The following is a 72,089-nucleotide window of genomic DNA, read 5'->3' as shown; positions in this document are numbered from 1 at the left end:
GAATTATTTGACAATTCAAGATACGTTTATAGCATTTGTTTATGTGACTGTTTTATTTAGGTGACATGTTTATGGCCTAATTAACACCTTCGATGGTCTTTAACCGGTTAATAACTTTATCATGGGTTAATTAGTGTTATCACTACGATTTACACCGGTCAAATTGAATGTTTACTTTACAATTTCCTCAATCCAGACCATTTATAACCTTTGTTTCTTAAAAGGCTTTTATTTAATTTTTTTTTTTTAGAAAACTAAAATCCACGAATTTAAAAACCCACGAACTTTTTAATATTCCTCAAACCACGAATTAAAGTACTTTCACAGTATATGAATTTTTTGCAAATCTAAAATAGACTAATAATATATTCTGGTATTATAAACATGTATACAAGCTATTATTTTATTTTTCCTGTACATGTATTGTTTATTTTTCCTATTAATAGATATAGGAAGATGTGGTATGCGTGTCAATCAGACAACTCTCCATCCAAATAATAAGATGCAAGTACAATTACACGCATGGGTGATCACCTTTTAATCTATAAATGAACACGGAAAATGATGATTCAGTATGGATTATGCTCATTGTTGAAGACTGTACTCCTGTAATTGTTAATTTCTGTGTATTTGGTCTCTTTTGCAGAGTTCTCATTGGCAAACATATCATATCTTCTAATTTTATTAGGTAAAGAGCAATCTGTCTCAACAGTCTGCTGTTCAGATTGTGACCTATTTAATTTGCAAAGAATTTTCAATTGTAGTTGTCTAGTTAGAAGGAACTTGGCTCACTTTTCAAAGACTGCCAGAGTACCCAACATGCCCAAGTGCATACCATTTTTTTTATAGGGTCAGTGTCTCTAGTTGTTCCAATGGCTTGATTATCCTTCTTTAAAGGTATTGTGTTTGGTCATGACACAATAAATTATTTTTGAAGTGGGTACATTTACTTTGTTTTATTTTTTTCTATACGTTTTTATATTCTATAGTCAGTAAAAGGCTCACAAGAGCTTATGTTTGTATGTTTTATGCCATACTGAATCAAAATAAAGTTGTATCATAAATTTTAAGACCCCCCTTTTCACATCGTGAATTTGTTATAGAAGTTTTATAATGGTCTACTGCAGCTTAATGTGTATATGCACCTGTGTATTCTGCTTTGATGCCAGGAATATTCCTCAAACGTTGGGTTTGATCCTGCATTAGTGCAACCAAAGGACTGCATACAACCACTTTGGCATCGTCAATACCCAATTCCCGCTTGATTGATACTAGCATCTGATATGGTAGAGACTTCCCGTAACCCGTTGGTAACACTCCAATGCAATCTTTACTTGACAGTAATGCATCCAGCATCTTTCTTTGTTCCAATTTCAGTGTATCTATGTTGAAATTTAATAATACTTTGCCAATCGCTTGTTCTAACTTCTGTTCCGCCATTTTGCTTTCGCTGCCGAGGATCTTACATTACAACGATTTTGATTGGTCGATATTTTAATTAGAATGCATATCAAAAAGGTCGTCGGGACATGACCCAATATCGAGTTGGTTCAGAGTGGAGGGTAGCGTATCAGAACATCGGATTTTAATGAGATTGACTTTTAAAAGAATTTTGTCCTTGAAATAGTTCTTGTCAAAAATTTACATGGTTTTAAATGCCATAAAACATATGAACACACTTTATTCTAAAAAATACACAATTAGTCAGCAAATGGCGGTGGTTTCGACTGTACCATCTTCTTTGTATGTTCATTTAGCTGTTCAAATGGAATCCACAACGCATTTTGTGCCGGTTCGCCTTTAAATTGCACACGGTATTCAGTTTTTCCATTTATTTTGCGTTGAGACAAAATTCTCTTAACTTTATAATAAGTGTCTGATTGGGTCGTAAATTCATCGGACGAGTTTGTATCTAAAGTGGAAAGTTGAAAACGAATAGGACGTTTTCGAGTTCGTGTTGAACGTCTGACAACCGGCTGAGTCTGTGGTAACGGTAGAATAGCTTCTGTATGTTCTGAATCACTGTCTGTAGTAGGATCATCTGATTCACGGTTAATTTCGGCTGTATAAACTTTTGATAAGAAATAGTCTGACGGTTCGGGTGCACGAACATATGCAATTTTTAGTCTATCCAAATGTGTGTCATATTTAAGAATTTTGCCGGAAGATGGTTCTTTAAGATTCACAATGTGAGGTGATTTTATAGCGTTTACGATAAAGGGTCCACTGTATTTTGGTTGAAACTTTCGTCCTGGGCCACTCGGTTCTTTAAGCATATATACATAGTCTCCAACAGATAAATACAACGGATTAGTCTTTTTGTTATAGCGATCCATCATAAGTTCTCCTGATCGTTGCGCATTTGTACGAATTTCTTCTCTAATTATATCTAACTTTTTGGCCTGTTTTTCTACATAGTCACGATAATCGTCGGGTAAAGTTGAGAAATCGGTTTGATGTGACAAACAAAGCGGAAATTTAGGTCTTGTTCCATATATAATCTCATAAGGCGAATATTTTGTAGAGGAATTTATCGAAGCGTTCATAGAAAACGTAACGGCAGGTAGTACACTGTCCCATTGCGTTCCCTTTTGAATGTATGGAGTTAGTCTCTCGGCTAACGTTCGATGAGTTCTCTCGCATGCTCCTAAACAATGATGAATCATACTGGGCGTAAAATTTTGACGAATTTCAAGCAATTTACACACTTCCTTAGTACAGTTTGAAATAAACTCACTTCCGTTGTCAGATATAATCGTATCACAAACACCAAATTGACAAAACATATCAAAAAGAGCATATGAAACTGTCATTGCGTCACAGTTTGGAATCGGCACATTATATACAAATTTACTGAACATATCTATAGCTGATAGAATGTGTGTATACGATCTTTGTGATATCGGTAAAGGTCCATAGAGGTCAACTTGCCATATTTGAAATGGTCCAGAAGGTGTACGGTACGATATAATTCCAGTTTTGGTATGAGCTTTTGTCATTTTTCTAGATTGACAGTCATGACAAGATTTGACATATTCTGTTACAAGGGATGGTAATTTGTCGAAATAAAAATGCTCACTTATTAAATCTATAGTGTTTTGTATGCCTCCATGGCCTCCCATAGGCGAATCGTGAAAAATTTCCATAGTTGGTCTTATGAGTATATTCGGTAAAGCTAACTGATATTTTGGCATGTGGTCACTAGTTCGTTTACACTTAGCATTTCGGGTGTGAAAAAGCAAATTATTCATCAGTGAATAATCTGCAGAACGTAGTATAAGCCGTCGTGCATCTCGTTGTAAATGTGGCAAAATTCCATTTTCAAGATAGTTAATAATTTGTCGTAAATTAACATCATTTTGTTGCAATTCTTTCACACTATCTGGACTAAAATCGCTTCGCTTAAATAGTTCTATACTTCGTTTTACAAGTTCCTCGTCACTTGAAACTATCGGAACAGGTTTATTTTCAATCGATGTATCGTCCTCTGTCGATATATCATTATTCTTTTGACTTTCATTTGTAAGTTCATTGTCACTTTTTTCACCTAATAAAATTTTCTGCACTGCATTTACAGAAATGTCATTTAAATTAGGAGCATTTGTGAATTTCAACCATTCACGCTCGTGCAAGTTCAACGCGGAACTGCAATCTATTTCGTCGTTTAATGGTTCATCTTGTGTCTTAACTTTCAAAGGGTCAAACTCATGCAAAACATTGCCTTGTTTATCATGAGCACTCTCATTTATCAAATAAGGACTATCTATGGGTTCCAACGGTTTTAACATACTAATATTGTCTATGTTGTTAAGTGCAAAACATTGATCTTCAGTAATACATTCAGTTTCCACCTTTGCTACGTCCTGAGCATCGGCGGAATGTTTACATTTTTGTTGCAACGTCGGTTTCAAAAGCGCAGTTGTATCTTCACACGGAGAACCGAAAGATTCAATATGATTCACTTTGTCCTCGGTCTGCTCAATCGGTCTATATTTAGGCAATGTAAATACTGTACTAACGCAATGATTTTCGCTAAATTTTGGAGAAATATATTCATCTTCGGTATCGGCTGTATATCCTGCGTCATGATCGGTTTCTTCTGTTTCAAAGTCGATAAAGTTTAAAGTTTGTGTATTGTTCTCAGCGGGATTCAAAATACTAATTTGTCCTGTCGTTTCCTGAACATACGGGAAAAAGAGGTCATCTTCCGCCGGACTTGAATTCTCACCGGACACATCACTTCCAATACAACGAGATAATGCATCCGGTACTTGCATTTGCGCGGCTGGTTTGTAACGAATTTCGAAATTGTACTGTTGTAATATTGCAAGCCAACGATCATATATCGCTCCTTTCAGTTGTTTTTCAATTAGCGGTCGCAATGCCTTGTGGTCACACTCAACGATGAATTCATTGCCTCTTAGGTAACTTGAACAATCAGTAACGCTTGTAACGACTCCTAATAGCTCGAGTTTAGTTGGACCGTATGACCTTTGCCAATGATTTAAAGCTTTCGAACCAAAACGGACTACTCTAACTTTTTCAATGTTTTTATTTTCATCAGGATGTTTTTGGTACAACATATATCCTATCCCTTTTGAAGATGAATCAACGGCCAAATAAAACGGAAGGTTAAATTGAGGAAAGGCTAAGATTTCCGAGTTGAGTAAACGTGTTTTAAGTGCATTTAATGCCGTTTCTTGTTCTTTGTTCCATTGAAATAAGGCACCTTTTCGCAATAATTTTGTCAATGATTGAGTTATTTCACTATAGTTCGGTATAAACTTTCGGAACCATCCAAATAAACCTAAAGCTCTGCGGAGTTCTTTTAAATTTCGAGGTGACGGATATGTTTGTAAAGCTTGAACACGATCTGGGGGCGGTTTTATTCCTTTTGACGAAATATGGTGTCCAAGAAATATACATGACTGTTCTGCAAATTGACACTTTTTCGGGTTCAGTTTAAGACCAGCACTTCTAAAACGATTGAATACATCGGTCAAGTCATTAATATGTTCTTGAAATGTCTCTGAACAGATTAACACATCGTCCAAATAGCAAAGACATGACCTGAAAGTTAGTCCGGACAAAACTTTGTCCATTAAAAGTTGAAACGAGTTCGGTGCTGAGCTAAGTCCCATGGGTAATCGATTGAATTTGTATGTCCCAAAACATGTATTGAAAGCCGTATATTTCGAACTTGAAGGGTCTATTTTCATTTGGAAAAATCCGGAACTCATGTCAATGGATGTTATGAAATTTGGTTTTCTTTGTGAAAAAGATTCTGTTAAGTCTTGTAAATCCGGTATATTATATGAGAAAATTTTACACTGAGAATTTAGATATCTGAAGTCGCAGCAAAAACGAAATTGCGAAAGACTGGAGTCTTTGTCATATGGAGGTCCTTGTTTTGTTCCATGTACACGCTTAGTAACTAGCACAATCGGACTTGTTATCGGTAGGTCTTCATCTGGAAATACAGGAGAAATAATTCCTTGCTCAAGCAAATTGTCCAAATGATGCCTTAAAACGTCCTTTTTATCGGGCGACAAACGATAAGGTTTCTGATACTTCGGTTTGGCATCAGGTTTCAACAGTATTTTATGTTTAACTAAATCCGTGAATCCTAAAGCAGGATCTGACTTTGTCACAAAAATGTCTTTATTTTTGTACAAAAACTTGTGTAAATCGTTACGCTGAACTTTGTCCAAATTAGATTTTTCAAACAGAAAATTCGCAATAAAATCCGTGATTTCACTGTTAAACGTGTTGTTGTTCTCGGATTGTACAGTAAAATCAAGCCTAACCGGGTAACTTTTACTGTTTACACTATTTGTATCGTTTATCAAATTCACGTTTTGAACGCAATGATCTGTAGTATCGTTGAACGGAAGAAGCGAGTGTTCAGATGTAATTTCGTCAAACATAGCTAATGTTTTTCCTTTATACAAGTCAATACTACAACTGTTTGGATTTAATATTTTAATTGGAATAAGTCTACCTTTTGACACAGAAACGACTCCTTTAGAAATAACCAATCCTCTAGATACAATATATTTACTAGACGTACAAATTCCTTGTTTTCCATAATAAATATTTGACGGAACTTTTCCCCATATAATTGTCTCTGTATGTGGTAAAATCGTTGTCCTTTTTGTACAATATACATTTGATGTTTTTGGAACAGCGGACATTTCACTAAAATCAATCACCATTTTATTCGCAATTAAATAGTTTGTTCCCAAAATAATAGGATGTGATGGCATTTTCAAAATATAAGTAAAAACACGATGATTGGCTCTTGAAATATTCATTTGTACGTAAGCCGTACCAACAACTTCAATCTTTTGACTGTTAGCTAAAACAATGGACTCACGAACATCTGCATTAAAATCTGACTTCTTACTATACGGCAACGAATCATAAAGTTGTTCTGAAATAATGTTCACTGAACTTCCTGTATCAATCAATGCAGAAACTTTCAAAGAATCAAAACGAACAGTTAAATATAAAAATGTAGAGTCCGAAGAAATGAAGGAATCAGTACCAGAATCATTTTCGGATGACGTAATTACATCATTTTCACCAGTATACAATGTCATATTCTCAACACAAAAATCTTTATTTACATTCATACATTTATTTACACGAGATCTAGATCTACTCCGAATTCTTGAAGCACTTATGGACGGTCTCCTAGGGGAGCGTGCTGTGTGGCCCCCAGGAGGAAAGAGTTTCCCTTCTGAAGTTGACCGCATTCTTTTGCCGAATGTCCCGTCTGTCTGCATATTTGGCATTGCATGTTAGTGTCATTGTGTTGAACTGTTTGTCCGAAAATAAAACACTGCAAAGCAACATGTCCATTTTGAGAGCATAATTGGCATATGTTTTGAGGAGAGAGATTTCCCGTACCGTTCCAATTACAATTTCTTTTGAAGTGTCCTGTTGCATTACATTTATAGCAGGGCAAATTTCGACGTGGTGCGCTTGGATATGTGTTGTGAGAAAAATTATTGTTGCCCATAGGTGGTTTTACATTGTAGTCTGTTTGTTTTTGTGTTTTCATATCATTCATGAGATCGGTCAGCTGATTCATTTGAGATCTTAAACTCGAAATTTCGGATTGGCTTGTTGAAATATTTCGTGCGGCGGCAACTGTATTTTCACATTCCCTGTATTTATACGCCTCGCCTGTTTTCGCTAGTGTTAATGCGTCTGATGCATCTTTTGGTTTACTTGCGCGGACATAAAATGCAAGTTTGTCAGGCAACCCATCAACAAATTTTGACATGACTTCGTGTTCAGGTTTGGAAAGCAAGTCCGCTTTTTCTACGAGCTGACAATAAAAATCTTCAATCTCTTGTCCAGGGTTTAATTTCAAACTATTGAATAACTGATTTTCAATAACGACGGATGGATTTTCCCAGTTGAATTTAACATATTTAGCGTTAAAAAGTTCTTTAATTGTTTGCCAGTCTAAACCAGAAGTTAGTCCGTTGTACCATGTTAGCGCGGGGCCCTGAAGATGGAGGTGAAATGCTGCTAGAATTTTGGCATCATCAAGCTCATGGAGAGTGGCAAAGGATTCAAATTCTTTTATAAATTTTGAGCCATTGTCTTTGGGGTATCCGGAAAACTTTTTACAGGAGGCTAATTTGTCCATAATGTTTTTCTTTGGTGGTTTGCTTTTATTGGGTTGATCGTTCAAAGAATTAGGTAAATCATTGAAGGCAGGTATATTTGCGGAATCATGGTTTATCGATGTTGTAAGGTATGTGTTTACAAAAGTATTGTCTAGAATTGTTATATCTCGATACGAAGGGTTTATGTACAAGTCTTCCTCACTGTCACTGTACCTTACTTTATCATCATCCCAATCGTAATACATCGAAATTATAATAATCAGTTCAAAGTCTACCAATGATTTTCCATAGGCTATGTACGCAAGAAAATGCAATACTTCCACGTGTCCGACCGCATGGCCGCCTTCCCACTGGGGTTAATTTCACAGGATCGTGCTTAAATAGATGTTGTTTTGTTATAAGTAATGTGTTTGAATGTTCTTACTAACAACCGGGTTCCTCCACCATTTTATGTTGCAATCTGGCATAAATAATATAACTATTTCAAGATAATAATGTTCTATTTTTCCAAAACACATCTACATGGTATCATAACAATAAATCAAGAGAACAACATAAACTAACATATCATACAAATACGGAATGCAATCCGCATGAATACACCAAAGACTGGTTAAGGAGAGATAACTCTCATAAAAGTATGTTAACTTTACCAAACGACTTGCCATACCAAACTGACATATAACATTATGTGTAGTTCCTGTTTGGAGTGGCAAAAGTTATCTTGTGCTAGATTAAAACAACTTCTAAAGGCAAAGAATTGGTTTTGTAACAATTGCAAATGTTAAATCCTTTTGAAATTCGTAGCAAACAACTTTTTATATTGTCTTTTTTATGATGTGCGTAGTTTTACATAACACCATTGTTATCGTATGGCAGGATATTTAAACCATAGATTTTACACAGATTTGAACATCTACTTTTTAGCTCACCTGACCTGAAAGGTCAAGTGAGCTTTCAGTCTCATCACTTTGCGTCTGTCGTCCGTCTACTGGGCCAAATTTACCAGAACTTTGCCACAATCATCATTATGGTATCTAGAATTTAAATTTAAAAAAATGTGTCAACCAACCAAGATGGCAGCCATGGCTTAAAATAGTTCATAGGGGTAAAATGTAGATTTAGCTTATATCTCTGAAACCAAAGAGTTAAGAGCAAATCTGACGTGGGGTAAAATTGTTTATCAGGTCAAGATCTATCTGCTATATACCTTCACTGCGAAATGGTGCAACTCCCTTGCTTTCTGTTTTCTGATGTTTGATGCATGTCCAGAAACGTTTCATACTACTAATTGGTTGTTTTCCTCCTTAGGTGTTACGATGTTCTCATTGTAGTTCCAATATGAACGACAGAGCTCTCTTTGTACCATTCGATTTGTTTCTTTAAGTTTGGATGTTATTGCAAGATCAGCTGACGTTTTATGTTTTTTGTACAATCTGTCACGGCGTTTTATTAGTTTGCGTACTGATGGTGTGAGCCAAGGCAGGCTGTCTTTTTGTTTTTCGGTTTTGTGCGGGATGTGATTTGCCACACGTACTCTGGTTTAAGTTAATCTTAAAGACTAACCAGAGCTCCTCGGTTGAACTGCAGTTTGCAGCTGGTTCTTTGATCTTTCGATGGTGTTTTCATGCTTTTAATTAATATTATTAAGTTATAAAGCTATAAATTATTTATTTATATGAACATCTTCAATATTTTATTTTTGATTGTACTGTATTTGAATGCTTGATATTGTGATAAAATGATTTTAAATTATTATTAAGCTTTTTTATTCTCTACTAACATGACTAGTCACACCAATGAACAATTTTATTCAGTGCCAGCTAAATAGAAAATTTGCTATTTTGCCGGTGCCGGTCAAATAGCAAATTTGCTATTTAGCCGGTGCCGATCAAATAGCCACTGCCTAAAAATTAAGTACATGGGAAATTGCAAAGTTTACGAAGTCTAGTCTGATTAATCATTTTACAAAAAAAAAAGAATACCTCTACGCCCCCTCTGATTCCGCCACTGCCATGGAAATCTGAAGTATACCCAAATATTTTTCAACGCCCTCTTAATTTCCTCCCACCCCTTTCAGATTATAAATGACCTGTCACTTACGAAACTTCTCATTCTTAATTATAACAAAAGCACCGAAAATCGTTAGTTCAGAGCATTTAATATATATCGGACGACATCATATCTATATTGATGGTTGCCCTCATTACAGGAGTCAATTCATAGAAGAATTACAACACAAATTATTTTCGTTTCATCCCCAGTCCGCATAAACTCCAAAAATACAACCATGTCGAACGTAGTTCGCCGAGCATTTCTTTACAGTATTCGTACATTATATAAACAATCACTAATTAATTTTACGTCAAATTACCCGAGAAATCTTCTAACCACCAGGAATTATACGAAAAAAAATGACGAAGCTGAAACTCCAGGGAAACCGCATTGTAATGTTGGTACAATAGGTCACATTGACCATGGCAAGACAACATTAACAGCAGCTATTACAAAAGTTTTGTCCGATTACGGTAAAGCAAAATTTGTGCAGTTTGAGGATATTGACAAAGCAGAGTTAGAAAGAAAACGTGGTATAACAATAAATACATGTCATGTTGGTTATGAAACCGACCTTCGTCATTATGCACACACTGATTGTCCGGGTCACATTGATTACATTAAGAACATGATTAATGGCACCTCTCAAATGGACGGGGCAATACTTGTCGTTGCTGCATCAGAAGGCACAATGCCACAAACTAGAGAGCATGTGTTATTAGCAAAACAGATAGGAATAAATAAATTAGTAGTTTTCTTGAACAAAATTGACTTGGTTGATGATGAACTTGCAGAGCTCGTTGAACTTGAGGTTAGGGAATTACTTGAAGAATATGGATATGATTCAGAAAATACTCCAGTTGTCAGGGGTTCAGCATTGAAAGCTTTGAAAGGGGATAAATCTGGACATGATTCTATATTAAAACTGATGGAAGCTGTAGATAAATACATTGATATTCCATTTCGTGATTTATCAAAACCATTTATTTTACCAGTTGAACATGTGTTTTCAGCCAGAGGAAGAGGAACAGTAGCAGTTGGGACACTCAGAGATGGAATTATAAAGAAAGGACAGCAAGCTCAAATACTTGGAGAAGGAGTAACACATAAAACAGCGGTATCTGATATTGAAGTTTTCAAAAAATCTGTAACAGAATGCCAAGCGGGAGATAATGTTGGTGTTCTCATGAGAGGTATCAAAAGTAATATTGTAACAAGAGGAATGTTTTTATGTGAACCAAATGCATTTTCTCAGCATGATGCTTTTGAGGCAAAAATTTATGTGCTAACACGTGCTGAAGGAGGACGGACAAAACCGATCACTGACAAGTACATGCAGTTACTGTATACCAATTATTTTACAGTACAATCTTGCATATTAGTACCAGAGGAGACAAAAATGATTATGCCTGGTGAAGTTGTAAATATAACAATGTTGGCTAGAAAGTCCATGGTTTTTGAAGTTGGGACAAGATTTACAGTAAGAGAGCTACAAAGGACAACTGTGACAGGGGTAGTTACAAAGTTGCTGCCAAGAACTGATATAGAAATTATTGGTTTCAATAAGCAAAATATGAAAACAACTTATGTAATTGAAAGTGGAAACCAAACTGTTAGATCGAAACGATTAGCTAGAAAATCAAAGAATTAGTTTTACAAATGTAGTTCAGTTATTAAATGTTTTATCATGCCTATAATTATTGAATCATTGTTTTGAGAAATAAAATTTTGGGTTAATATAAAAGGAGATGTAGCAATGTGTGGTATTATTGCCAAAGAGATATTTATACACCAGAGTTCAAAGCAATTATTGGCAACCAAACTCATTACTGCCTTCAGCAATGAGAAAAACCCATACTATAAAGACATATAAACATGATAAAAGCACATGAAAATTGTGACACAATTCAAACCTTAAAACTAAGGGCCTAATTATATACATTTTTTTAATCTATAACAAAACAATTTTCTAAAAACAAATAGGACAGACATTAACCAACAACAACCAACGAACTACATGCTTCTGACTTGGGACTGTGAGGCACATGATATAAACCTGAATAATGTGGTGGTATTTAACATGTTTGTGAGTGCTTCAACCCGGCCCTCTTACCTCAGACTTTGGTGTAATATAATACAACAAATACCTTTTATCACACTTTTTCATTTATGTTATCAATAAAGTGATATGAACTACATTTTGTACATGTACATGATGTATGTATATCATAACATGTAATGGTATACTGGAAATTTTTTCCTTGCATTTACAAGTTTTTGAATTTGTGAAAACCTATTCTGTCACTATTTTTGCAATAATCTTGATACAACATGCAACATATGTGCAATAAAAACATCACAAAAACACATCATAAAAAATTCTTATCATGTTACATTTGTGTAGGATGAGTTGATAGTTCTTTTTATCTTGTTTAATTGGTAAAGTTCAACAAATGTTCAAATGGTCATCAGAATGATGTATATATGTACATAGTGTTATTTCACCCTAAAATAACTGGAACAACCATGTATCTTTATTTCATTACTGTTTTTCATCTAGGCTGTAATAATAGTAACTTAAAGGTATTCAGTGATGCACTTTTTACACAGGAAGCAGTGTTTTGATGACACCGGAGATAAAAAGTTCTGACAACATTGGACAATGTGGTGAGAATTCCTCATCTCAGACATCAAAATGAAATACATGTACATTTGAAGAGGATTTGGTTTGACTTGCAATTGTCTATTAATTTGTTCTTAAAACAATAGATTTTAGGTTTTTCCAGTTCATAAAATTATGAAGTTATGTTCATAAGCTTAAACCTGCCTCAGAGAAAGTTGATGTTAGATAGTAATCAAAGGTACCAGGATTATAATTTAATACGCCAGACGCGCGTTTCGTCTACATCGACTCATCAGTGACGCTCAGATCAAAATAGTTAAATAGCCAAACCAGTACAAAAGTGAAGAGCATTGAGGACCCAAAATTTATAAAAGTTGTGCCAAATACGGCTATGGTTATCTACTCCTGGGATAAGAAAATCCTTAGTTTCCGAAAAATTAAAAGTTTTATAACAGGAAATTTATAAAAATGACCATATAATTGATATTCATGTGAACACCTGATGTTTTAGACTTTTTTTAAATCCCTTCTAGGGGTTTCTATCCTTTCAAATATTTTTTTAAAATCTTTAGGAATTCCTTACTCAAGTGTACCGCATAAAGGTTAATCTATGTGCATCATATATTATAATTTCATTTTTGTCTTGCCTTAAATATCCTAAATGATTAAAAAAGCAAGACTTATGACTTAGGTATTGCTGTTTCCCACGATGGTGACAATTCGTTAAAGTTTGTGATGAGGTCCCTATGGGGATACATATTTTGCATAATTTTAATATATATGCCTACAAAATTATATACATGCCAGTCATGGTTCTCTTTTTTTTTTATTACATGAAGATCAGAAATCCAGGATGGCAACCATATTTTCTATGATAACCACCAGAAACATATCCACAAAAGTCATTGAAAATATAAATTTGACAATCAAAAGGTACCATCCAGATATTTGAATGAGGCCTTTTATTGATAATAAAAACCTGGCAAGAGATTGCTTCATTTACATATCTGTAGGAAGACAGATAGAATTCCTGCTGGAAACATAAATGTAATTTTTACTTTACATTGTAGATAGAATGAAGTTTGAAGAAGTAGAGTAACACACAAAATAACCAAGAGATATTCACACCGAAAATAAATCCAATTATAGGAAGCCCTTTATAGCTTACTGGTCCATGTGAGCCGAGGCTCCATGTTTAAATACATAAATTGGCCTATAATGGTTTACTTTTACAAATTGTGACTTTGATGGAGTGTTGTCTCATTGGCACTCATATCACTTCTTCTTATAGATATCTATATAGGAACATATTAAGGATAAGATATGAATTTTGTTACTACAAAGAACTTGCATAATGCAACATTGATTTGGAAATGAAAGAAATGAGACTATATTCCTTATGATATGTTTGGACTTTCCTTATCAGGATGATAAATAAAGTGAAACTGTTCCTATAAACTTGAAAAAAAACTAGTTGTAACTTTTTTGGGTAGTTTTATAGCAAGGATCAGGAAATTGTTTCACCCGATATCGGTCGTTCCAATTCCAGCCCCTTGACTTGGAGCAAAATGTCAAGTTATTTGGTGTATGAAATGATTGTATGGCAAACAAGATTCCTCTGTCCTTGACCTGATTTTCATGATTCATTTGTCAACCTGAAGTTTTTAGGTCACCTGGCCCATAGGGCCAAGTGAGCTTTTCCCATCACTTTGCGTCCGTCGTAGTCCGGCGTCCGTCCTGCGTCGTTAACTTTTACAAAAATCTTCTTCTCTGAAACTACTGGGCCAAATTAAACCAAACTTGGCCACAATCATCATTGGGGTATCTAGTTTAAAAAATGTGTCCGGTGACCCGGCCAACTAACCAAGATGGTCGCCACGTCTAAAAATAGAACATAGGGGTAAAATGCAGTTTTTGGCTTATAACTCATCAAGAGTGCACACGCTGAAATGTCTCGCCTTCTATACTAATCATTGATATTATGTTGATAGTCCTAAGTATAAAGCTATAAGCTTTATTACAACTGTCACATAAACTTAACATTAACCAAGATAACTAAACAAAGACCAATGAACCTTGAAAAAGAGGTCCAGTTTAGATGAACCATGCCAGGCAGACAGGTACAGCTAACAATGCTTCTATACAACATATATAGTTGACACTTTACTTATAGTTTAAGAAAAATAGACCAAAACACAAAAACTTAACACTGTGCAATGAACCGTGAAAATGAGGTCACGGTTAAATAAAACCTGCTCGACTGACATAAAGATCATAAAATATTTCCATACACCAAATATAGTTGACCTATGGCATATAGCATTAGATAAAAAGACCAAAACTCAAAAACTTAACTTTGACCACTGAACCATGAAAATGAGGTCAAGGTCACATGACATCTGCCCGTTAGAAATGTACACTTAACAAACATTCCATACAACAAATATAGTAGACCTATTGCATATGGTATGAGAAAAACAGACCAAAACACAAAAATTAAACTATAACCACTGAACCATGAAAATGAGGTCAAGGTCAGATGACACCTGCCAGTTGGACATGTACACCTTACAGTCCTTCCATACACCGAATATGCTAGCCCTATTGCTTATAGTATCTGAGATATGGACTTGACCACCAAAACTTAACCTTGTTCACTGATCCATGAAATGAGGTCGAGGTCAAGTGAAAACTGTCTGACAGACACAAGGACCTTGCAAGGTACGCACATATCACATATAGTTATCCTATTACTTATAATAAGAGAGAATTCAACATTACAAAAAATTTGAACTTTTTTTCAAGTGGTCACTGAACCATGAAAATGAGGTCAAGGACATTGGACATGTGACTGACAGAAACTTCGTAACATGAAGCATCTATATACAAAGTATGAAGCATCCAGGTCTTCCACCTTCTAAAATATAAAGCTTTTAAGAAGTGAGCTAACGCCGCCGCCGGACACTATCCCTATGTCGAGCTTTCTGCAACAAAAGTTGCAGGCTTGACAAAAACCAAAGCATTTAGAGTAAATCTGAAATGGGGGTAAAATTGTTTATCAGGTCAAATCTATCTGCCCTGAAATTTTCAGATGAATCGGACAACACGTTGTTGGGTTGCTGCCCCTAAATTGGTAGTTTTAACGAAATTTTACTGTTTTTGGTTATTATCTTGAATATTATTATAGATAGAGATAAACTTTAAACAGCAATAATGTTCAGCAAAGTAAGATTTACAAATGAGTCAACATGACCAAAATTGTCAGTGGACCCATTAAGGAGTTATTGCCCTTTATAGTCATTTTTTAACAATTTTCAAAATGTTTTGTAAATTTTTGTAAATTTTTAGAATATATTTTCCACTGTAACTACTTGGCCAAGTTCATTATAGATAGAGATAATTATAGCAAGTAGAATGTCCAGTAAAGTAAGATCTACAAACACATCATGATCATCAAAACACAATTAGGTCATGAATTTATCTGTGTCCATTGTTTAATATCCACATAGACCAAGGTGAGCGACACAGGCTCTTGAGAGCCTCTAGTTTGTGTTCAGGCCTGTTTCTCAGATACTACAAGTAATATGTCAATTATAGTTCGTGTTTGAAATGATTGTATATGTAGCATGTCTGTCAGATACAGGTATCCCCCTGGATAAGTTTGAATAATAAAAAATCCCTTAGAACCAGAGAAGTGAATTTTGTAAATTTGAATCATAAAATGATTGGCATAGTAACCAAAATCTTAAAAGTGGTAATAAATAATGTAAGATATGCATACCACATCTTCCTATATCTGTTTCCATTTGGAAGGGTTAATCTGACTTGCAAGATCTTTATGAATCTTAAGAAATAATAAATGGGGAATGCATATATATGTGTCTTGCCTATCATATAAAGTTATAAAGAGACATATCTGAAGAACAATAAAAGTTAAGCCACTAAAATTCAAACTTGATTTGTGTTTTGTGATTGTTAAGCATTATGTATTAACATTTGGTAGAGGCAAACTAAAGTTACAGAAAGAAAACCTATGGGACGTATGGACGTACATATGTACATAAAGTAAAGTAAAGTAAAGTAATCTTTATTTAAAGTCGGTACAATAAGGATGGTACAAAAGTAAAACTTAAAGCTTCCATGGACTTTCAAGGGTCAACACTCAAACTTTGGAAGGTTTGCAGACACAAAGGCTTACAAGTTTTTAAGAAAGTACAAAAGCTTTATATTGCGAAAAATATTTATTTTGATTTTGTATGACAATTTTAAAATAACATTATTCCTGACAAAATAAATTATGAGACCTACATTGTTTTAAAGCATAAGATAAATGATACTACTTATCTACTTATGGCAATGTAAATTATTGACACTCACAGGTCACTATTTTGTCACCAGTTACATTTCTGTAAAAACAGGTGATTCCAAATAATTTTAGGAATGATTTTTAAAACAGATATTAACAAAGTTTCCTATATTGTTCCCTATAACCATAACATATCTAACAATTACAACTAGAGGCTCTAAAGAGCCTGTGTCGCTCACCTTGGTCTATGTGAATATTAAACAATGGACACAGATGGATTCATGACAAAATTGTGTTTTGGTGATGGTGATGTGTTTGTAGATCTTACTTTACTAAACATTCTTGCTGCTTACAATTATCTCTATCTATAACAGTACTTTCTGTGGAAAATGTTATTGAAAATCTTCAAATTGTTAAAAATTGTTAAAAATTGACTATGAAGGGCAATAACTCCTTAGGGGGTCAATTGACTATTTTGGTCATCCTGAATTATTTTTAGTTCTTACTTTGCTGTACATTATTGCTGTTTACAGTTTATCTCTATCTATAACAATATTCAAGATAATAACAAAAAAACAGCAAAATTTCCTCAAAATTACCAATTCAGGGGCAGCAACCTAACAACCGATTTTCCGATTCATCTGAAAATTCCAGGGCAGATAGATCTTGACCTGATCAACAATTTTACTTCCTGTCAGATTTGCTTTTAATGCTTTGGTTTTTGAGTTATAAGCCAAAAACTGCATTTTACCCCCATGTTCTATTTTTAGCCATGGCGGCCATCTTGGTTAGTTGGCCGAGTTACCGGACAATTTTTTTTAACTAGATACCCCAATGATGATTATGGCTAAGTTTGGTTAAATTTGGCCCAGTAGTTTCAGAGAAGAAGATTTTTCTAAAAGAATACTAAGATTTACGAAAAATGGTTAAAAATTGACTATAAAGGGCAATTACTCCTAAAGTGGTCACTTGACCATTTTGGTCATGTTGACTTATTTGTAGATCTTACTTTGCTGAACATTATTGCTGTTTACAGTTTATCTCTATCTATAATAATATTCAAGATAATAACCAAAAACAGCAAAATTTCCTTAAAATTACCATTTCAGGGGCAGCAACCCAACAACGGAATGTCCGATTCATCTGAAAATTTCAGGGCAGATAGATCTTGACCTGATCAACATTTTACCGCGCGTCAGATTTGCTCTAAATGCTTTGGTTTTTGAGTTATAAGCCAAAAACTGCATTTAACCCCTATGTTCTATTTTTAGCCATGGCAGCCATCTTGGTTGGTTGGGCAGGGCACCAGACACATTAATTAAACAAGATACCCCAATGATGATTATGGCCAAGTTTGGTTAAATTTGGCCCAGTAGTTTCAGAGGAGAAGATTTTTCTAAAAGATTACTAAGATTTACGAAAAATGGTTAAAAATTGACTATAAAGGGCAATAACTCCTAAAGTGGTCAACTGACCATTTTGGTCATGTTGACTTATTTGTAGATCTTACTTTGCTGAACATTATTGCTGTTTACAGTTTATCTCTATCTATAATAATATTCAAGATAATAACCAAAAACAGCAAAATTTCCTTAAAATTACCATTTCAGGGGCAGCAACCCAACAACGAAATGTCCGATTCATCCGAAAATTCCAGGGCAGATAGATCGTGACCTGATTAACAATTTTACTTCCTGTCAGATTTGCTCTAAATGCTTTGGTTTTCGAGTTATAAGCCAAAAACTGCATTTTACCCCTATTTTCTATTTTTAGCCATGGCGGCCATCTTGGTTAGTTGGCCGAGTTACCGGACAAATTTTTTAAACTAGATACCCCAATGATGATTATGGCCAAGTTTGGTTAAATTTGGCCCAGTAGTTTCAGAGGAGAAGATTTTTCTAAAAGATTACTAAGATTTATGAAAAATGGTTAAAAATTGACTATAAAGGGCAATAACTCCTAAAGTGGTCAACTGACCATTTTGGTCATGTTGACTTATTTGTAGATCTTACTTTGCTGAACATTATTGCTGTTTACAGTTCATCTCTATCTATAACAATATTCATGATAATAACCAAAAACAGCAAAATTTCCTTAAAATTACCATTTCAGGGGCAGCAACCCAACAACGGAATGTCCGATTCATCTGAAAATTTCAGGGCAGATAGATCTTGACCTGATCAACATTTTACTGCGCGTCAGATTTGCTCTAAATGCTTTGGTTTTTGAGTTATAAGCCAAAAACTGCATTTAACCCCTATGTTCTATTTTTAGCCATGGCGGCCATCTTGGTTGGTTGGGCAGGGCACCAGACACATTAATTAAACAAGATACCCCAATGATGATTATGGCCAAGTTTGGTTAAATTTGGCCCAGTAGTTTCAGAGGAGAAGATTTTTCTAAAAGATTACTAAGATTTACGAAAAATGGTTAAAAATTGACTATAAAGGGCAATAACTCCTAAAGTGGTCAACTGACCATTTTGGTCATGTTGACTTATTTGTAGATCTTACTTTGCTGAACATTATTGCTGTTTACAGTTTATCTCTATCTATAATAATATTCAAGATAATAACCAAAAACAGCAAAATTTCCTTAAAATTACCATTTCAGGGGCAGCAACCCAACAAACAATTGTCCGATTAATCTGAAAATTTCAGGGCAGATAGATCTTGACCTGATCAACAATTTTACCGCGTGTCAGATTTGCTCTAAATGCTTTGGTTTTTGAGTTATAAGCCAAAAACTGCATTTTACCCCTATGTTCTATTTTTAGCCATGGCCGCCATCTTGGATTCATCTGAAAAGTTCAGGGCAGATAGATCTTGACCTGATGAACAATACTACTCCATGTCAGATTTGCTCTAAATGCTTTGGTTTTTGAGTTATAAGCTAAAAACTGCATTTTACCCCTATGTTCTATTTTTAGCCATGGCGGCCATCTATGTTGGTTGGGTGGGGCACCAGACACATTTTTTAAACTAGATACCCCAATAATGATTGTGGCTAAGTTTGGTTAAATTTGGCCCAGTAGTTTCAGAGGAGAAGATTTTTGTAAAAGTTAACGACGCAGGACAACGACGACGCCGGACGACGCCGGACAACGCCGGACGCCAGACGCCGGACGCCAAGTGATGAGAAAAGCTCACTTGGCCTTTCGGCCAGGTGAGCTAAAAATATCATGTTAATTTTTACCTGGATAAGTTTTACTCAGAATTTTTGAGTTCATTTCCAGTATCATACAGATACAAATATGGATACCTAGGATAACTGTCTGCTGAATGTTTAAAGTGCAGTTTGTTCACCAAAAAATATTCGTAAATTATGGCACTTCAATAAATAAATATGACATATGAAATAAATTGATATTTTCCATCATCAGAGTAAAACTGTTTTCCATTGTCATATTCTGACTAGCTTGAAAAATTAAAGGAATAATAATGTCAAGGTACCCCCTTCCCCCTATGGAGAGATAAAATGTATTTGAAAGGTAAAATAACAGCCACTAATTTGTTCATGGGCAAAAAGAAAAATATACTGAGTATTGACACTGGCATCCCAAGCTTAGTGTATATCAATTCCATTCCCAATACTCTAACATTTTACAAGAATTAAGTATGAAATCTAGTGTTTATTATTGAAACTAGAAGCTAAGCAACCAACAATCAATCAATCCAAAATAGAAGATTTCATTGTACTACCTTGCCACTGCAGTACTGTGGATTCATTTATTATTGTGGGTACCAATTTCATGGATTGAAGAACAATCTTATTTTAATTTTATTTTGATTTCAAGGATTTGACAGTTTCAATACCATAGAAAATTCCGGTAAGGACTCATTTTGGCCTCAAATTCAGTTTCATCTGAAGAAAGATTTTGACCACTTTTTAAACACCTAAGTGTGTATTTCACTTGATTCAATTAGTTTATGTGAAAGATTTTAACTGATTAAGTCATTAAAAACGATCCGATTGAAGCTCAAATATGAAAAATCTCTCAAATATGCCAAAAAACGTCACTTTTCAGATTTTTTTGTCAAAAATGAAAGTGGCCGCATCCGTGTTCATCCATAACCTTTATATATGTTATGTATTATCATAAAATACAACTTACATTGCAATATTAAGGATGAACACGAATGCGGCCACTTCCGTTTTACACGGAAACCGTCTAAAATTTAACTAAAATGATAGAATTTTGAAGATTTCAGTAATTTAGCATGACTTAATGGTGCTACAACCCGATATATGTGCATTGTATTGTCAAAAACAGCCCATATTTATGTAGCAGAAGCATTCAACTTTCCAATAAATAACTAAAAGTTTACATTTGAACAATTTTGTAAAACTGTTATATTTTTGGGCCAAAAAGGGGCCTTACCGGACCTACTCCTTTATGGTTTGCCAATATCAACAATGAATCCACTGTAAATGTTTTTTTTCTCTTAATTATTAAAATCCACAAATATTCTTGCTACAACCTTTTATTGTATAGTTTTTTTTTAATGTCTAAGTTCTATAAATCTTCAAAAATGTTATCACAGAGCTATGTATTGCCTTCATGCAATTTTGAAATTACTATGGCAATAACTTAACATGTAAACTACGTAAAACATTCAAAGTCAATAAACCTTGACTGAAGGTGCAGGGTCAAATAACCTGCAGTGAAGTTAGATGTGCAAATGCCAATACATCTGCATAATGAATATCATTGACCTAAAACTTGGAATTTCCCTTAAACTAAAACCAATCCTAAATTTATTCTTTGATGAGGTGAGACAAAATTCTTATTTTATATACATTGTCTTTGTCTTATTGGTATACAAAGGCTGACAATATTTGTCTGGATTGTTCTGTTAATTAGTAAATAATTGTCCTCTAGGCTTTTAATAAATTGTATTTTACCATTTACAGAACTTAAATAGGTTACACATGAAAAGTTTAAAAATATTTTGCACAATATTTACAGGCAACTGTGAGGAAAATATTGTCCCATAACTTTGGTTACAATTAACAGGTAATAATATACTACAGATATTTGGTTCAAATCAAATAATTATGCCATCGTCAGTATTATTAAAAGCCTTTTAAATTAAGAAAGCATAAGCATGGAGGAGAAGATATGTCATGTATGTCTTCTAAACTCAATGTTTAATCTAAAATGCAATAACAATCTGACAGATGCACTCGTACTTAAGATCTTTATATAAATTTTCTTAAATTTTCTAACTTGAATACACTTTAAATAGACAATATCAATCAATCACAGCCTGGTCATCTTTTTATGAGGAAATATTGTTAAAAAACAAACAGTCCACTTCATAACATCCTTGTTAACACTGCATTTGAAATGTTGTTCAATAGGAATTTCCATTCTAATCTGTTTAATCATTCCCAGTGTGGCTTATGATCGATCCTATCAAGCCTTGTACCATTTAAATTGGAAATTTAAATATCTTTTATAGCCTGACCATTTTGAAAGAATTTTGAGTTTCCAAAGTCATTGTAACTGTCACAATTAGCACCAAGTCCTGATAAATGGAAGTAATATGTCTCTTTCTCCACCTGTACTGTTACAGTGTTAATGTTAATCTCTTTGAATAAATTTGTTACCTGAAAAATATGAAACATTGATGTGTCAGTTATTTATTTATATGTTAATACTAAACAGTATCAAACACAAAATCTGTGTTAAATTTACACATGCAGTAGTCAATATGCAACTTATTATCTTACAAGTATATTTGTAATATTCAAACAAACATATTTTTCCATTATTGGTAATATTATTCTTCGCATAAAATGCAGAACTGATCATTCTATTTCATAATATGTAAACTCACATGGCATTTCTAGTTCTAATGCTGAGCCAACTTCTGTCTTAAGTCTTTTTACTGTTCATGATTATTTACCAATTATACTAACTGTTAATAATTTATTGTCCTAAATATGCATGAAATAATTGCCATTTAAACAAGCAACAATCAATCAATATATTTTCTAAATTTATTTTTTAAATACTCCATAAAATATCTTATTTTTTGAAAATTTAAATAGTCCAATTTCTAACGGAATGAAGATGAATATATTTTAAAACAAGAGTGCACACACTGAAATGTCTTGCCTTCTATACTAATCATTGATATTATGTTGATAGTCCTTAGTATAAAGCTAAGCTTTATTACAATAGTCACATAAACTTAACATTAACCAAGATTACTAAACAAAGACCAATGAACCTTGAAAATGAGGTCAAGGTCAGATGAATCATGACAGGCAGACATGTACAGCTAACAATGCTTCTATACAACATATATAGTTGACCAATACTTATAGTTTTAAGAAAAATAGACCAAAACACAAAAACTTAACATTGTGCAATGAACCGTGAAAATGAGGTCACAGTCAAATAAAACCTGTGCGACTGACTGAAAGATCATAAAATATTTCTATACACTAAATATAGTTGACCTATGGCATATAGTATTAGATAAAAAGACCAAAACTCAAAAACTTAACTTTGACCACTGAACCATGAAAATGAGGTCAAGGTCACATGACATCTGCCCTCTAGACATGTACACCTTACCATCATTCCATACAACAAATATAGTAGACCTATTGCATATAGCAGGGTTTCCGCTGGCGGTCGCCATTTTCGCAATTTTGGGAAAAAATAATAATTGTGGCGATTAAAATTCGTCATTGGCGAAAGAATTTGGCAAAAGAAATATATGTAACGATTTATTTTCCACCATCTTGTTTATTTACTTTTTTTCGGGTTTCTCGGACTTTACCTGATCAGACAATACTCGGAATTCACCTTGAACTCATTAAGATTTTGACAGAAAATCAATAATCAGCTGATTGCATTTGTTAGCTACCGACATCAAAGGACTAATTAATTAATAAAGGTGTTGATTGTATTATATGACAAAATGATATGGTTAAATGGCGCCTGTCACTTATCACATAAAGGATTTATTAACCACTTTGCGACGCACGTGTTTGAAGCAAAATTTTGACGACTTTCCTTCTTTTAATGATAGTCCAGAAAAGAAAATTGTTGTTATGACAAAAAATGTACAAAAGCAAGAGAGGTCTCTGATTTAAAACTTTATCATGTCACAGTGTATACCCTGTCTGAGACCTGAATAACATATACTATACGTCTATTGTTTACATGTGTGTAATAGTAGATTAATTATTTTTTATTCATATTGTTAACATTGTATGTAGAGAGCCTTATTGAAAATTGGTTTAATCCAAATGAGTTACTCTCTTTAAATACAGATATTATTATTATTATTATTATTATTATCATTTAACTTTGATATCGATAATTGATTTGAGTGGGTACTTTAAAGTCGTTTCAGTAATACACGTGTTTCAAGCATAGTTTTACATTTTTACGATGGTCTAGAAAAGAAAACTGTCGTTTTGAAGATATCTAATCAAAAGGTTTGGAACAACCACTCGAGTGAGAGTAACCCTTCAATGTAATGACTACACATTACATAATTAAGGGATCAATTTCAAGTCAAAAAAATTGTGTTTTGTTGTAAAAAAACACTTCTTAGTACAAAAGGTCACATGTTTTTATTTTTGAAGAAACTTTCCCAAAGAACTGTACATATTTCAGGTATCCAAAATTTGTTTTATATTCCAGGGCATATATCTTTTTTATTTTTAAAAGTAGGTGCTTCTTTTAAAGTTGTTCAAAATATAATCAATTTTCCCTATACAAATCTTTTTTTTAAAAGGTACATGTTTAGTATTTATTCATTACAATGTAGACTCTAAGACAAGTTTGAGAGAATAATCATAGGCAGCAATGGGGCAAACTGGAGTGGGTGAAAAAAAAGTAAATATTTTAAAAGAAAAATATATTTGTGTTACTTGGCGAAAAAAATAATAAAGTGGCGAAAAAAATATTGTTTTGGCGAAAGAGGTGGCGAAAAAAATAATTGACCCAGGGGAAACCCTGGCATATAGTATGAGAAAGACATCTGCCCGCTAGACATGTACACCTTACAATCATTCCATACAACAAATATAGTAGACCTATTGCATAAAGTATGAGAAAAACAGACCAAAACACAAAAATTTAACTATAACCACTGAACCATGAAAATGAGGTCAAGGTCAGATGACACCGGCCAGTTGGACATGTACACCTTACAGTCCTTCCATACACCGAATATACTAGACCTATTGCTTATAGTATCTGAGATATGGACTTGACCACCAAAACTTAACCTTGTTCACTGTTCCATGAAATGAGGTCCAGGTCAAGTGAAAACTGTCTGACAGACATGAGGACCTTGCAAGGTACGCACATATCAAATATAGTTATCTTATTACTTATAATAAGAGAGAATTCAACATTACAAAAAATCTGAACTTTTTTTTCAAGTGGTAACTGAACCATGAAAATGAGGCCGAGGACATTGGACATGTGACTGACGGAATCTTTGTAACATGAGACATCTATATACAAAGTATGAAGCATCCAGGTCTTCCACCTTCTAAAATATAAAGCTTTTAAGAAGTTAGCTAACACCACTGCCGCCGCCGGATCACTATCCCTATGTCGAGCTTTCTGCAACAAAAGATGCAAGCTCGACAAAAATCATTATTTTAAGGTGAACAAAATTAATTTAATCCAAATAAATCAACACGACTGTCTCAAGTTTTTTCATTTGGAAGTTTTTATTTCTCTGTTTATTTTTAGACCATGAAGAAATTTTGTATTAATGACAGATCTCTAGTGTTCTATTTTCAATTCATTTACACTTTGACTAGACTCAAGGCAATTCCGGCCTTGGCATAAAAATTTTGGACGCTGTGCTATCACTGGAGGACATATTTTCACCACAAGAAGTTGTTTTGGTTTAAATTGATGTCAGACTCCAGTCATATTGGCAAACCCCATATTTATATAAGAGTTTTAAGTACCATTCGACCTAAGAACTATGCATAATCTGATTTATGGGTGTAAATATTTTTTCTTTCAAAAATTGCATAATTGATATGTATGTGGATGGTTACTTATAAGTAATTACTACTTACATATGCAATTATTTTTTGTTCACTAGCATCTGGTACAACATGTATATGTACTGTGCCATAAATTTTATCAGCTGTGTGCTGCCAGAAATGTGGTTCTCTGTAAGCCAGGATTCCTTCTATATTAAGCACCTAAAATCAGTAACAGACATGTCATGTGTGAATGTACATACAACTGATCTGTTAAAACCCTTTGCCTTCAAGTTTGTAAATCAAAAAGGATATTCATTTACTGTTGAAACATTCAAAATAATGAACAGATTATAATTTTTTTTATTGCATATTCTGTGAATGGCAGTTAGAATTAAGTTTTTAATACAAGACCTTATTATAAAAGCAAAATTAACTTTTTGTGTAGTTGTATCTGTTAACACAAAGTTTTTGTGAAGTGTCAGTTTGCTTTTTGTGTGTAATAAATGATCTGTGATCATTGTTTTTCTGATTTCTTCTGGAGATATTAATGTTGGCAGTTTTTCTTTGTATTGCCCTCTTTCTATATTATACTTATCAGATATTTTAAAAATGTTCAGTTCTGAAAAGTAAGTAGTGACAGAAACACCCAACTTATTCTATATCATGTAGATAGATATAAGAAGATGTGGTATGAGCGCCTATGAGACAACTTTCCATCCAAGTCACAATTGGTTTACTAAAGTAAACCATTTTAGGTCAAAGTACGGTCTTGTAATTCTCATGTTGCAATATCTATTAAATTCAAACCTTCTGTAAGACTTCATTTATCCCTGAATCTTCTTCGCTTGGAGAACGGAGCAATAAAATCATTGATGTTTCCTTCAGAAGTGGAAGGACACTCAACAATATCATCGTCGCAATAAATAATGAACATATAGGATCAGCAATGTTCCAGCCAAAGTTTTCTATCAGTACAGTAGATATGATTACTCCAACACTGCCTAGTGTATCAGCCAAAATATGTAGAAACACTCCTGAAATTTAATACACAAATGAATGACAGTATTTGAAAGAAAATCTCAATATTGATTTATGTAGTTGTGTCACAAGTCAAATAATGACTACAAAACTTTAATAAATATCTGACCTCGCTTTTATATTTCATTCACAAATTAGAGGGACCAAAAACAAAAGACCTATTATATATATTCCTGAATGGTATTTTGATATGGAACCAGTAACTGGTTGTGTAATCCATTCTGTATTATTGTGTACTGTGGATTCATCATGGACCACTGGATAAAAAAATTCATGGATTTTGGTTGATCAGGGAAACCATGGATAATATATAGTAATGTATGCAGGATTTGGCTAATCCACTAAATCAAGTTTCCATGAAAATACATGATTTTCACATATAATATAAGTACCAACAAAAAAAAATGAAATCCATAGTAATTTTACTGCAACTATCTATTGAAACATATAAGGAACAAAATAATTGCATCAAAACATCATCAAGTCATGAACCCAACAAACACCATAACAAATTAAAGCAAGAATGTGTCCCAAGTACACGAATGCCCCATCCACATTATCATTTTCTATGTTCAGTAGACCGTGAAAATGGGATAAAATCTCTAATTTGGCATTAAAACTAGAAATATCATATCACAAGATACATGTTTGCTAAGTTTCAAGTTGATTGGCCTTCAACTTCATCAAAAACTACCTCGACCAAAAACTTTAACCTGAGATGGACGAATGAACGGACGAACAAACAGACGGACGCACAGACCAGAAAACATAGCTCTGAACCAAAAAGCATGATTCCATTACAGCATGTACAGGATGTGTTAGTTTTATATTCAGATCAAAGCTGTTGTCAAATTTAAGCAAGGGATTCATACATCTCAAGTGGTGCATATAATAGATGTGCAGAATTTCAATATTTGCAGATCTGATCAATACTTTGGGAATTGGGTCAAGGTCACTAAACCAAGTGATTAGAAACAGGAAATATGCAAGTTCTACCATAAAATGAGGTGGCCTATGTGAAAATGGGTTTATGTTAGTTTCTTGTTTGAATGGTTTCACATTTTTCATGTTGGGGCCTTTTTTAGATGACTAAATGGTGTGATATTTTTTAATTGTTGAAGGCAGTGCTGTAACATATGATTTATTTTATCTTTATCAAATGAAATTAATAACCTCATTGACAATCATACCATTATCTCATTATTTATAATATAAACCTATCAGAATTAACCACAAGCAGTGTGGCTAAATTAACAGCAGTTTTAGTGAAAACTGAATCGAAGTCTGGTGAAAATATAATGCAGTGAAAACTGAGCCATGTATTATTGTGAAACCTGTTAGAACAAAAACCCTGTCTAAATGAACGCTGTATCAAAAGGAAACAAGTGAAAACCTGTCTAAACACAACCTTGAATCAACATGACACCTTTCTAAAGAAAACTCTTTAACTTTTTAAGTACTTTTAAGATCAAACAGATCAATTGTTTCAGTTCAAAATGTTTCATCTTCCAGTGATTAGATTAGTGAGATTGACCCATAGGATTTCATGAAAAGGGAATACAGACATGTTAAACTCACTAAAAATGTAAGCTCCACATTGAGGTAAGGAACTTGAACTTGAAGAATCTGCAATATTTATTCATGACACAAAAAGAAGGAAACAGATAAATAAAATAAAGTAAGAAAGAAATATCTATTTATGTATATAAAACTTAAGTTTTAAGAAGTGCAATCAATTAATTATAACAAGAGTGCACACACTGAAATGTCTCGCCTTCTTTACTAATCATTGATATTATGTTGATAGTCCTAAGTATAAAGCTTTATTACAACTGTCACATAAACTTAACATAAACCAAGATAGCTAAACAAAGACCAATGAACCATAAAAATGAGGTCAAGGTCAGATGAACCATGCCAGGCAGATATGAACAGCTAACAAAGCTTCCATACAACAAATATAGTTGACCTACTACTTAAAGTTTAAGAAAAATAGACCAAAACACAAAAACTTAACACTGTGCAATGAACCGTGCAATTGAGGTCATGGTCAAATAAAACCTGCGGGACTGACATATAGATCATAATATATTTCCATACACCAAATATAGTTGACCTTTGGCATATAATATTAAATAAAAAGACCAAAACTTAAAAACTTAACTTTGACCACTGAACCATGAAAATGAGGTCAAGGTCAGATGACATCTGCCCGCTAGACATGTACACCTTACAATCATTCCATACAACAAATATAGTAGACCTATTGCATAAAGTATGAGAAAAACAGACCAAAACACAAAAACTTAACTATAACCACTGAACCATGAAAATGAGGTCAAGGTCAGATGACACCTGCCAGTTGGACATGTACACCTTACAGTCCTTCCATACACCAAATATACTAGCCCTATTGCTTATAGTATCTGAGATATGGACTTGACCACCAAAACTTAACCTTGTTCACTGATCCATGAAATGAGGTCGAGGTCAAGTGAAAACTGTCTGACGGGCATGAGGACCTTGCAAGGTACGCACATACCAAATATAGTTATCCTATTACTTATAATAAGAGAGAATTCAACATTACAAAAATTCTGAACTTTTTTTTCAAGTGGTCACTGAACCATGAAATTGAGGTCGAGGACATTGGACATGTGACTGACGGAAACTTCGTAACATGAGGTATCTATATACAAAGTATGAAGCATCTAGGTCTTTCACCTTCTAAAATATAAACCTTTTAAGAAGTTAGCTAACACCGCCGCCATAGCCGCCGCCGGATCACTATCCCTATGTCGAGCTTTCTGCAACAAAAGTTGCAGGCTTGACAAAAATGATTGAAACATTTTTACAGGTGTTGAATGTTTAAACTTGTTGAAACATCAATAGAATACAAGTATAGCAATAAGCATAATTAAAATTCAGGACAAAACCAAAATGCTGTCACCTTACAAGATTACATGTACATGCTGCTAAAGATAAACAAGACAACCAGAGCCATGTTACCTGAGCCTCTAATTACTTCTGAGGAACTTGATTATTGGCACTCACTTTGTTAGTATTGTACATTAAGACAATAAATATTCATCCTTTATTCTATGTTTGACTGAAATTGTCAAAGCTGAACTTTGCATAGAACCTCAATACTAGAACTCTACTATAGTCAACTCTACCTGAAAGTCTGCTATTGAAGTTTACATTTCCACCCAAAATTTTTGTCATTTTCTGTAGGTTAAATAGTTGAGACAAAGTTCTTGTGTTGTGCATGGAACATTAATAATTTAAAAAAAATATGCAATATTGGCATTCACAACTTTTGGCTCTGAATTTTTTTAACCTACCTTCCATGTTTGTGTTGTGGCCTCCTCCATGGGAATGACCATGTCCTCCGCCTCCATGACTATGTCCATGACCACCACCGTGGCTATGCCCATGTGCTCCTCTAAATGCCACAATACCTATTAAATTTACCAAAAGGCCCATCACAGACACAGCCTTAAAGAATAAAATCTTACAGTTAGCATACATTTATGAATTTAAAAGAAAAGGAAAAAAATATCATTTGAAGGGGACATAAATATTTTAAATGCAGTAAAAAATTAAATAAAAAATATTACACATTTTACAATTTTAAATGAATATCATACACATTTTACAATTTTGAAGACATGCATAGCAGTTCAAATGCCTCTTACTGTTTTTGGTCTAAGGTATTTCTTGGAAAAAAAGTTCAGAGACATTAGCTATATATTTGAAGAATCAAATTCTTTTCTGAAAAGTTTAAGAAATATCCTAATTTTATTCTGTTTCCAGGTTGTTGTCTCTTATGGATATTCATCATCTTTTTTTACTTAGGAAAAATTTTGATCAACATAAAATCGAGAATGGAAATGAGGAATATATAGAGACAACAACCTGAACAAAAGAGCAGATAACAGCTGGTCCACAAATTGGTCTTCAACACAGCAATAAATTCCCCCACCCGGTGGTGGGCTTCCGCTGGCCAAACATCCAAAATATCTTGATTTTTTATTAAGATCTTTCCTTTTTCTATAAGGAAAGACCTTACTGTATTTCTTCTGATTATGAAGGTCTTTCCTTTTTCTATACGGAAAGACCTTACTATGTTTCTTCTAATTATTATTATTAGGTCTTTCCACCTTTCTGTGGAAAGACCTATTGGATTTCTTCTGATTATTATCATTATTATTATTATTTGGTCTTTCCACTTTCCGTGGTTCCGTGGAAAGACCTATTGATTTTCTTCTGATTATTATTAGGTCTTTCAACCTTTCCATGGAAAGACCTATAGGTTTTGTTCTGATTATTATTATTTTTTTTTTTTCTTCCGGCAACTTTTTTTTCCTTCGCTGTTTTTTTTTGTTTGGCAAGATGTCGCTTAGACATATGGTATATAATATCAAACAGTTAATACGCTTTTGAAACTGACACCGCGTAACAAAAATCTTTTCCATGTAAGAGTTATCTCCCCAAACACTGTTTTTCTTGTTATTACTTATATGTCGCAACCGTATGAGAAACCAACAATTTTTTTTTACCAAATTGCTCGTTACAAAAAATTCATTCTCAGGATGATTTGATTCATTTTGACTGAAGCTATCCGGACTCCATATACATGTAAGAGTTATTCCCCCTTTTGCATTTGATATAACTGATTTGCATTTCTAACTGGTAAACGATAAGTGATATAGGCCTAGGGTCTTTTGATTTGAGGTCCTTGGTCCAAAAAAATGAAAATTAGGTCAAGGTCAAAGGTCAAGGTCATATTCTTTATTTTGGCTTATATTCACTTGGTTTTATAAACGGTACAAGATATTGACAAGATATTTTTGATAAATTGTCAATTGCAACATGTCGTAACTTGTGAATTTCGATTAAAAGTGTACATAGACATAAAATGGGAGTTTTTGCCCCTCTTATATTTAAAATTAAATGTAAAGTTATATAACTCATTAACTATACATATTACATACCTAGGGTCTTTTGATTTGGGGTTCTTGTTTTATGACCTTGAAATTGAGGTCAAGGTCATCAGTAAATTTGACGTTCTAGATTTTGACCGTTGGTTAAAATTCATATTTATACATCATAAAGCCATGGAACTGACATTTTCAACTGGATTTTAATGTTTTCATATCAAAATAGTTCTGTACTGGTGGAAAGACCTTCAAGTGTTCTCTGAACAATTGGTTTTTAATTTTTAATTTTTTTTCTTCCGCCTAATTTTCTTTCCTTCGCTGTTTTTTTGTTTCGCAAGATGTCGTTTAGATATATGGTATATGATATTGAACAGTTAATACGCTTTTAAAACTGACACAGCGTAACCAAAAACTTTTCCATGTAAGAGTTATCTCCCCGAACACTGTTTTTCTTGTTATTACTTATATGTCGCAACCGTATAAAAAAACGACAAATTTATTTTATCAAATTGCTCGTTATATCCTAGGGATGATTTGATCAATTTTGACCAAAGCTATCCGGAGACTCCATATGAGAGTTATTTCCCCTTTTTTGTTTGATATAAGTGAAATGTATTTCTAACTGAAAAACCATAAGTGATAGAGGCCTAGGGTGTTTTGATTGGAGGTCCTTGGTTAATAAAAATGAGAATGAGGTCAAGGTCATGTTCAAAATTTTGATTTTGGCTTGTTATCTATCATTTTCAGAAATCTTATAAGATATCGACAAAATATTTTCACACAATTGTTAGTTGCGACATGTCGTTTAACACATAAATTTTAGTCTAAAGGGTACGTAAACATTTGATGCGAGTTTTCCCCCCTTTATATCTTATATCAGTCGTATGGTAATATAACTTATTAACAATATAAAGTAAAGACCTAGAGTCTTTTGATTTGAGGTCCTGGGTTTATGACCTTGAAATTGAGCTCTAGGTCATATGTTAAATTAACGTTCTAGATTTTGACCTTTGCTTTTATGTATTCATGTTAAAGCTATTAGACTTTTTGCATTAGGTTGCAAGCAATATGACGTTGAAAAAACTATCCGGAAGTGACCTTTTGGTAACCGAAAGTAGCTAATTTTTGTAATAAATTATTGTAAAAGTATGTAAAACCATATATTTTTGGAATCAGTGTCAAGTACACTATAAGACAGTACCGGAAAGTAACACATTTTGAACTGGAAGTAGAAAATTATCTCCCTTATTTATATCTTTTTGTATAGAAACCTTATATTTTTAGAATAAGCGTACAATAAGTTGCCATTTGAAGCTGAAATTAATATTTTAAAACCAAATTTTAATACTTTCATATCAAAATAGATCTTACTGGTGGAAAGACCTTCAATTGTTCTCTGAACAATTGGTTTTTAATTATTATTATTATTCTTTAGCAACCATATATTTTTGAACTTACAAAGCTATGAATAATATAAATATGAAATTTCTAATACTGGAAATGACATTTTTGTCCCTAGCAACGACTTACAAGTCCTTAGCAATCACTTATTTTTTTAACTTGAAAGACTATGAATAGTACATTTTTAATACTGGAAGTAATATTTTTATCCTTAGGAATGATTTTTGTCCATAACATAAAAGTCCTAAGCACCATATATTTTTGAACTGAGAAGGCTATCAATAAAATAAAAAAAGGTAAGACCTTTCAATTGTTCATGAACAATTGACTTTTTAATTCTATAATCATTTCCTTTCATATCAATGTTATGTAAGTGAGTTTTTTTTAAAACTTTTATATAAATTATTGCGAATTTTTCCTACTGGGAATAATGCAACTAGGTGAGTATCACAATAATAAGAACTTGGATTTTGATAAATAAAACAAAGATCTGAATACAGATTGTTCTAAAAGCACATTAATTAAACTAACATTCTTGTCAATTTTTGAGAAATCACAATAATTTCTGAATTTACAGTAATACTATTTTTATACAATTCTCTTCCAAGAAAGGTTTTCTCTTAATAATGCCAACTGACTTACAAACAATCTTTCTGTGTGTATCTCTGGTGGGTGAAATAATCTAGAAAGTCCTTCTGTGAAGACAAATATCCCAATCACAACCAGGAACAAACCATTTATAAATCCTGATAACACTTCTACTCTGTCATACCTACAAATATAAAAAGTATAAACAAACCATTAATAAATCCTGATACCGTATTTGGGCATGTATAGTCCGCACTTTTTTTCCTTAAATATGTAGTTTGTACAAGGGGTGCGGACTATACACACCTATAGACGGTTTTCGAAATTTATAAAAAAAAAAAAAAAAAAAAAAAAAAAAAAAATTTTAATTTCGTTTTTTTCTGCACTAATAATGTATATTGGAGACGTTAATTATATTTATTTCAATTAATTCTTATTCTTTTTAAACTTTTCTCTTCAAAATTGATTAGTCAAAGTAAAGGTGTTACATCCTGTATAGGTAATCAAGAGGGGTAATTAAGGATTAAGTATGGGTGTGTAGCAATTAAATAATGATGTCAAGTTTTGACAGGTGTAAAATATTATAATCCCCAGGCAATAGAACAACATGATCAATGAAAAGATTATATAAGATTAAATAGTTTAAAAATTTTGATTACTGCTAATTAATTTAGATAAATGTTTGATCTGTTTTTTCTTTTGTTCCATAATATTCAAATTATTTCTGTTATATTATATATCAGCTTGGACATACTTAGACAAATGTTGATTTTAAAAGGGATATTTTGATTAATAATTACTTTTATAAAATTATCAAATATTAATTACCTGATGAAAAGCTCTACCATTTCATTATTTTTATGAAATAAATAAAACAAAATTTATTATTTTTATAAAAAACATGGAGAATAGATCACTTTCAGTGGATTTTTACAGTGAACTAGACTTTGTTAAAAAAAAAAAAAAAAAAAATTTTTTTTTTTTTTTTTTTTTTTACAAAACTTTTTTTCTCGATTTTAAGGGGATGAAAAGGGGGTGCGGACTATACATAACTGCGTACTATACACGGCCGAATACGGTAACACTTCTACCCTGTCATACCTACAAATATAAAAAGTATAAACAAACCATTTATAAATCCTGATAACACTTCTACTCTTGTCATACCTACAAATATAAAAAGTATAAACAAACCATTTATAAATCCTAATAACACTTCAACCCTGTCATACCTACAAATATAAAAAGTATAAACAAACCATTTATAAATCCTGATAACACTTCTACTCTGTCATACCTACAAATATCAAAAGTATAAACAAACCATTTATAAATCCTGATAACACTTCTACTCTGTCATACCTACAAATATAAAAAGTATAAACAAACCATTTATAAATCCTGATAACACTTCTACCCTGTCATACCTACAAATATAACCAGATGCTCCGCAGGGCGTAGCTTTATACGACCGCAGAGGTTGAACCCTGAACGGTTAGGGCAAGTATGGACACAACATTCAAGCTGGATTCAGCTCTAAATTTGGATTGTGATTAAATAGTTGACACAGCATAGGTTTCTGACACAGAATGAATGTGTTCTAATGAACTTAAAATTTTTGTTTCTCTTAGAGCAATTCACTATGCTGTTGAATATTAATCCTCTCAAAAAAATGTTTGAAGAAATTTTCTTTTTTATTTATGAAATTTCAAATGAGAAAAATTGAACCCAATTTTTTTAATCACATCCCCCTTTCCCTTATTCCAAAACTAATCTCAATTAAAATTTCTAATGGAGTTTGCAACAATAACTACTCATTTAAATACATCATAAAATATTAAGATGTAAAAAAACTGCTTGTTATCACTGAATGGTAAAGATTATTTTAATTTATCAGTTGGTAGTAAAAAGTGAATATACATTGTATATTGTATATAACAAAGATTTAAGTTGATTCTGGACAAAGAAAGATAACTCCAATTAAAAAAAAATCTTGCTATTGCACAATATTTTGCAATTAGATATTTCTTGCTTACTATTCTGGACAAAGAAAGATAACTCTAATTAATTTTTTTTTTGATATTTCACAATATTGTGCAATTAGATATTTCTTGCCATTGCGCAATACTGTGCAATTGAAAAGACTTGCTATTGCACAATACTTAATATAATAATTTTAGATCCTGATTTGGACCAACTGGAAAACTGGGCCCATAATAAAAAATCTAAGTACATTTTTGAATTCAGCATATCAAAGAACTTCAAGATTTCAATTTTTGTTAAAATCAGACTAAGTTTAATTTTGGACCCTTTGGACTTTAGTGTAGACCAATTTGAAAACAGGACCAAAAATGAAGAATCTACATACACAGTTAGATTTGGTATATCAAAGAACCCCATTTATTCAATTTTTGATGAAATCAAACAAAGTTTAATTTTGGACCCCGATTTGGACCAACTTGAAAACTGGGCCAATAATCAAGAATCTAAGTACATTTTTAGATTCAGCATATCAAAGAACCTAACTGATTCATTTTTTGTCAAAATCAAACTAAGTTTAATTTTGGACCCTTTGGACCTTAATGTAGACCAATTTGAAAACGGGACCAAAAGTTAAGAATCTACATACACAGTCATGACAGTTAGATTCAGCATATCAAAGAACCCCAATTATTCAATTTTGATGAAATCAAACAAAAGTTTAATTTTGGACCCTTTGGGCCCCTTATTATGTTGGGACCAAAACTCCCAAAATCAAACCCAACCTTTCTTTTATGGTCAGAAACCTTGTGTTTAAATTTCATAGATTTCTATTTACTTATACTAACATTATGGTGCGAAAACCAAGAAAAATGCTTATTTGGGTCCCTTTTTGGCCCCTAATTCCTAAACTGTTGGGACCTAAACTCCCAAAATCAATACCAACCTTCCTTTTGTAGTCATTAACATTGTGTTTAAATTTCATTGATTTCTATTTACTTAAACTAATGTTATTGTGCGAAAACCAAGAATAATGCTTATTTGGGCCCTTTTTTGGCCCCTAATTCCTAAACTGTTGAGACCAAAACTCCCAAAATCAATCCCAACCGTTCTTTTGTGGTCATAAACCTTGTGTCAAAATTTCATAGATTTCTATTAACTTAAATTAAAGTTATAGTGCGAAAACCAAGAAAATGCTTATTTGGGCCCTTTTTGGCCCCTAATTCCTAAAATGTTGGGACCAAAACTCCCAAAATCAATACCAACCTTCCTTTTGTGGTCATAAACCTTGTGTCAAAATTTCATAGATTTCTATTAACTTAAATTAAAGTTATAGTGCGAAAACCAAGAAAATGCTTATTTGGGCCCTTTTTGGCCCCTAATTCCTAAAATGTTGGGACCAAAACTCCCAAAATCAATACCAACCTTCCTTTTGTGGTCATAAACCTTGTGTTAAAATTTCATAGATTTCCATTCACTTTTACTAAAGTTAGAGTGTGAAAACTAAAAGTATTCGGACGACGGACGACGACGCCGACGCCAACGTGATAGCAATATACGACGAAAATTTTTTCAAAATTTGCGGTCGTATAAAAAATGAACCCAATTTTTTTAATCACATCCCCCTTTCCCTTATTCCAAAACTAATCTCAATTAAAATTTCTAATGGAGTTTGCAACAATAACTACTCATTTAAATACATCATAAAATATTAAGATGTAAAAAAACTGCTTGTTATCACTGAATGGTAAAGATTATTTTAATTTATCAGTTGGTAGTAAAAAGTGAATATACATTGTATATTGTATATAACAAAGATTTAAGTTGATTCTGGACAAAGAAAGATAACTCTAATTAAAAAAAAATTTGATATTTCACAATATTGTGCAATTAGATATTTCTTGCCATTGCGCAATACTGTGCAATTGAAAAGACTTGCTATTGCACAATACTTAATATAATAATTTTAGATCCTGATTTGGACCAACTTGAAAACTGGGCCCATAATAAAAAATCTAAGTACATTTTTGGATTCAGCATATCAAAGAACTTCAAGATTTCAATTTTTGTTAAAATCAGACTAAGTTTAATTTTGGACCCTTTGGACTTTAGTGTAGACCAATTTGAAAACAGGACCAAAAATGAAGAATCTACATACACAGTTAGATTTGGTATATCAAAGAACCCCATTTATTCAATTTTTGATGAAATCAAACAAAGTTTAATTTTGGACCCCGATTTGGACCAACTTGAAAACTGGGCCAATAATCAAGAATCTAAGTACATTTTTAGATTCAGCATATCAAAGAACCTAACTGATTCATTTTTTGTCAAAATCAAACCAAGTTTAATTTTGGACCCTTTGGACCTTAATGTAGACCAATTTGAAAACGGGACCAAAAGTTAAGAATCTACATACACAGTCATGACAGTTAGATTCAGCATATCAAAGAACCCCAATTATTCAATTTTGATGAAATCAAACAAAAGTTTAATTTTGGACCCTTTGGGCCCCTTATTATGTTGGGACCAAAACTCCCAAAATCATACCCAACCTTTCTTTTATGGTCATAAACCTCGTGTTTAAATTTCATAGATTTCTATTTACTTATACTAACGTTATGGTGCGAAAACCAAGAAAAATGCTTATTTGGGTCCCTTTTTGGCCCCTAATTCCTAAACTGTTGGGACCTAAACTCCCAAAATCAATACCAACCTTCCTTTTGTAGTCATTAACATTGTGTTTAAATTTCATTGATTTCTATTTACTTAAACTAATGTTATTGTGCGAAAACCAAGAATAATGCTTATTTGGGCCCTTTTTTGGCCCCTAATTCCTAAACTGTTGAGACCAAAACTCCCAAAATCAATCCCAACCGTTCTTTTGTGGTCATAAACCTTGTGTCAAAATTTCATAGATTTCTATTAACTTAAACTAAAGTTATAGTGCGAAAACCAAGAAAATGCTTATTTGGGCCCTTTTTGGCCCCTAATTCCTAAAATGTTGGGACCAAAACTCCCAAAATCAATACCAACCTTCCTTTTGTGGTCATTAACCTTGTGTTAAAATTTCATAGATTTCCATTCACTTTTACTAAAGTTAGAGTGCGAAAACTAAAAGTATTCGGACGCTGGACGACGACGACGACGACGACGAGGACGACGCCGACGCCAACGTGATAGCAATATACGACGAAAATTTTTTCAAAATTTGCGGTCGTATAAAAAGTATAAACAAACCATTAATAAATCCTGATAACACTTCTACTCTTGTCATACCTACAAATATAAAAAGTATAAACAAACCATTTATAAATCCTGATAACACTTCTACTCTGTCATACCTACAAATATAAAAAGTATAAACAAACCATTTATAAATCCTGATAACACTTCTACTCTGTCATACCTACAAATATAAAAAGTATAAACAAACCATTTATAAATCCTAATAACACTTCTACTCTTGTCATACCTACAAATATAAAAAGTATAAACAAACCATTTATAAATCCTAATAACACTTCTACTCTGTCATACCTACAAATATAAAAAGTATAAACAAACCATTAATAAATCCTGATAACACTTCTACTCTGTCATACCTACAAATATAAAAAGTATAAACAAACCATTTATAAATCCTAATAACACTTCTACCCTGTCATACCTACAAATATAAAAAGTATAAACAAACCATTTATAAATCCTGATAACACTTCTACCCTGTCATACCTACAAATATAAAAAGTATAAACAAACCATTTATAAATCCTGATAACACTTCTACTCTGTCATACCTACAAATATAAAAAGTATAAACAAACCATTTATAAATCCTGATAACACTTCTACCCTGTCATACCTACAAATATAAAAAGTATAAACAAACCATTTATAAATCCTAATAACACTTCTACTCTTGTCATACCTACAAATATAACCAGGTGCTCCGCAGGGCGCAGCTTTATACGACCGCAGAGGTCGAACCCTGAACAGTTGGGGCAAGTATGGACAAAACATTCAAGCGTGATACAGCTCTGAATTTGGATTGTGATCAAATTTTTGACATTACATGATTTTTTTTAACACAAAACAAATGTCAAGATTTTACAAATCAATTAAAGATTTCTTCTTCAAACCTTTTTAAATCTAAAATTAAATAGTTGACACAGCATAGGTTTCTGACACAGAATGAATGTGGTCTAATGAACTTAAAAGTTTTTTTTTGCCTTTGAGCAATTCACTATGCTGTTGAATATTAATCCTCTCAAAAAAATGTTTGAAGAAATTTTCTTTTTATTTATGAAATCTGAAATGAGAAAAATTTAAAACCCTGTTCACATCCCCGTTTCCCTTTTTCCAAAACTGATATCAATTCAAATTTCTAATGGAGTTTGCAACAATAACTACTCTTTTAAATACATCATAAAATATTAAAATGTAAAATAAAGTGCTTGTTATCACTGAATGGTAAAGATTGGTTGGTAGTAAAAGTGAATATACATTTATTGTATAAAACAATAAAAAAAACTTCATCAGCAACATTTTATATTGGCAAATTTCCAATGAAGTTATTTACATAAAGTTATTGGCAAATAAAAATAGAAAATGACATCATAGTCATGTCGAGCATATGTCCAACATACATTATCTAAAAACATTTTAGATAAGATAAGGAAAAAAAGCTTCATCAGCAACATTTTATATTGGCAAATTTCCAATGAAGTTATTTACATAAAGTTATTGGCAAATAAAAATAGAAAATGACATCATAGTCATGTCTGGCAAATTTCCAACATATATTATCAACTACTATTCTATACAAAGAAAGATAACTCCAATTGAAAATTAATTGCTATTGCACAATATTGTGCAATTAGATATTTCTTGCTATTGTGCAATACTGTGCAATTGAAAATTTCTTGCTATTGCACAATACTTGATATGGAATCCTGATTTGGACCAACTTGAAAACTGGGCCCATAATCAAAAATCAAAGTACATATTTAGATAAAGCATATCAAATAAGCCAAAGAATTTAATTTTTGTTAAAATCAAACTTAGTTTAATTTTGGACCCTTTGGACCTTAATGTAGACCAATTTGAAAACTGGACCAAAAATTAAGAATCTACATACACAGTTAGATTTGGCATATCAAAGAACCCATTTATTCAATTTTTGATGAAATCAAACAAAGTTTAATTTTGGACCCCCATTTGGACCAACTTGAAAACTAGGCCAATAATTAAAAATCTAAGTACAATTTTAAATTCAGCATATCAAAGAACCCCAAGGATTCAATTTTTGTTAAAATCAAACTAAGTTTAATTTTGGACCCTTTGGGCCCCTTATTCCTAAACTGTTAGGACCAAAACTTCTTAAATCAAACCCAACCTTCCTTTTATGGTCATAAACCTTGTGTTTAAATTTCATAGATTTCTATTTACTTATACTCAAGTTATGGTGCAAAAACCAAAAATAATGCTTATTTGGGCCCCTTTTTGGCCCTTAATTCATAAACTGTTGTGACCTCAACTCCAAAAATCAATCCCAACCTTCCTTTTGTGGTAATAAACTTTGTGTTAAAATTTCATTGATTTCTATTCACTTATACTAAAGTTATTGTGCGAAAACCAAGAATAATGCTTATTTGGGCCCTTTTTTGGTCCTTAATTCCTAAACTGTTGGAACCAAAACTCCCAAAATCAATCCCAACCTTCCTTTTGTGGTCATAAACCTTGTGTCAAAATTTCATAGATTTCTATTCACTTAAACTAAAGTTATAGTGCGAAAACCAAGAAAATGCTTATTTGGGCCCTTTTTGTCCCCTTATTCCTAAAATGTTGGGACCAAAATTCCCAAAATCAATCCCAACCTTTCTTTTGTGGTCATAAACCTTGTGTTAAAATTTCATTGATTTCTATTCACTTTTACTAAAGTTAAAGTGCGAAAACTCAAAGTATTCGGACGACGCCGCAGCCGACGACGACGCCAACGTGATAGCAATATACGACCAAAAAATTTAAATTTTTGCGGTCGTATAAAAATTACTTTGAAATAATTTATATATGTACAAATGTACACCAGATGCTCCGCAGGGCCTAGCTTTATACGACCGCAGAGGTTGAACCCTGAACGGTTGGGGCAAGTATGGACACAACATTCAAGCTGGATTCAGCTCTAAATTTGGATTGTGATTAAATAGTTGACACAGCATAGGTTTCTGACACAGAATGAATGTGTTCTAATGAACTTAAATTTTTTGTTTTCTCTTAGAGCAATTCACTATGCTGTTGAATATTAATCCTCTCAAAAAAATGTTTGAAGAAATTTTCTTTTTTATTTATGAAATTTCAAATAAAAAATTGAACACAATTTTTTTTATCACATCCCCCTTTCCCTTATTCCAAAACTAATCTCAATTAAAATTTCTAATGGAGTTTGCAACAATAACTACTCATTTAAATACATCATAAAATATTAAGATATAAAAAAACTGCTTGTTATCAGTGAATGGTAAAGATTATTTTAATTTATCAGTTGGTAGTAAAAAGTGAATATACATTGTATATTGTATATAACAAAGATTTAAGTTGATTCTGGACAAAGAAAGATAACTCCAATTAAAAAAAAAATCTTGCTATTGCACAATATTTTGCAATTAGATATTTCTTGCTTACTATTCTGGACAAAGAAAGATAACTCTAATTAAAAAAAAAATTGCTATTTCACAATATTGTGCAATTAGATATTTCTTGCCATTGCGCAATACTGTGCAATTGAAAAGACTTGCTATTGCACAATACTTAATATAATAATTTTAGATCCTGATTTGGACCAACTTGAAAACTGGGCCCATAATAAAAAATCTAAGTACATTTTTGGATTCAGCATATCAAAGAACTCCAAGATTTCAATTTTTGTTAAAATCAGACTAAGTTTAATTTTGGACCCTTTGGACCTTAATGTAGACCAATTTGAAAACGGAACCAAAAGTTAAGAATCTACATACACAGTCATGACAGTTAGATTCGGCATATCAAAGAACCCCAATTATTCAATTTTGATGAAATCAAACAAAGTTTAATTTTGGACCCTTTGGGCCCCTTATTCTGTTGGGACCAAAACTCCCAAAATCAATACCAACCTTCCTTTTATGGTCATAAACCTTGTGTTTAAATTTCATAGATTTCTATTTACTTATACTAACGTTATGGTGCGAAAACCAAGAAAAATGCTTATTTGGGACCCTTTTTGGCCCCTAATTCCTAAACTGTTGGGACCTAAACTCCCAAAATCAATACCAACCTTCCTTTTGTAGTCATTAACATTGTATTTAAATTTCATTGATTTCTATTTACTTAAACTAAAGTTATTGTGCGAAAACCAAGAATAATGCTTATTTGGGCCCTTTTTTGGCCCCTAATTCCTAAACTGTTGAAACCAAAACTCCCAAAATCAATCCCAACCGTTCTTTTGTGGTCATAAACCTTGTGTCAAAATTTCATAGATTTCTATTAACTTAAACTAAAGTTATAGTGCGAAAACCAAGAAAATGCTTATTTGGGCCCTTTTTGGCCCCTAATTCCTAAAATGTTGGGACCAAAACACCCAAAATCAATACCAACCTTCCTTTTATGGTCATAAACCTTGTGTTAAAATTTCATAGATTTCCATTCACTTTTACTAAAGTTAGAGTGCGAAAACTAAAAGTATTCGGACGACGACGACGACGCCAACGTGATAGCAATATACGACGAAAATTTTTTCAAATTTTGCGGTCGTATAAAAAGTATAAACAAACCATTTATAAATCCTGATAACACTTCTACCCTGTCATACCTACAAATATAAAAAGTATAAACAAACCATTTATAAATCCTGATAACACTTCTACTCTTGTCATACCTACAAATATAAAAAGTATAAACAAACCATTTATAAATCCTGATAACACTTCTACCCTGTCATACCTACAAATATCAAAAGAATAATCCTCAGTCAGGAATGTAATGTTCAGTGGTTGTCATCTGTTTATTTGGTTCGTAAGTGCTTATGGTTTTTATATAGATTAGACTGTTGGTTTTACCTAGAAACAGGACTATTTGACTAAATGGCATCTTTTATTATTAGTTAAAAGTAAAGCAACTTTATTTCTATGTTTCGTAATATTTTTTAAAATCCAAATAAAGATTAAGAATCAGTTTTTTTAATTACACTTCTTATAAACAGCTTACCCATAAGAAAATATTCTTGTAGCTTTCCATCGACTCATAATGGCTGCATATAACCCCATAACTAATGCTGAACAATCAAATAACATATGGAAGCCATCAGATATCAGGCCTAAACTATTGGTCCACACACCATATACAAGTTCAACAAACGTAAAACACTGTAAAATATAACATCTTATGTAAAATCGGGCCTAAACTATTAATACACACACCATATACAAGTTTAACAAATGTAAAACACTGTAAAATATAACATCTTATGTCAAAATCAGGCCTAAACTATTGGTTCACACACCATATACAATTTCAACAAACGTAACTAGAGGCTCTCAAGAGCCTGTATCACTCACCTGATTCTACTTGGGTTTTTGAAATCATATGAAAAAATATAAAATTTGGCTAAAAGTGAAACAACACAACCTCATTGATAAGGAAAGGAACATGTTTAATTTCATTCAAAAGCCCGCCACTGGCGGCCATCTTGGATGGCGGTTCGGCTACAAAGTAACAACACTTGGTCAGCACCTCATAAGGAACATTCATGCAATGTTTAGTTTTATTCCATTCAGTGGTTCTCTAAAAGAAGTCATTTGTATGCATTTCCCATAGGGTCCTATGTTAAACTAAGTCCCCTGCTGGCGGCCATCTTGGATGATGGATCTGCTACAAAGTAACAACACTTGGTCAGCACCTCATAAGGAACATTCATGCAATGTTTAGTTTTATTCCATTCAGTGGTTCTCTAAAAGAAGTCATTTGTATGCATTTCCAATAGGGTCCTATGTTAAACTAAGTCCCTGCTGGCGGCCATCTTGGATAATGGATCGGCTACAAAGTAACAAGACTTGGTCAGAACCACATTAGGAACATTCATGCCATGTTTGATTTCATTCCATTCAGTGGTTCTCTAAAAGAAGTCATTTGTATGCATTTCCCATAGGGTCCTATGTTAAACTAAGTCCCATGCTGGCGGCCATATTGGATGATGGATGGGCTACAAAGAAACAACACATGGTCAGCACGGCATAAGGAACATTCATGCAATGTTTGGTTTCATTCCATTCAGTTGTTCTCTAAAAGAAGTCATTTGTATGCATTTCCCATAGGGTCCTATGTTAAACTAAGTCCCCCGCTGGCGTCCATCTTGGATAATGGATCGGCTACAAAGTAACAACACTTGGTCAGCACCACATTAGGAACATTCATGCCATGTTTGATTTCATTCCATTCAGTGGTTCTCTAAAAGAAGTCATTTGTATGCATTTCCCATAGGGTCCTATGTTAAACTAAGTCCCCCGCTGGCGGCCATCTTGGATGATGGATTGGCTACAAAGTAACAACACTTGGTCAGCACTCCATAAGGAACATTCATGCTATGTTTGGTTTCATTCCATTTAGTGGTTCTCTAGAAGAAGTCATTTGTATGCATTTCCCATAGGGTCCTATGTTAAACTAAGTCCCCCACTGGCGGCCATCTTGGATGATGGATCGGCTACAAAGTAACAACACTTGGTCAGCACTCCATAAGAAACATTCATGCTATGTTTGGTTTCATTCCATTTAGTGGTTCTCTAGAAGAAGTCATTTGTATGCATTTCCCATAGGGTCCTATGTTAAACTAAGTTCCCGGCTGGCGGCCATCTTGGATGATGGATCGGCTACAAAGTAACAACACTTGGTCAACACCCCATAAGGAACATTCATGCCATGTTTGGTTTCATTCCATTCAGTGGTTCTCTAGAGGAAGTCATTTGTATGCATTTCCCATAGGGTCCTATGTTAAACTAAGTCCCCCGCTGGCGGCCATCTTGGATGATGGATCGGCAACAAAGTAACAACACTTGGTCAGCACCTCATAAGGAACATTCATGCCATGTTTGGTTTCATTCAATTCAGTGGTTCTCTAAAAGAAGTCATTTGTATGCATTTCCCATAGGGTCCTATGTTAAACTAAGTCCCCTGCTGGCGGCCATCTTGGATGATGGATCGGCTACAAAGTAACAACACTTGGTCAGCACCCCATAAGGAACATTCATGCTATGTTTGGTTTTATTCCATTCAGTGGTTCTCTAAAAGAAGTCATTTGTATGCATTTCCCATAGGGTCCTATGTTAAACTAAGTCCCCGGCTAGCAGCCATCTTGGATGATGGATCGGCAACAAAGTAACAACACTTGGTCAGTACCTCATAAGGAACATTCATGCCATGTTTGGTTTCATTCCATTCAGTGGTTCTCTAAAAGAAGTCATTTGTATGCATTTCCCATAGGGTCCTATGTTAAACTAAGTCCCCCGCTGGCGGCCATCTTGGATAATGGATGGGCTACAAAGTAACAACACTTGGTCAGCACCTCATAAGGAACATTCATGCCATGTTTGGTTCCATTCCATTCAGTGGTTCTCTAGAAGAAGTTCAAAATGTAAATTGTTAACGACGACGACGACGGACGACGACGACGGACGACGACGACGGACGCCAAGTGGTGAGAAAAGCTCACTTGGCCCTTTGGGCCAGGTGAGCTAAAAACCTGTAAAATATAACATCTTATGTAAAAATCAGGCCTAAACTATTGGTTCACACACCATATACAAGTTCAACAAACGTAAAACACTGTAAAATATAACATTTTATGTAAAATCGGGCCTAAACTATTAGTCCACACAACATATACAAGTTCAACAAACGTAAAACACTGTAAAATATAACATCTTATGTAAAATCGGGCCTAAACTATTAGTCCACACAACATATACAAGTTCAACAAACGTAAAACACTGTAAAATATAACATCTTATGTAAAATCGGGCCTAAACTATTAGTCCACACAACATATACAAGTTCAACAAACGTAAAACACTGTAAAATATAACATCTTATGTAAAATCGGGCCTAAACTATTAGTCCACACAACATATACAAGTTCAACAAATGTAAATCACTGTAAAATATAACATTTTAATGTAATATAAGAACTAAACTATTGGTCCACACACCATATACAAGTTCAACAAAAGTAAAACACTGTAAAATATAACATCTTATGTAAAAATCAGGCCTAAACTATTGGTCCACACACCAAATACATGTACAAGTTCAACAAACGTAAAACAGGGAGACAGATTTGTAAAAGCAAATTGCTTGTTTCTGAATCCTTAATATTATTTCATTGTATAATATGTTTAATGTTGATTTATCTGAATAAATATTGTTTAAACTAAACGTAAAACACTGTAAAATATAACATCTTATGTAAAATCGGGCCTAAACTATTGGTTCACACACCATATACAATTTCAACAAACGTAAAAACCTGTAAAATATAACATTTTAATGTAAAATCAGGCCGAAACTATTGGTCCACCCAACATATACAAGTTCAACAAACATAAAACACTGTAAAATATACCATTTTAATGTAATATCAGGCCTAAACTATTGGTCCACACAACATATACAAGTTCAACAAACGTAAAACACTGTAAAATATAACATTTTATGTAAAAATCAGGCCTAAACTATTGGTTCACACACCATATACAATTTCAACAAACGTAAAAACCTGTAAAATATAACATCTTATGTAAAATCGGGCCTAAACTATTGGTTCACACACCATATACAATTTCAACAAACGTAAAAACCTGTAAAATATAACATTTTAATGTAAAATCAGGCCTAAACTATTGGTCCACCCAACATATACAAGTTCAACAAACATAAAACACTGTAAAATATACCATTTTAATGTAATATCAGGCCTAAACTATTGGTCCACACAACATATACAAGTTCAACAAACGTAAAACACTGTAAAATATAACATTTTAATGTAATATCAGGCCTAAAATATTGGTCCACACAACATAAACAAGTTCAACAAATGTAAATCACTGTAAAATATAACATCTTATGTAAAATCAGGCCTAAACTATTGGTCCACACACCATATACATGTACAAGTTCAACAAACGTAAAACACTGTAAAATATAACATCTTATGTAATATCAGGCCTAAACTATTGGTCCACACACCATATACAAGTTCAACAAACATAAAACACTGTAAAATATACCATTTTAATGTAATATCAGGCCTAAAATATTGGTCCACACAACATAAACAAGTTCAACAAACATAAAACACTGTAAAATATACCATTTTAATGTAATATCAGGCCTAAAATATTGGTCCACACAACAAATACAAGTTCAACAAATTTAAATCACTGTAAAATATAACATTTTAATGTAATATCAGACCTAAATTATTGGTCCACACACCATATACAAGTTTAACAAATGTAAAACACTGTAAAATATAACATCTTATGTAAAATCGGGCCTAAACTATTGGTCCACACAACATATACAAGTTCAACAAATGTAAATCACTGTAAAATATAACATTTTAATGTAATATAAGAACTAAACTATTGGTCCACACACCATATACAAGTTCAACAAAAGTAAAACACTGTAAAATATAACATCTTATGTAAAATCAGGCCTAAACTATTGGTCCACACAACATATACAAGTTCAACAAATGTAAAACAATGTAAAATATAACATTTTAATGTAATATCAGGCCTAAATTATTGGTCCACACACCATATACAAGTTCAACAAAAGTAAAACACTGTAAAATATAACATCTTATGTAATATCAGGCCTAAACTATTGGTCCACACAACAAATACAAGTTCAACAAATTTAAATCACTGTAAAATATAACATTTTAATGTAATATCAGACCTAAACTATTGGTCCACACACCATATACAAGTTCAACAAAAGTAAAACACTGTAAAATATAACATCTTATGTAAAATCAGGCCTAAACTATTGGTCCACACACCATATACATGTACAAGTTCAACAAACGTAAAACACTGTAAAATATAACATTTTAATGTAAGATCAGGCCTAAATTATTGGTCCACACACCATATACAAGTTCAACAAAAGTAAAACACTGTAAAATATAACATCTTATGTAATATCAGGCCTAAACTATTGGTCCACACACCATATACAAGTTCAACAAAGGTAAAACACTGTAAAATATGACATCTTATGTAAAATCAGGCCTAAACTATTGGTCCACACAACATATACAAGTTCAACAAATGTTAATCAGTGTGTAATATAACATTTAAGTGTTTTTAAAAATAAAAATCTAAACACTATAAAATATAACATGTTATCAGCTTTTTACAACAAAACATGATTGGATAAAATTTGAAATTTCAATTATATATGAGAGAAAAAAATTGATTTCTATTAATATACAATCAAGTGTTGTAAATTTATATTCTTCCCTAATCTGTACACTGCATTGACACACATTTGTATAATGTAAAGCACAGTATATGATGAGGGTGTCAAGACTTGCAATACACAAGACCGTCGGAAGGGGAGGAGCGTCGGGTTTCGATTCCCCTCTTTCAAAAAAAATAAATAAATAAAAAAATATTAGAAGAATTTTCAGGCACAGATGAGCATGTTCTCCACGCTGATGGTTACCATGATCTTTCTGTCACAGAATAGAACACCTATGATACAGTTTGAGAGATCATCTTTAGTATGATGTCCATTATTACTGACTGACTAGCATATATATTTGTTTACCGGCCAGCTGAAGGATGCTTCAGGGTGCAAGAATCTGGCTGCATTGAAGACCTATGGGTGGCCTTCTACTGTTGTCTGTTCTACGGTCGGGTTGTTGTTTCTTTGACACATTCCCCATTTCCATTCTTAATTTTATTATCTAAAATATTGGCAAATTACATTAGATCTGCCAACTCATATTTGCAATCTATGCAAAGAAGTACGTATGGTAGTCTTGTAGTAAAGATTCTCCTAATCTCAAAATTGTTTATTGGGGTCATGGAATTATATATTTAAAAGGAATGGAAATGCGGCTCGATATCAATTGGGATACCCGCAGAGCACCCATAGAGCTATAATCCATGTCTGACTTGTTATATAAAGAATCATGACGGAGGTCCATTTCCTGTCATATAAATTGGTCTTTTAAATTCACAGGGTCATCTTGTTTGAGAAGATAAAAAGGAGAAAGAAGCCCAAAATCAAGAGACTATTCCGTGAAACGGCAAGGAGTTAGGAATCATTTTAATGCCTCATCGAACATATGTTTGTAATATTTATCATGCAAATTCTTATTAATATAGACCTCGGTTTTGAAATTTGACTGAGTTCCATCCGGATTGCAAAACAAAAAATACAGTGTTTTGATTTTTTTCTTAAAGATCGACAACTACGAAATGCAAAACAAAATAGTTGATATCATTATGAAGCTGAAACCTTATACTAGCATTAAGCACTTTTTTATTTTAGTTTTTGGTGCCATTTCTGAATTTTCTACGATTTTTCAAAATTTCAATTTTTAATTTCATTATTCTGTCAAAACATGTCTTTCAATTTTGGAGTGTAATAGGATTTATTTTAAATATTGGAAAGCAGAAAGCAGAAAGAAGAAAGCGAGAAAATGAGATATCATTTTAAAGAAGGAATATTTTTCTACAGTTTGGTCTAAAATAATGCTAAATGTTATTGGTACAATGTAAATGATATTTTTTTTCATTTAACATGTTGGAAAATTTTAAGTAAAGCGTCAATAAATACACCAACACACCGTATTCTAGTAAGGGTTAAATAACCACTTATAAAAGAGGGACGAAAGATACCAAAGGGACAGTCAAACTCATAAATCTAAAATAGATGTGACATTGACATACAATTTAATAGCTTAATTTTTTTTCTATCACATAGAACGTGTTGAAATAATCTTAATAGGACACGAAGACAGTCACAATCCCCTATCTACTAAATGTAACACAAAAAGTTATTTAGAACTGGCAACGTAGACTACTTCTCAAAAGAACAGGAACTTCTTACTTACAGCTCTGTATAACTCTGTTATCTATATAACAGTTAAACCAAAGAGATTAAGCCTTAACCTTAAACGGATAGTAGCTACGATTTTCATTAAAATTACTTGTTTAATCTATATGCCGGATTTTGTACAAAAAGTTTAATAATTATGATTAAAACAACTACTAGTTACTTTCCATTTATCATTTAGAAGCTTTTTAACGTTTAACACCTAAATTTATTTCTTGTCTATAAATAATAATTCGATGTTAAGCCCAACCCTTATTCATATGACCTATGTTGATTTGAACTCTTCAGTTCCCAATGCGCAATCGCACATTGTGCCTCGAAGGAAAACTTGTCGAACAGGGGAATGTTATTGCGGAAATGGTACGTGAATTTACAGTTTCTGCGAGAAAAGAAACAAAAACGAGGTGCAGACAAATTATTGTAGATTAAACAAAAAACGGCGATGAGATCGGTAATTAAAATCATTCAAAACACCTGCGACGCAGGCTAAGTCAAACAGAAGTAGCCGACGGTTTGCGTAACTTGTTTACCTGTTTACATTTAATTTACTTATATTCCAGATCACATAAAAATAAATCGCAACGTGGTATTGTCAAAAATATGTTTATAAATTTACGGGCAGGAATCTCCCACCTTAAAAGAAATTAGAAATCAACTTCCTACAATTTAGTATTCTTCTTCACGTGTATCCTTCATGGAGGCCCCTATTAAACACACAAACACGTGTATACGTTATCGGCATGGTTTGGTCATACAGATGTAATAACAAGTGTATAATATCACCATTGTTGGAGAATCTTGAGTTGGAATAATATGCCGGTTTTTGTTATATTTTTTATTTACATAATTTAATAAATGGCGTCAAATATGTACGTTTAATATAAAGTAATTATCAAATACGTAAGAAAACAAAAAGCACATGTTCATATCTATTTATATCTTGGTTAGCTCACTCGCTGTGTCAGCAAAGTTCGGGAAGTAAACCCGATGCATAATTAATGAGACAAATAGGCACGCAACACGATATGAATTATCAATTATTAGCACTTCTGTAGTTTATGAAAACATTCTAGCGATCTTATTGCTTATTTTTAGTACATATCTTTGATTTTTGCAGCTTTAAAACTTGTTCATAAGTTTGTCAAAATCGTAGCTACTATCCCTTTAAAGCACAGCATAATTTCCCAAATTCTTATTAAAAACGCTTCTTGTATCGTTGGTATTCCTCTTCCAAATCTTACAAAAATTTAATGCTTTGCCAATGACCAAAATACTCCTGACTTGGGACAGGCATATATAAAGGCGACCGAGGAGGGTGTTAAAATGAGATTTGTAGGATTAGAATCGCCCCTAGCCAAGCTTATCATGTATCCTTCAAAGGACAAAATCTTAAATTGAGAAATTTTCAGAGAGAATCAACTATCTTTTTTTAAAAGATTTTAATAGATGCTTATTAAGCTGCTTGTTTTTTTTTATAATCCATCATATTGTAATAAGATACACGTACGTCATTCATGGAATTCGTCTAATTAAGTTTACTTTTATTATGAACACATTATGTGTGCATAATAAAAGTAAACTTGAAAGACATATGAAGCCATGTTGTCTTTAAAATCTCCAAATAGATCATGATAAAATGCCAGTAGGTTTATGTGTATATAAGAATAATTTATTTTATACGAAATAATTACAGAACAAAAGTGATGTGTGCAATCCATTGTTTTTATCATATATATGAAATTGTAACTTTGAAAGGTACAACTGTTATATATTGATTTATTGTTATCTCTTTGATACATTCCCAATTTCTTTTCTCTATTCTTATGATAGCATATTTGGTTTTAGACAGTTAGAGCATGAACAATAGTACCATTTTTGTTGTGAATTTTGCAATTGTTTTGTTGTGTCTGGTTTTCAAAGTTACTTTCTTTCTGATTGCATAAAATAATGTTCAGTCATCTTAATGGAGTACTAAAAATGTTAACAGCAGAATTTTGAAATCACAGCTCTATCATATACCAGTAACCTAAATACATTATATGATTTATTATCTGGCAGCTGCGCTTAAATTTCTCTTCATTCATTCTCCATTTTATCAGTTCTACACTGCATATACAAAATAATTTTTTTGTTTTGTTTTGTAATCAAATTGAAAGAAACTGTCTTGGAACTATAATACAGCGGATTGTTTATTTTTCGTGGGATTAATAGTCCAACTTTTGTGGATTTGTTGGATAAAGCAAAACTCCAATTTAAATGTTCAACAAAGTACAAAATATAGTCTTATATGCATGCAGACTATTGCAAAACCACATAATCAAATAACCATAAAAATACATTTTTTACTCAGACCATGAAAATAAATACTCACTTTATTAAATGAATTTACTGTATTCATTACACTTTTTCCTTTATCAGACTACACTTACCAAGTTTATACAAAGAAAATAAAATATTCTCCGTGAATCTGATTCCTCATATATTTGTTTTAGTCCATTTTTAAGTATGGTGACTACTGAATGTGTTGTTTTAGATATTGCATCACCAGTAAAACTATACAGAGGTAATCCAGTTGCTGAGTAGCCAATAAAGCTTCCACCTTTTGTCCCTTTACTGGGCCATGCTAGCATATTGGTGGCTAAGAAAGAAAAAAAACACCAAAAATATTTAATTGACAGTTTTAGGGAAGCATTTTTTTTTTAAATGTTTATATAAATAGATCTATTTCCATTTCAAACATATAACATTATTTTTTTTTTTTATTAATTTTTTTTTATTTATTTTTTTTTTTTTTTATCTCAAACCAATTGAATACACTTTTCCCCTTTAAAGACCGCTAGATTGACAACAACACTTAGGTAAACTGCATCTTTTATTGGTAAGAAAAAACATTAAGAGACAGTAATTACATTTTGTAAGATTAGTTGTTTCAAAGTATACTATAAATTTTAGTCTGAACTCTACTTTTCATGTCACTAGCAGTTAAGCAATAAACCATCAAATGTTTACACGGAAATAATGACTGGTTTGGTGATAACATTGACCATCTTAAACTTGGTTTTACTGAGGAAGAAAATATGTTAACAAGTTTCTACATGCAGCTAGATATAGAAAATTTGTGACAATGAAACCTATGCTTTACATAGGCCAAGTTTAAAATCAATTTTAAATGGTAATGTGATCAATCTATGCAATAAATCTGAATATTGATTTTAACTACCGGTAATTAACATGATGTGACAAAAAGAGGGGTCAGAGAAGTCCTGATCCCCAAATCCCAGGCTTAAAAACATGAAATTCAGGGATCCCGAGTTTGAAGAAATTAAAATCCTGACATCCCAAAATTCGAAAAAAGAATTCCCCATATCTCGTAAGGATCAATTCCAAAATCCCAAGCTTAAAAACACCCCATCCCCCAGTCCTGATGAAGGTCTGACTCCCTCCTCCCCCCCTCCACAAAAAAAAGGAAACAGAATAATTGCATTACAAATAAAATCTTACCTAGCATGAAAACTGCTAAACTGAATACAACTCCACCAGATAAAACATGATCATTTGTAATAATCTCTTTGATGGTGGTGATTTTAGAAACTAATGGATGATTCCAAGTTAAAGCAAAAAATAAAGCTGAGAGAAATATTGCATACGCCCCATACACTGCAGTCTTTGGTGGCTGTAGGTGGTTGATAACAACTGCTTCTATATAGAAGTCTATCACAAGCACAAATAATATCACAAGAAATAGTGGGAAAAGGAGGTATAACCAAGAATCTATGTCACTCTATAATGAAAAAATAAAAGTAAATAAATTTGAAGAAATTTACCAATTCTAACCACTAGTCCATCAACATAGATGTGAGAAGGTAGAAAAGGGTATATATTTTTCATTAGTCATAGGTCATTTATGATTCTTGGTCCATTTCATGTATGCAAAATTCCATAAAGAAGGTTCTTCTTCATCATTTGGTCTCTGGTAGAGAGTTTTCTCATGGACAATCATACCACATCTTCCTTATTTCTATAAGGTAGGTTGTGGTCTGACATGTCTTCCAAGCCTCCCATATCCAATTACGTAGCATAAAATAGTCAACATATGTATAGTTTTCCATTTTGATTATTTCACAGGTACTTTTTTTTTTAACCCAGCAGTAATTTTAAAGCCATAATGTTGATGTCACTGAAAAGCCATTCTATTTCCAATGAATTTTCTTGTGTGTCCAAATAAAAAAATGTTTGTTGCATGCAGTAATGTTAAAAATTTCAAAAACATATGCAATGGGGTTGTCAATCACCTATATACTAATATATTTCAGTTAGTGTTAAAGAAAAGAAATAATGATTATAATATGTTTAATCGGGACAATTTTGGTGTTTTGATTCATATTGGTTTTTACTAGCATGTATTAATCTGATCTGATCTGTAAATAATATACAGCAAAGCTAATCTACAGAAAATTAGTATTTTTAATTACCTCTTTGGTCATTGCAATGAACATTGCCCATGGAAACATAATAAAAGCTTGTATAAATGTAGACATAGCATGAAGACGTTTAGACCCACCAACATCAACAGATAATTTCTTTGAAGCACTGTTGTATCCTATTTGTAGGAATAATGTTAATGACAGCAGGACTACTCCACCCTATTAAACATAATAATAAAAACATACTGAGGATTCCATTTTATTCGATGTCTACCAATTTTTTGTGGATTTTCTGTGTACACATTGATTTTCATGAAGCAAGTATAAAAGGGTAAATTCTCATTCTCTTTTAATGACAATATAAGCAAGCTAATTTTCTGGTTTCTTGGGAATTTATTGCGAACCCTATCATAGTTTTCCACAGATTCACCTGCAAGTTACCTGTCCATTTCAACTTTTGTAAGTTCTATTGTCCCATCTAACAAATACAACAGCTATTGTTCTCTGTTTAGTTTATTCAATGGGACCTTTAAATTTCTTACAAGAGAATTCTATCACTCACTGATTAATTTACCTGAACAAAAAATTGAACTGTCAATGATGGAAATACATGAACAAATAAGCAAGGATTTGTATAGTTTATAGTTACTATACAAATCCTTGAAATAAGTAATTAAGAAACTGCATGTGATGTTGTATTTATTCAATCAATAACACATTTTCAATTAGTTTGATATAAAAACTGATTTAAAAATTAAAAGTTGATTTCTGATCAAAGGAGTAGGTAAGGACTCATTTTGGCCTCAAATTTCAGTTTCATCTGACGAAAGATTTTGACCACTTTTTAAAGTCTTAAGTGTCTATTTCACTTGATTTAATTAGTATAAGTGAAATATTTTAACTGATTTAGTCATTAAAAACGATCCGATTCAAGCTCAAATATGAAAAATCTCTCAAATATGCCAAAAAACGTCACTTTTCAGATGTTTTTTGTCAAATATGAAAGTGGCCGCATCCGTGTTCATCCAAACCCTTTATATATGTTATGTATTATCATAAAATACAACTTACATTTCAATATTAAGGATGAACACGAATGCGGTCACTTTCGTTTTACAAGGAAACCGTCTAAAATTTAACTAAAATGATAGAATTTTGAAGATTTCAGTAATTTAGCATGACTTAATGGTACTACAACCCAATATATGTGCATTATATTGTCAAAAACAGCCCATGTTTATGTAGCAGAAGCATTCAACTGTCCAATAAATAACTATAAGTTTACATTTTAACAATTTTGTAAAACTGTTATATTTTGGGGCCAAAAAGGGGTCTTACCAGACCTACTCCTTTCAACATTTTACCTATTAAAATTTGATTTTTTTTAGTCTGTTCATAAGTAAAAACTTGAAATGATAATGTTTAAATAAAGGTCTTCATAAATGTATTCTTTATAACTGAACAACCACAAAAAACATGTAAATTCTTTGAAACATAAATGCATGCAGTAATTAAAAAAAAATCAGAAATAAACTTTTTATAATTAAATCAGTGCTTATATTGAACAGATTGAAAATATATTATTGATATTGAATAAATACTGTATCACATGCAGTTTATGTGAGTTTATACATGTATTTCAGTCAACAAAGAAGATATTTTTTGGTCAGGCAAATTAATCAATGAGTGATAGATTTCTCCTAGAAGAAATTTAAAGGTCCAAGTGAATAAACTACATAGAAAACAAAAGCTCTTGTATTGAATCAATGGGACAGGTAAACTTACAAAAGTTTAAATACCTTGGTCAAGAGCAGACGACTCTGTGGTAAACTTTCAATTGGTTAGCAATAATATCACTTTGATATTTTTAACTAGTATTCTCTATAGTTCAGGTTAACAGTTAATCTGTTATGATACTCAAGGCACCAGGCTTGTTTTGCATATATAATAGATAAGATATAATTGTTCATTGACAAACTTTTTTTTAAGTTAACTCAAAAGTTTTCATTGGTTCATGTCTGTCATATTTGTTTGTTATAAATTATGCCATTGGTTTTGTCGTTTGAATTGTTTTACACTTCATGTCAGGGCATTTAATAACCAACTATAAAACACTGTATAGAATTTTCTCATTGTTAAAGGCTGAACGGTTGCATATACATTTTATTAGGAACTTAAGAAGATAATTGTCTCACCAATTTGTCAATCATACCACAGCCCCTTATTTTTCTATTTATTTTACAGTTGTACACTTACCTTATGGTCGGACCATCCAATGGAATTTATGATATGATAAAAAACATGTGTAAATACATTGCTGTGTTTGTGATTTCCTGAAAACTGGTTAAGGAATGTTGTATAGTAATGCATGTAATCCCTCTATTACAACTTAAACATAATAATCCCTCTATTACAACTTAAACATAAGTATCTAAAAAAAATACTTTAATGTTCCCCAACATTTAATTCTACACTTAGATATATACAAAAGTGATTTTTTTTATATATATACAAGGATAGTGTCACATACATAATACATTGTGACCTTATGAGTTTCCTACAAAAAAAATAATCTTTCGTATATTTTTTTTCTTCTTCAAATCAGTTTTATTTTAGCAAAATATTAAATTGGGTTTCTAAAAAATTGCTTCGCTGAGCAAAGCTGGATATGACTGCAGATGTCAAACCCTGAAAAGTTGGGGCCAAAATGGACACAATATTCACGCTTGATACTGGTTTGAATTTGGATTGTAATTAAATATTTGACACATAATAGGTTTTTGCCACAGAATAACTGTCCAAGAACTTACAAATTGGTTGTATGATTTGAATTTATATTCATTTTTTTTTGCTTTTGTGCAATACACTATGCTGTTGCTAATTGACACCCCCCCCCTAAATAAAATTGACCCGTTTTTTTTTGCTTTTGTGCAATACACCATCCTGTTGAATATAAAAAAAAACAAAAAAAATATTTGATGAAATTTTCTTTATAATTTCTGAAATCTGAAATGAGAAAAATAGTCCCCTCCCAATTTTTTTTCCACCTCCTCCTTTCCCTTATTCCAAATTTAAATTTCAATACTTCAAGATATAGTCAAATCTCAATTAAAATTTCTTATAAAGTTAACAACCATAATTAACCTTTTAAATACAGCATACAAGCTTACGTCTTAAAATATAAAATGACATACATAGTCATGGCTAAAATCATTATTAGTTAATAGTAACTTTTAATCAAAGCATTATATGTCGGCAGTTAACCAAAAACCAAGGCAAACATAATAGACAACTTTCGAGTTTGATGCATTTCCGTCAAAAACTTTGGTTTTAGTGAACATCATTCATGCTTTTAGGGGCGTCGTTGCTTCAGTTTCAATGTTGAGCGAGTGGTTGGAAAACTATAAAGCTATATTGCATAAATTTTTCGGCAAATTGAATTCTCATATCTGTCTGTCAGCACTTCTGTCATTAGAGAATTGTGATTAAGTACCTACAGAACAAATATTATTTCTAGTTTATCCTGCACAATGACAATCACTTAGACGCTTGATGAACGTTTAAAGTGCAGGAATACAGGCGATCCCCTCTATCTGGTAATTGATGTCATAATAGAGTGCATAAATGAAGAGTTTTTTTCGGTGCCAGACAAACTCGAAAGTGGTCTATTAAGAAAACTATGGCAATGTTGCTTCAATTTTTTTTAAGATATAAAAGAACAAACATTAAACATTCATATATTGTAAATTTATGTTCATTTGATGAATAAATCATTAAGGCAAATAATTCATATTTTATCAAAATTTTCAAAAGCAATGCATATATCAAGTATATTTTTTTCAAGGACATGAGTCTGCAGGGGTACAAGTTCGCAATGATTACAGTTGTTCTAGTTGATAGTTAATGTTGGTATTAGTTGACTGTTAGTTGTTCAAGTTGACTTTAGTACGAGGTTGTAAAAGTATGAGTGGCATAGCTTGCATGTATGCTTATTTTTGGCAAAAAAAAATATTATTGCATGTGTTCACAGCAGATACACACAGAGGTATCTGAATGTAACAAGGGTGAGGATATGAAGCAGTTTGCATGTTTTTTCCTTTAGGATCGTTTGGTTTATGTAAACAAGATGGATAAATCACAGAAAAGTGCTCTCGGCTCTTTTGTAATATATCCGGGTATGGTTTCCTGTGACATGAAAGACAACATGATAAAAACTCTACTAGTGATTACTGAAATGGAGTGTGATAATTCCTGGGCTTATAAATACCTATTTAGGTTCAAATATTTAAAAAAAAAAAAATTTCAATAAAAGAACAGAGTTCCAATGTCCCCGCATTGCACATATTTTGTCTATCCAAGATACAAGGGCTAAAAATGCACTTTTTTATACATTTTTTTAATATCTCTACATGATCAAGAGAAATAAAAGCTTCATCTAGCAAATGCAATAGGATTTTCATTATAATTTATGTTTCCACAGGGCATAATTGGTTAATAATATTTGATCAGGACTTATTTTTGTTAGTGTCAAACATATTTTGCTGATGATACAAGTTACAAAAAAATCTTGCAATAATCGACACACATTAGTGTTAACAACATGTGCCAAAAACGGACGGACGCCCGGTATTTTCATGTCCCCTGTAACGTGTTGAGACAAATAATCATATCCCGGGAAAGTGGAGTCACTTCGGTTCCTATGTTTTGAAGTTCCATAAACATAAGTGCTGCTGTAATGGGTCCGTTTTTGAGATGTCAAATATAAGATTGGGTTTGAAACTCTTTCATAAAATATTTCTGAATTAAATGATGGTAGTTTCGAGAAAACAATAAAAAAAACTAGAGGCTCTTAAGAGCCTGTGTCGCTCACCTTGGTTTATGTGCATACATGTATTAAACAAAGGACACTGATGGATTCATGACAAAATTGTGTTTTGATGATGGTGATGTGTTTGTAGATCTTACTTTACTGAACATTCTTGCTATTTACAATTTTCTCTATCTATGATAAACGTGGCCCTTTAGTTACACAGAGGAAAATATTTTGTAAAAATTTACAAAAATTTATAAAATTAATGAAAATTGTTAAAAATTAACTATAAAGGGCAATAACTCTTTGAGGGGGGTCAACTGACCATTTAGGTCATGTTTGACTTATTTGTAGATCTTACTTTGCTGAACATTATTGCTGTTGACAGTTTATCTCTATCTATACTAATATTCAAGATAATAACCAAAAACAGCAAAATTTCTTTAAAACTACCAATTGTGGGGCAGCAACCCAATAACCCATTGTCCAATTCATCTGAAAATTTTAGAGCAGATAAATATTGACTAGATAAACAATTTAACCTCTTTCAGATTTGCTCTAAATGCTTTGGTTTCAGAGTTATAAGCCAAAATCTACATTTTACCCCTATGTTCTATTTTTAGCCATGGCGGCCATCTTGGTTGGTTGGCTGGGTCACCGGACACATTTTTTAAACTAGATACTCCAATGATGATTTTGGCTAAGTTATTTATTATTTTCTTTCAAGTGTCATGTCGGGTGTAGCTAGTAACCAAGTCGAAAGTCCGACTGCAAAAGTGGAAGGTTGCAGACCTCAGACCACCGCTAATTTAAACCCCTGCCTCCAAATTGAAAAGATACAAAATTTTGTATTATAATTTAAAATTGCCGCCAATAGCATGAATAGTTGAATTCTACTGACGTAGTTAACTACATATTGACGACAAACAATATTCCTACGACTTTTGCCATTTGGAAAATCTGAACTACTTGTTTTTAGAGATTTTCGGCGATTAAATATTTCATACATTTGTTCTTTGACATCTTAGCCAAAAGCTCTGGGGATAATAAACTACATAAGGATTCCTAATGTGCTCTACTTCCTATGTGCAACTTCAAAACTTTTGGGCGATTCGACGTTTATGTAAGGTTTTTCTGGTCATATTTTTTGTAATCCAGAATTAAAAGCATGAAAAAACTGTCCATTTAGTTTTAAATAACATAATATCTAGCTAGATAATAACAATGGCACGTATTTCAGCATGTATTGGGTAGAACACAAATCCAGGGTGCTCGTGTAAGGCAGCTTAACTGCCTAAAAATAAATTGACAGCTAATAACCTCAAGACAATCATCATTTCTTAATACATAATTAAAAAGGCACTGTAAGGGAGGTAATCAAACACTGTTGTTTTTAATTGGGATTATATTACCTCGCTTAGACTTCTTTTTAATTGTCTTAATTTTTCTTTAACCAGAAGAAACCTTTTTTTCTCCCTTTTTTGCCTCTAATTCATAAATGGTTTTAGCCATAACCCCCATAATATATCCTAAACATCCCTTTGTTGTATGGAAACTTGCGGTATAATTTCAGAAAGGTTCATACACTTTAACATAAGTTATTGTCTGTAAACTAAAAAAAAACTTATTTTTTTGGGGCCCCTTTTTTGGTCCCTAATTCCAGAACAGTTGGGACAATAACTCCGAAAATCAATCTCAACCTTCCTTTAGTGGTTATAAACCTTGTCTTAAAATTTTATTGATTTCTATTTACTTATACTAAAGTTATTATCAGGGAAGCATCTGTCTTTGTACAACGCTGATGACGATGATGCAGACAATTTTTTTATTTTTGCGGTCGTATAAAAAAGTACGGTAAACAAACATATGCCATTTCAACAAAGAACTGTTATAAAATGTATGGGGTAGGGAGATGAGAGGCATTCAAGTTAACGAATTGTGTGTGGTTGTATATTTTTATTTTATATTATGCATGGGTTGTAGGGGCCTAAAAAAGTGCCTTCAATCCCCCCATGCATGAAAATCTGAAACAGACCTCAGAAAATACTCATTTCTAATTTTAGTGAAATCCTGTAGTTTATCTTTAATGACTTAAAGTCTTAAAGTATATTTGCAAGGATACCGTCATGATCATGGTGACTGTGTTCTTCATCGTGATCAAATAACAACAGCGTCAAAATGGCAATCAGAAAAAAGAAAGCTCCTCTAGACTAAAATAAGTGAAAAATTATGATTAAACAACAAGGTCAAAATGGCACAATTCCTATACCTAGATTGTTGAAATATGGAAAATGATGATCAACTAACAACAAGGTCAAAATAGCAATTAAAAAAACACATCTCCCCTAGCAGCAAAGAAATTATATGGATATCTGATTATGGCAATTGGTATAAAGTTTTTCAATTGTTGAATTTTGATTGCAATACATGTATTAGATAATTATAATAATAAGGATGACAATTTGTAGTCTAATTTTCAGTGTTTTGGACATTTTTTTCAATTTGCAAAAAATAAATAAATAAATAGACAGCTTTAGAGTTCGATGCATTTCCGTCAAAAACTCTGGTTTTAGTGAACGTCATTTGTGCGTTAAGGGGCGTCGTCACTTCCATTCCAATGTGGAGCAAGTTGTTGGAAAACTATAATTCTATATTGTACGAATTATTCGGCAAATTGAATTTTCAAAATTGACACTCAGCACTGCTGTCATTAGAGAATTGTCATTAAGTACCTACAGAACAACAATTATTTCTAGTTTATCCTGCATAATGACGATCACTAAGATGCTTGATGAACATTAATAGTGCAGGGATACAGGCGACCCCCTCTATCTGGTAAATGACGTCATAAAGGCGCGTATAATTGAAGAGTTTTTTCCGGTGATGGATGAACTCAAAAGTGGTCTATTGTGTTTGATTAAACAAATTTTATTGGCGAAGAAAAATTAAACAGTTTGACTTAGTCCATGTTTATTTTATTCAGGTTTTTGAACTTGTTTGACAATTTGATTAATTGCTGGTGTTTTAATGCCACCTGTTTTTATTTGTTTGACAGAAAAGCAATAAACAGCTGATTGCATATGATAGATGCTAATTGTAATATTTAATGAAATTGTGTGGCAAGTTGGTGTCGCATGTTTTCCAAATTTATGATACTAGCAATCAAGACTTCCGGGATATAATAAAACAGCCTGTAAGTACCTTTGCTGGGCCTCCTCCATTGGCTGTGAACAGAGCACTGGCACCTGAGATGATAACTAGATCACTATGTTCAAACAAAAGTATTGTCCTGGAAAAAAAGGACAAAACAGGATTCGAAAATTCCTATCATCATGATTATGTAAACAACAAATCTCACTAATTACAAATTAATTCAAGCACATTTGTGTACTTTGATTTGACCAAAAGATAAATGTATATTACATGTGTACTTCCCTTTCAATTATATCTGCTTTTCAACATCTTATCAAAGTAATACTTTTTTTGTTGCATATTTAAGGACCTTTTTGTTATGAATATTTCCATGTCTTAATCAGAACTGCAACTGAAATTTGTTACCCTTTTCACCAGACAAAAACCAGTTTTTTTATTTAATTATGCAAGAGTATGCCAAATTTAAATGTTTTTTTTACTATTTGCATATCCTTAAACAGTAATTTTGGCTAAACGCAGTTTCCTTTGGGAAAAGGGGGTTATTTTTTTAGTGCTGACTCCCAGACAGTTATTTTGACGAGGTGATTTATTTATTAGTGGCTCTAATGTAAAATAAATAGAAATAATATTTTTTTGTGAACTGTATGTAGTGTAGATTCCTACCTAAAAGGTCCACATAATGTCAACCCAAAAAGCCACAGAAGACTCAGAAATGCACCAAAAACTGCATGTTTTCCTATTCTAAACCACTGAAAATAAAAATGAAATAACATGATGGTCATGAAGCTGATTTAGATTCAGAAGAAAAGATTGATATAAAAAATGTATCTTTCCCTGTTATCAGTTGAAATTGACATGTAAGGATTACACATTTCAAAAGAGAAAGAGAAAGAAGGATTGATAACTAATGAAAAGAAAAAAAAATATTGATGAGTCTTAAAGCTTGGTATTGATAATTGGGTTCATGAGACAAAATCCACACTTTTGTAAAAAATGTCCACCAATGATCTCTTAGACATAAAATAACTTAAGCATCTCATCATGTATTCAAAACTATAGTTATTTAAAATGTTTTTTCAAGTTAATCATACCTGGGATTTCGATAATCTTTTACTTGATGAAAATGGCTTTTGTAATATAAGTAGTGGTAATGAACTCCTGAAAACAGCAAAATACATAGATCTACATAATTTATAATTGGAAGAAATATTGGATATTGAATTGATAATTTTGCATTGTACAGGTCACTCAAAAAGTTATGCTTATTCACTACAAAAATATATATACATTTTAATATGCCTGCTCGAAACATAAATTCAGAAATTATTTCTGTCTTTCCCATACATGTATGTTGTCAAATTCTGGTATTGAATTGATTCTTGTTACATGTGTACATAACCTTAGCTAAATAAACGCAATATAGTCCTGACACCTTTAAATGCTAATACAGTGAAAGAAACTAAAACAAATGCTATTAGAATCATATATTTCACATATGTCTCACAGGAATGAAGAGGATCAGAGCAGTAAGACAAAAGTAATTATTGAATTTCTTTTCAATGCAGAAAACTCAAGACATATGTTTTGATGTTTTTGTTGGGTTGCTGACTGTCTGATACTTCTTCCTTGTAATGTTTCATATCTAAGTCTAATTTTTTGTATTAATTATCTACATAATCATATACATTTTAAAATCTATATTAAACAAGAATGAGTCCATAGTACACGGATGCCCCACTCCCACTATCATTTTCTGTGTTCAGTGGAACGTGAAATTGGGGTCAAAACTTTAATTTGGAATTAAAATTAGAAAGATCATATCATAGGGAACATGTGTACTAAGTTTCAAGTTGATGTAACTTTAACTTCATCAAAAACTACCTTGACCAAAAACTTTAACCTGAACTTTGCACTATCATTTTCTATGGTCAGTGGACCATGAAATTGGGGTCAAAACTATAATTTGGCATTAAAATTAGAAAGATCATATCATGGGGAACATGTGTATTAAGTTTCAAGTTGATTGGACTTCAGCTTCATCAAAAACTACCTCGACCAAAAACTTTAACCAGACGGACGAACGGCACCACAGACGGACGGACGGACGGACTCACAGACCAGAAAACATAATGCCCCTCTACTATCGTAGGTGGGTCATAAAAATAAGTACAATTCAATTGACAATGAGCTATAAGTTTTATTATAATTAACAAAAATAATAAATTGTTAGCTATAATCCTCACCCTGTTTTAATAATAAACAGAAACTGCACCACTGGGATAATCTTCAGTAAATCATAAGACAAGAAAAGTCCTGCAGCCCGAAGGAACTTTGACACAGCTAAAATTATAACATACTTCATCCAACTGGAAAAAAATTAATATCAGACATATAAATTAATTGATATATATTAATAGAATTATTTTACTGAACTAGAATTTGAATGATATATGGTCAATGATGGTATTATAAACAATTATGGTTAATTATTTGTTGATCTGAGCAGACATGTTTACAGTTTAGGTACATGTATATATGATAATATAAACCAATCTTTTGGAAAATTGCTTCTTAAGCCTACATGTATATACATTTGTATGTGTATATGCAGTCTACAAATTACATTTTTGTGACTGTGAGCATTGTCAGATGTAGTGGGTTTTTCATAATATGGGGACAATTATGGTAGAAAAATCAATAAAAAAAAAAAATTGGGGAAAATTTCCCAAATCTTTCATTCTACTAATGAACTCAAAATCGTTAACTTTTTTTTCAGATCTACTTCCTGTTCCTGCATTCGTGCAAAAATCTACTTCCTTTTCAAAGTCTCATGCAAACAAGACCAGAAAAGGAAGTAGACTTCTGCGCAGATGCTGGGATTTAAAAAAGTCTGAAAAAAAAGTTAACAATTTTGAGTTCATTAGTCATGTTAGCAATGGTTAGAAGACTCCGAATTTTTTCAATTTTTTTTTCTTTTTTTTTTCTACTGTTATTGGGGACTTCGTCCAAAAATAAACAAATAAAACCAGATGCTCCGCAGGGCGTAGCTTTATACGACCGCAGAGGTTGAACCCTGAACGGTTGGGGCAAGTATGGACACAACATTCAAGCTGGATTCAGCTCTAAATTTGGATTGTGATTAAATAGTTGACACAGCATAGGTTTCATACACAGAATGAATGTGTTCTAATGAACTTAAAATTTTTGTTTTCTCTTAGAGCAATTCACTATGCTGTTGAATATTAATCCTCTCAAAAAAATGTTTGAAGAAATTTTCTTTTTTATTTATGAAATTTCAAATGAGAAAAATTGAACCCAATTTTTTTAATCACATCCCCCTTTCCCTTATTCCAAAACTAATCTCAATTAAAATTTCTAATGGAGTTTGCAACAATAACTACTCATTTAAATACATCATAAAATATTAAGATGTAAAAAAACTGATTGTTATCACTGAATGGTAAAGATTATTTTAATTTATCAGTTGGTAGTAAAAAGTGAATATACATTGTATATTGTATATAACAAAGATTTAAGTTGATTCTGGACAAAGAAAGATAACTCCAATTAAAAAAAATCTTGCTATTGCACAATATTTTGCAATTAGATATTTCTTGCTTACTATTCTGGACAAAGAAAGATAACTCTAATTAAAAAAAAAATTGCTATTTCACAATATTGTGCAATTAGATATTTCTTGCCATTGCGCAATATTGTGCAATTGAAAAGACTTGCTATTGCACAATACTTAATATAATAATTCTAGATCCTGATTTGGACCAATTTGGAAACTGGGCCCATAATAAAAAATCTAAGTACATTTTTGGATTCAGCATATCAAAGAACCCCAAGATTTCAATTTTTGTTAAAATCAGACTACGTTTAATTTTGGACCCTTTGGACTTTAGTGTAGACCAATTTGAAAACAGGACCAAAAATGAAGAATCTACATACACAGTTAGATTTGGTATATCAAAGAACCCCATTTATTCAATTTTTGATGAAATCAAACAAAGTTTAATTTTGGACCCCGATTTGGACCAACTTGAAAACTGGGCCAATAATCAAGAATCTAAGTACATTTTTAGAACCTAACTGATTCATTTTTTGTCAAAATCAAACTAAGTTTAATTTTGGACCCTTTGGACCTTAATGTAGACCAATTTGAAAACGGGACCAAAAGTTAAGAATCTACATACATAGTCATGACAGTTAGATTCGGCATATCAAAGAACCCCAATTATTCAATTTTGATGAAATCAAACAAAGTTTAATTTTGGACCCTTTAGGCCCCTTATTCTGTTGGGACCAAAACTCCCAAAATCAATACCAACCTTCCTTTCCTACAGTTTCAACAGTTTAGGAATTAGGGGCCAAAAAAGGGCCCAAATAAGCATTATTCTTGGTTTTCACACAATAACTTTAGGAAATGGCTTTAAAATTAGAAAGATCATATCATAAGCAACAAGTGTACTAAGTTTCAAGTTGATTGGACTTCAGCTTCATCAAAAACTACCTTGACCAAAAACTTTAACCTGAACGGACAAACGGACGCACAGACGGATGGAGGCACATACCAGAAAACATAATGCCCCTCTATTATCGTAGGTGGGGCATAAAAATAGGGTAGGTAGGGTAACTGGAACCACACATATTTTTTTTATTTGGCCTAAATGCTCATGTCGTCATGCATCATTTGAATTTTTTATAGAAATTAACATTGACATAATTTTTTTACTACATTGTATGGGGCCAGATCAATTTGACAATGACAATTTTAAGCTGAATGACTTTGGACAGATGAGACTGGGGTAGTCCAAATAATAATGCTGTTTTGTATAGCTTTTTTATGAAAAAAAATGTGGACACCTTCCTAGGAAAGCGTTACAGCAAAAATCATAAATAGCCTTTCTAGACGGCAGAATTATTTTGGACTATAAATAAACTACATCATGATAATAAGGAGACAAAGTCCCCTATAACGGTAGAAAAATCAATAAAATTTATAAAAAAAAAAAAAAAAAATATAGGAGAACATTCCTGAAATTTTCATTCTTTTAATTAACTCAAAATTGTTAACTTTTTTATTTTCAGACTATTTTGTTTTCCCGCATTTGCACAATAATCTAGACCTTTTACTGGTTTTGTTTGCAGGAGACTTTGAGTACAATATGTATTTATTAGTAATAGTCTAGTAAAATAAAGGAATGCATGAACACAATTCCAATTTCATCTTTAATAATTCCTTGATATGAAAAAATGTTACTTGATGATAGCGTTTCTTTGTTAGCATTGAAAGACGTCATAACTTAAATTCCATCACAACTAAAATCCCAGTAGAACAACAGAACCAAAATCGAAAACTTTATGATATTTCCGTTTCTTTATTAACAGATTTTGAAGTAAAAAAAAAAAATCATACAGACTTCGTCCCCTATCACAGGTAATGCCTGCCTCATATTAAAGACTGGGGCCGAAAAAAATTTGGACAGATAGGGCCACAATTAAAAATATTTTGGTTTGCCCAAACCCTACCCACAGGTTGAGACAGTGGGTAGGTAGGTAGGCATTTTCTTTTTTTTTTCAACAAAAAGAATTTATAGTATCTATGGTTTATAAGTCTTCATGGCTATCTGATTAAAAAAAAACTTCTTCAAATCAGGACAATAAAAGATTTTGAGTAGGCAGCTTTTTTCTGGGTAGGTAGCGTTTGGGCAAACAAACCTATTTTTTTTTATGGCCTAGTCTGGGACGGGTAATCTTCGCTAGACAAGGGTTACGATCCACTTCATTCCTCTCCAAAGGAGCGAAGTGGATTGTTCAGTCAGGGGACTTACTGAAATAAGTGATTTTTAAATCACTTATTTGAGTAGCAAATTCGAGGATTTGTCACAAATTTGGATTATACATAGGTTTAAATAATATCTTTTAATTAGTAAAATTTAAAAAAAATGAACTTTTTGCTTCTTTTAAGTAGCAAGGTTTATGCCTTTGATGCTATCATTTAGCTGAAAATTCTATTTTAGTTGAAAAAATGCTATAATAATGGCTTTACATAATGAACTGATACTTTCTTAAAAGATTTTCCCCAGCAGTGGGAGTATTTTTCCTGTGAAGTTCAAGGTTTCATCTTTCAGATTATGTAATAAAATTCTACTGTTCGCGATAAAAATTTCACTGTACGGGGGTGTTGAAATTAGTGGGGGTTATTAAAAGAATGATACTTAAAGAAGTGATTTTTGGGAAGAAAATTGAGGTCTGATACTTAATAAGTGATTTTTGGGAATGAAATTGAGGTCTGATACTTAAACAAGTGATTTTTATGTCATTATCCTAGAGTCAGTACAAGGTCATCACCTGAAATGACCTGGTCATCCTAGACAACACAGATGTTGGTTCTGATAAGTTTAGAAACATAATAGTCTAAAACGAACTATACCATTATCTATACACTGTTTGTCTCTGTCCAGCCCTTTGGCTTTAGAGTATACTTTATGATCCTTTATACCTTGATGAAGTGTTGTAGATTGCATGTTTTGGCAACCCACTGCCATAAGATTCAACATGATGGGTAATTTTCATTCAAGGCAGTATTGCCAATCAAGTCATTGTTATGTGTGTACTTCTTCTAATTGGTAGGTAAGTCATGAGTCTCTTCATTAAATTAAAACTGCAAAACTGGGATAGAAATACGATTTATGTTACATGTCACCAATCTTAGCTTAGAACCGGAACCGGAAGTAAAAGGTTTGAAAAAATGGCTGCGCCCATAGTGGAAAATGTCTGTTAAGGCAGAAAAACAAAGTTAGGCAAATACGCCTCGATAGAAACTTTTGACATGGATATGTAATATCACATGTAAAACCTTACCGTACTTTATCTAGGAAGAATAATCTCTTTATATGACACAAGCGTAAAGCTGGAAATTATGTTGTCTGTTCATCGTCCGGTGCAATGTTGGCACATTTTATTCATTAATTAACAGATCTCACTTATATCTTATATCTTGATAATGACAAATCCTAGTATAGCAGTTCTTGAAGCACTTCATAATGCTTGTAGTCAAAAATGCTGACATTTTGAAACCTGCTGAAAAACAGTTGCAGGATTGGGAAATTCATCCTGGATTTTACTCAGTTTTATCGGTATGTCATTAGTAATAGATGTGTTTGATTTAATATAAGTCAGGTGATTCCTTTGATTGAGGAGAATTGTGTTTATGCATATATTTGAAATGATTATCTGTCCATCTCACTGGCATCTACTCTGCTCTAATTGTTTCTCGTTATTGTATGACCCCATTTAAACATGTATTTAGGGCTATATACACAATTATGCATTGTATAGTGTGGGCAGAGTCATATTGAGTCCGGGTCCGTTCGCCCTGATTCACTTTTGCCCTAGTACCTGTTCGCCCTGATAGGCTGATACCTGTTCGCCTAAGGTCCATTCATCCTGATTTTTATTTTTTTCTAATTGTTGTCTTGTCGCATAATTTTATGTACATGTATACATGTTCATGTACAATGTATGAACAAAATATGTTAAATTTTGCTGAAAAAGTGACAAAATATTTTAACATGTTAAAGTTTGTTGAAAAAATGACAAAATATTTATATTGCCGCAATCAATTTATCATTTTCTCTTTGATTTGCAGAGTAGAAACTGAATACTGGAATACAATGTATTTATCTTTATTGATATTTGCTGAGACTATATGTGTTATAGTAGTCTCAGATATTTTTTAACAAAATAATTGTATTCAGTCAATCACCAATGTATGCAGTATAACTGAGACTAGTCTCAGAGTATAACTGTAAATAAATGAACTTGTAAATCCGTTTCATGATTTACAATTAATCCATTTCATGATTTACATTTCGTACATCATTGTTTTTATTAATTTCAGCTGAATATTTTATCAAAACAAAACGTTTGTTTTTATTATTAATCCGTCAAAAGACAAGTATCACAATAATCAGATTCAGTGATCATGGTCAGAGCTCACGCTACCAGGCGACTTGGGCGAAGAAGTCGCCTTCCCGACCGTCACTTTGCTTTCCCCGACCCCCAAAAGCGAAAACAAGTCGCCCTGTCCATGACGATACTCGCTTTCAGTCGCTTCCGTCATCGGACATTTTCATTTTTACCAAGTTGATGAAACATCAGTTTTTTATTGATAATTAAAGAAATTCAGACATAACCGATTCATTATCTTTAGAAAAGAGGTTGAAGCATTGTCTTCGCAGTGTGTAGCAGGTTATTTGATAAAAATACAACTTTTTATCACTTCGTGCATTTCTGCAAGTTCCGGTGCTTGTTACTCGAAAACGTACATCAACCTAAATTTCGGCGGCAAAATAAGTTTATTACTTCATTTAAACGTGATAAAAGTTGCCTCCAGTAAATTTTTAATCCATTTATTGCATTAAAAACGTCATGTTCCTTTCCAAATAACTTGTCAAACATCGTTTATTTTTGTAAATTTTCTGCATCATGTGCATTCGTCCGCCATTGACCAATTTCTAAACTACGGATCTGAACCGGAGCAGCTATGACCGAAATTCCGTACTTTTACAATAATAACTATGGACGCACGGATGGAACAGCTGACAGAAGAATATTGATCCCAAAGGAAAAATTACGCATTCCACACGCATGAAGAGACTTTTGGTCATGTAGATCTAATTGATTGGTGTATATAATTCCCTATATTTTTTATGGATTGTTTCAAACTATTGATTAAAGTTGCTTAACTCTGAGACTATCATACTAATATCAAAATATTATGGCCCAGCTTAATAACTTTTATATTTTTTTATTAGAAACACTGAATTTCATACACAAGATAATTTTAAATTAAATTGTAATTGATATATAATAATTTCTTTACATTTTAAAATTTTTTTTTTTTTTATTATTGCTAGATATTTAGTTGCAGTTTTTCACAAGAACTTTAGTAAAACTTAAACAAC

General features: G+C 32.5%; 3 protein-coding genes across 3 annotated transcripts in view; 1 reads left to right on the top strand and 2 right to left on the bottom strand.

Moving 5' to 3' along the window:
• LOC139507645 (probable ATP-dependent DNA helicase RecS) overlaps positions 1-1,598 on the bottom strand; it is a 4,416-nt gene extending 2,818 nt beyond the window's left edge. Inside the window, exon 1 of the mRNA XM_071295836.1 lies at positions 1,146-1,598. Coding sequence (XP_071151937.1) covers positions 1,146-1,440 — 295 coding nt within the window. The 5' untranslated portion in view covers positions 1,441-1,598. The remainder of the gene's footprint in view (positions 1-1,145) is intronic.
• Positions 1,599-9,895: 8,297 nt separating this feature from the next.
• LOC139507643 (elongation factor Tu-like) lies at positions 9,896-11,395 on the top strand. The gene has a single exon (XM_071295834.1). It carries the CDS (start codon positions 9,934-9,936, stop codon positions 11,347-11,349), a length of 1,416 nt encoding a protein of 471 aa, XP_071151935.1. The 5' UTR covers positions 9,896-9,933; the 3' UTR covers positions 11,350-11,395.
• Positions 11,396-21,093: 9,698 nt separating this feature from the next.
• Positions 21,094-69,835, bottom strand: LOC139507642 (proton-coupled zinc antiporter SLC30A5-like; the record flags this gene model as incomplete). The annotated part of the gene is given in 16 exon segments (XM_071295833.1): positions 21,094-22,240; positions 25,700-25,828; positions 26,417-26,643; positions 29,992-30,145; positions 33,634-33,763; positions 43,801-43,958; positions 53,157-53,365; positions 54,229-54,508; positions 55,200-55,370; positions 57,408-57,484; positions 62,084-62,171; positions 63,163-63,250; positions 63,778-63,863; positions 64,206-64,272; positions 65,358-65,480; positions 69,623-69,835. Coding segments are annotated over 16 exon segments (2,226 nt in total). The 3' UTR covers positions 21,094-22,075.
• Between the last annotated feature and the right edge of the window lie 2,254 nt (positions 69,836-72,089).

Source organism: Mytilus edulis, unplaced genomic scaffold (genome assembly GCF_963676685.1).
Source record: "Mytilus edulis unplaced genomic scaffold, xbMytEdul2.2 SCAFFOLD_115, whole genome shotgun sequence".
Classification (NCBI taxonomy): domain Eukaryota; kingdom Metazoa; phylum Mollusca; class Bivalvia; order Mytilida; family Mytilidae; genus Mytilus; species Mytilus edulis.
Note: the sequence above shows the minus strand (reverse complement) of the source record. Positions and strands in the feature narration are given on the sequence as shown.

Bases quoted from the DNA above. Each gene is read 5' to 3' on its own strand.
- LOC139507643 (XM_071295834.1), top strand. From the start codon at position 9,934: ATGTCGAACGTAGTTCGCCGAGCATTTCTTTACAGTATTCGTACATTA.